Source organism: Toxorhynchites rutilus, chromosome 1, assembly GCF_029784135.1.
Source record: "Toxorhynchites rutilus septentrionalis strain SRP chromosome 1, ASM2978413v1, whole genome shotgun sequence".
NCBI classification, from domain to species: Eukaryota; Metazoa; Arthropoda; class Insecta; order Diptera; family Culicidae; genus Toxorhynchites; species Toxorhynchites rutilus.
In genome coordinates, this window is record NC_073744.1 from 120,739,844 (window position 1) to 120,811,932 (window position 72,089).

Here is a 72,089-nt window from a genome sequence, read left to right on the forward strand (position 1 = left end):
AATCGCACTGCTCGATGCGAAGGCCGCAATTCAAGTGTTACGCGGAATCAGAAATCAACGCCCGAGGTTGCTGGTGATGAAGTTTATTTTTAACCAGAAGCGCATTTGCATTTTTCGTAGTTTACCTATCACCATCGGCGGAGCGAATAATTTCCTATTGTATAACCACCGCCTAATATAAACACAGCATTTGACTTAGGGGTTTCCTCGTGCTGTGCCTTTGCTATTGGTACTGATCATTGGAATGCCCAATGGAAAAGGTACGAAACAATCAATCAGCCGCGATCAGAATGGATTATGCCGATTTGAAAGGTTGATTTCAATTGCAAACACGGTTGCAATCGCATGCGGCGATATCCAATGGTTTATATGCACTATTTAACCCAGATCCAGTAAACTAGGAGCACTCACATCAAAAGAGAATGACGTATAAGATACTTCCTGCTGATCAATTTTCTTTAAATTCACACAAAATTAAAATTAAATCTAGAATTAGGCGAATAAAAATATGCTCAGTCATTTGACTTATATGAAGATACAAGCATAGAGATTTCCGACCTGATTCTGCGTGGCGTAACACCAATTTCATATGAGGGCTATCCACAAAATAGCAGAAGTTTTTAGCTAACCTTGATTTTCTATTACATTTCAATTGGTTATAGTGTGAAAATTGAGAGACGAGATCACATTCTGATGCGTACTGAGTGTAGAATTTTTTTGACGCCAAGATAGCGGTTTCAGATGGTGCCACTGCCGCGCTAATCAAAAACGTCTACTACTTTCCGGATAAGTCTCGTATAACAGTTGTTACTATTGTAAGCTTACTTCATTTTTACACTCAGTTCGGTATTTTTAATTATGCACTGCATGGTCAAAATATCAACACGTTTCGTGTCAAGTCCGAATTTTTCTGACCATATATTGTAGTGTCATGAATACCGTTCTGAATCATATTTCGGACGCTTAAGGCATATGATGCAGAAAACAGGTCTAAACTTTATGCACAGGTATTATTTGGTTGATATTTTTAATAAATTAGTTCAATATGCTTTTAAGCTTTCTTCTTTGGTATCTATTTGATTGAAAACATAAAATAATAATCGAATAAAATGCTTTTCAAATGAAGCAAATAAAAATCAAATTTCGGACAGATTGAATTCAAATTTCGAACACTTTATTTTGTAATTTTTTGAACGAAAATTACATTACACTTGATTATATTTTATAGTCAACTGCGAAACACTTACCAAGCAATCACAGTGAACTGTTAAAGATGATGAGAACTGATGAAACACGGGAGAAATTTAAATATTGATGAACGGGTAAATTCTACGTGCTCACGCTAAGCAAACGTCAAACACAAACGATAATGAGTAGTGTTGATAGATTTTTGCCGATTATGTTATAATTCAAATGTAGTTCTCATATGAAATGATAGTGAAACCAAGGGATTACTCTAAAGAAACAATTGTGATATCAATTTTATAGTTATATCATCAGTGCATTAAGCATTTCAAGATATTAGAACAAAGTGTCCGAAATATGATGTTGTCCGAAATATGATTCAGAACGGTGATTATGTTCCTCACGTATATCACCATCAAAGTGATCAGGAAATCGAATGTGTTAAGGCAGTAGTAGCTGTCATATGACAGAGAGAAACTGTGAAACATCATTCCACAGCAAAAAATGAATGTTCATTACATTGTGTAGTCACAATTTATACACTAAAACTGTCGGAAAAGAAAATTGATTAACAGATTCCAAAAATCTAGAATTGATTAACTCTTCTCTCCTTAACTGTATTGAAACGTATAATTTTGTTTACACAAAACCGTTTCTCCTACATGAAAAAATCTCAATAATTGGCTCGAAATCTTGAGATTGTGGAGGAATTTCTCATACTTGGACATTTCCTAGACGCAATAAAGAAGACTTCCCATATTTTGTATCGTTTATTCTACTCATACAAAAGAATACCCTAAAAACTCGTCTCAGGAAGCGTACTTACACATACATACACACACAAACACTAGCAAACACATAACTCTTGCACCGTTCAAGTTGTAGCACACAATTTGGTCCTCGGCAGCTATGACAACTAAATTGACTTAGGGACACACACGCGGATAGACATGTTTCCTACCAAACTATCACCAAATTAACGGATTAACCGGTGTAGCTCAGCGAGTATGATCCGGTATTGATGTCAACCTTAGCGTTCGGGTGCCAGTACTCGGAACGCTGCTGAGGTGCTGGTGTAGGTGGCTGATAGTATTGCTGCTGTGGCTGTGGCTGGTAGTGTTGCTGTGGCTGAGGCTGATATCGGTGCTGTGGCTGCTGATACGCTGGGGCTGGAGTAGGGGCGGCATTGCTCTGGTAGTATTGCTGAGGAGCTGGGTTGTAATTCACTGGAGCTGGTCGTGGTCTATAGGCCGGAGCAGCTGGCTTCGAATTGTAGCGGGAATCCTTGTAATAGACACTAGGATCTTCACGGTACTGACCGTCATCTTCCTCGTTTGGACCAAGCGCTGGGTATTGGTTGTTGGTCAGGGTTGGTGGTGGGACATTGATGTCAGTACCTACAAAATAAAGGGAATTGAAATGTGTTGCAGCCTTGAACAAGTGTCTTTTCCAACGTACCGGCAGGTTCAAATCCTCGTTTGCTTGCTCCGTACTCGATTTCTCGCAGTTTTCCAGCGTCATCAACATATCCGTATTTGCCTTGAACTTCGCCGGTTGGATATTTGGTTTCAATTTTGAACGAACCGTCGGCTGCCTCATATCCGTAACTGTAGCTTCCGTCCTCGTTATGTCGGTTGATTTGCTTCAAAATGGGCACAGGCGTGGTGTAGTCCTTCTGAGCTGCGACTGCTGCCACGATGGCCGATAGTATGAGCTATTGAAAAGATATCAAAATATTGCTTGTCATACAAATCTTTAACGTTTTCAAAAACTATAATGGAATATCGAAAATAGCACACTCTTGGTGATATATAGTTATGTACGAAACCCAGCCTGGCAACGCGATAATCCACGCTTCACTTTCTAACACTCCAGGTTCAGACAATCATTGAACCGCGTGGTCACCATCCCACATCTCCCACGAGCCTTAGACAAAAATATATATATATATATATATATATATATATATATATATATATATATATATATATATATATATATATATATACATATATAGATTTTGAAAATAGATATAAATGGCGCCATCTTGTAGTAGTCATCTTGTGGAAATACCATAAATAATCGTATTACTAAAAAAACTTTTGAACCAAACCCGTTTCCAAAAACAACACGTGTCCGGATTAAACACGTGTCCGGATGAAAAAGCAAAAGTGTCCGGATTTCGAAGCATGATTGAAAAAGTGTCCGGATTTAAAATCACGACACGATGAAAGAAATTTCAAATTTTGAACAAATATAACATGATTTTTATTTTATTTTATTTTTTTCGGGGGTCTCCGTAGCCACTTGGTTACGCGTTCGCTTACTAAGCGATCGATCGTGAGTTCAAACTCAGGGCCCTCAATTGACCATCTTTGTGTTGTAATAGAATAACTACGTCCACGCAACCATCATCAGCGATGGAGATCGATCCACGGTGGAACAAAGATCGATTCATCCATGCAACAGCTCTGCTCTGCAAGAAACATCGGGGTGCTGTTCTATAAATAACCCAACAATGATCAATATCAACTGTCTCCGCTGTCCGGTCTGCTGAACAATGGAAGAACAGATAGAATACCCTTACGCCTAAATGGCTACTACAGTGTAATTTACCATAATGTAATGGAACAGGAAATCTAACGCCTAAATGGCTACTACTTCTACTGTGTAATTTACAATTTATAGAAACATAAACATATGTACATGTACACGATAAAAACCCGGCTCTGTTACAGATAAAATGCTAATGAGCCTGATAAATAAATAAATGGGATAAAAAAAACATGATTTTGTGGAGTTCTGTGATTCATAACATAGATGAAGGCCTTCTAATTCCATTGAAATGCTAATTTTTAGTGCTATGATATGTCAATATTTTTCAGTGGCTGAATATCGATGTGGTACCCAAGTCGACGAACTCGCCCAACGTCCCCCTGGGCTAACCTGAAGCGTTAGAACTACTCAAACAATTTTGTCGCAAAAACTGAGAAGGAATTAATAAATACAACGAAGAAAGAACTCAAAACATGCCTACACGCATGTTTTCGTCCGCCATGGCGAATGTTCCAGTCAACTTCTGGAATGCCGCTCGCAAGGGCGTAGATTATTTTTGCAAGTAAGCTAATATAATTACCTTCCATGGGAAATTTATCAAACTCAATTATCTGTCTTAGTTTTCTTTATCACCATTCGAAAAAAGGTCATCTTTTTTAATGCAAACGTTAGCTCCCCGCGATTCTGACTGAGGTACGAGTAATCATAGTGAAGATCGGGTAACCAACTCTGGTGGTATCTTGGTCATATGCTGACAAGGAAGGGGATCTATTCGAGCGTCAGTTCGCCATGGAGGTGCCCCTCAAAACAACATCTGTTCCCCATGTCAGGGGCGACTGATCAATGAATCTCGCCGAAAACTGTTTTATATGCCAAAGAAAGTTATTTTCGTTATGGACAGTAAATGTCGAAGTTCGTATGCTTTGGAGAATTTCGCAGGTACCTTAACCTGTGATAATCTTAAGGTGCAATATCCGGTTAGTTTCGTTGGTGGGATAGCACGTTCCAACCAGACTCCAACATAAATTGTCGTGTTGACAAAGACACATGAAGTTTGTTGTTTCTCTGATGGAACACGACGGCTATCGCATTGACCAATTTTGGAAGCTCCTCTAGTTTGTTGCGAGCAGTAGTTGTGGGAATTTATCGACTGTTTGATTAGTAGAAGCTCATAATGGAGCTTCGAGAATAATGAATAAGATCAGTTTCAAGATCAATTTCGTAAGATTATGCTAATGATGATGAGTTTTTGTGGAAATATCAGGAAATTTATTGACACAGTTGTAAAGTAAGAACTAGAACTACGTGTTTTAATTATTCAAAAGCAACAAGTAATTATTTTCATTCAAAATATAACAATTTGAAACTGCCTTTGGGCGCTCTAATCTGATAGAGTATTTTTCACGCCATCTTCATGCTTTCATAAATTTCGACATGGTATCTTCGATAAAGCGAAGCGCTTCGGAATATGTAGATAAAAAAAAAGAGATTAAGCATTATGCAAGCCCGGACTGGAAAGCTTTTTTTTATGTAGGCTATTATGACAATTCTCATTTCCAACAGAAAAACTTCGTATTCTTATTACGGATAATTTTCATTCTAATAAAGTAAAAAGTACAAAAGTAAATCAGGAAGGTTGGCATCACTGGTTGCAAGGCAAGACAGGACAATCAGACAAGACCCACGCAAAGAACACGAACTAGAGATTGAATACTCGGGACATGAAATTGCAAGTCTCTCAACTTTCTTGCGAGGACTCGAATTCGTTCAGAAATATTTGGAGCCCACAATTTCAACATCGTAACGCTGCAGGGGGTGTGCTGGGAAGGTTCGATGGTGCTGCGGCAACACGCATGAGCTGGGTTCAGCTTTCATCCTAATGGGAGAGATGCAGAAACGGGTGATTGACTGGTGGCCAATCAACGAAAGAACGTGCAGATTGAAGATGCGAGGCCACATCAGCATAGATGAGGATGGAGAAGGATAAGGACAAAGAAGACTTCTACGCGCAGCTAGAGCGTGAATACGATCACTGCCCAAAACACGACATCAAAATCGTTATCGGCGATTTGAATGCTCAAGTCGGCCAAGAGGAGGAGTTCAGACCGGTTATTGGTGGGTTCAGCGCCCATCCACGAACCAACGGAAACGTCCCAAGACTTATCGAATTGGCTGCCTTCAAGAACATAACCATACGTTGCATCTTCTTCCAGCATAGCTTCCAATACCGTTACACCTGGAGATCACCTCAGCAAATGGAAACACAAAGTGACCACGTTTTGACCGACGGTCGGAACTTCTGAGATCTCATTGACGTCAGAACATATTGTAGCGCTAACATCGATTCAGACCACTACCTGATAATGATCGAATTACGTTCTGGAAATTCCCGCAACATACTCGCAGCGTCTTGAAGCTGTATTACCGGGAATAGACGAACTGGATGCTGCTCTCCTCAATAAATGCTGGAACACTCTGAAAGCAGCTATTAGCAACACAGCAGAGACCGTCATCGGGAATGAACAACGTGGACAACGGAATGAATGGTTTGACAGCAAGTGCCGAGGGATCCCATTGGATCTCTTATAATGTGTATACATGTCAAGGAAAAAAATCCACCTCGATGGGTATGGTTGTCATAACCATGCTTTAAGGTGAAGGTGAAAGCTAGCCATTGTAGTAGTATAGGTAAATCCAAGTGTAAAAATGGGATAATAGTGTTTGTGAGAGAAGAGCAAAGCACACGTAAATAGATCAATTCACTTATCAGACTGTGTGGCGCTTCATTGACACGAGTCTTTGAATACATTTGAAAAAAAAAATAACAATTCAATACTAAAGTAAAATGTATGAATGATATGTTCCGATGAACAATTGCAAATATAAATATATATAGATGGTGTATGTGCATATGAAGTAAAATTCTGATTATACGCGAGCAAATTTATAATACATGCGAATTGGGGCTTCGTTGGCCGAGGCATTTTGATTGAATGTAATACTTCTCCGTTTACTGGTTCTGAAAGCATAGGCAGCCGTGGCATTGTTCCGAGCTCTGCAATACAATTTTCTTATCCAATGTTAAAGTTGCTAAAACTTACATTACAGACCAATTAAACGTAAAAATAATAATTGTATTGATATCAACACAACATTTTATTCTATTGATTTTCATGACATGAAACGCTATGACTCAGGAATAACATTTTATTGAGTAGTTTTTATAGCTGTTTCGATGTTGTTGTCTTGCATCAGTGTCGAAAAAATAACGATGCTTTCACCAATACAAACAAAACCTTTGCCGAAGATTGAAAAACGAAAATTTAACTTTCAGAGCAATTGCTCGAGTTTTCCGACGTTTTTCACTATACAGTGCGACAGCAGATGAAAATTTAACATCTTGTGAGTAATGGATTAGAATTTGGTTGATATTACTTGATGGGAAGTGTGCGAAAACGATCATTTTCTTCACATTGTTTCGCAAAATTATTGATTTTTGGGCGAGGGGTGAGGGAGATGAAAGATGGAGATGGAGATGGGAGATGAAAGAAATGAGCGCCATTGTGGCAGCCATTTGTGGCTAGCTTCCACCTGCACCTTAAACCGCTGTAAAAATTTCATTTGAAGTCAACGATTATATCGGTGAACAAATCTGGAATGTATAAATTGATTTAATATGAAAACGTCAACCTAACTTCGTTGGATAATTAGTGTGCGTGAATCGCTTCTAGAAACATTTCGAGAAACATTTTCTGATTAACAAGATAAATACATGAGCTAAGAAGCTGGATCAAATAATGAAAACCTAATCAGTCTTCGTAGTTCATTTAATATTAACATAGCATCTACCTTCCGGGAGTGACGTTATGTGAAGGGAGAAACGGCAGGCAGAGCCCTCAGCCAGAATGAACTTTTCCGTTTCCCGTGCAAGACGATCCATCATCAATCATAATTTATGGCAATTGTTTTTACACATCCCCGCAACCTAATCTCGTGATTATAACGACAGTATCCCGTCAGGCAGTATTTCCATCATTCGCCTTCCACGGAAATTGCCTGCGAAAAAGATAGGCATCGTTAAATATTTATCATCCATTCGCCTCTTCCGCCTCGTCATTGTGCACCACCATACGGACGTCATGATACGTCGTTCCTGGTCGGGATCGGGAAATTCCATTCCTTTTCACATTTTCTTCAGACTGACTCCGAGTTCCATCCCGCGCACAGTGCGTACGATAAATAATCGAGTCATCCAGAATCACTCCGAGCGTTCGAATTGGAAAAGACCCACACTGTAAGCCTAATGAATTACTTTCGCTCAATGTGTATTGTTTTAGATTAGTCATTCTTATAAAATATTGAGCTTTTGAAAAGAAACTTCGGCACGAACCCTGCTGACATCGAAGCCATCGAGACACCGAGTACAACTTTTATCAAATTATGTTCGCAGCTTTCGACAAATTTGACTAATTTTCATTCTGTTTCACTCGGGACAGCATCAATTAAATTTTCATTCCGTTTCCGGAACTGTTATGAAATTATCGTTGCATGCCAGATCCTTTCGGTTCCTCCTGTCCCCACATCGAGCTGGGGCACCATCGCAGCAGGGAAAATTAATTTCTCTTTGTTCGTGAATTCTCGTCATTTTGGCACAATTTTCTTTTGATTAGGCACAATTAACGACCAGACGAGGGAGGGTCAATGTTGTCGCACGCGTTTTATTTTCAATTAGTATGGTATCAGAACTTTCAAAGCACAAAAAATATAAATGTCGGGAAGCGATACCTGAATGGGAAAAAACGGTCTTCGTCTCCCGGCTTGGGTTTCCCCCAAACACAATTCTTGAAGCGTCGATTTGCAGGGAATGATAAACTTGACAAAAAACGGGAACGGTTCACTTTGTGAGTTTCGAGCGTTATATAAAATAATGAAGGTGGGCTCGAAGTTAATGAAAAGTATGCTTTTTAACATTGGCTTGGACAAAAAGTTTGCTGGAAGCATGGAATGGCACAAAGTAAGGTCCGGGATGAACCCAAATGATTGATGCTCACTTCGCTTGAGTGGTTTTCGTGACAGCATGATTGGATCTAACTTTTTTCGCTTGTTTCTTGGAGTTGGACGGAGACCTCAACTATTTGTCAGTGAAATTTTGCCAAGAGCAAGCAAAATTTTATTGCTATCAGTAAAGTTTTTGGGATACAAGGGAAAGTATGGGAAAGTCTGATGGATGGGTAGCTAGCAGTTTTTAAAGCATTCGAGGAATGATACCTTTCTCATGACAGAGCGAATATAATTTACCTTGCACTACGATGTTGTTAAAAACGTCGTATTTTACATTATCTTCTGGATTATTTTTGATTGAAAATGAGTATTGGATGACTGGAAACAATAATGTATCAGTAATATTTATCAAACAGAATTTACTGTTGTTTTAAACGACGGTTTTTGTGAAATATTCATCAGACCTAAATTTGAAATATTCGAAATAGCGTAAAAAATAGCGGTTCTGAAACAACCCGATGATCAAATAAGATCCTAACATCCTTTTTTCATGACAAATTAATCTCACGCTACGCACGCGTACATCATCTCCAGTGCTTGTTTCGCTTGTTTTTTATATAATTTTTGCGATTCGAGCATTGAAGATTCAAAGCAACAATTATTAGCACCACATTATTATTTTCCGCGGAAACGCACCCATTAAAAGAAAACTCAAGGGCAGAACAAAAGCCACGATAATAACCGTAATAATATTGTTCCCGAGTCTTGAATTTAGCTACTTTCTGTGTGAGTGAATAAGAGCGAGATAAACGAATGCAAATCTAGAACAACATTTCAAAAGGGCCTATCTTCTTTGATCGATTCTCCTCATCTACATTCTCTTTCATTAATACCTCATAATTGAAATATAAATTGGGATCAAGAGAAGATTATAAAAATCTATTGTTTATGTTTATGTTTATGTTTATATTTATTCGCCAACAGGTTCGGGGCCCCAATGGTAGTCTTAGTATCTAAATTTAGCTTAAAATATTCTAACATTAAAAATTGCATTGCCTAAATAAGTTGTCCAGAGTCAAGGTCTAAAAAAAACATTAAAAATTTACACTTAATACTGTCACGTGACAGGTTAAAATCAAACACGGTCGATAACTCGCAGAAGGCCTGTAACAGCACTATTGCTATGGTGTTTCGTTAATAACGACCAAGACCTCTATGATAGAGACGTTATGAAGCTACCTTTAGAATGGCCACAAATTTTCCAACAAAACGGTATATATTTGACCTAAATCGGACAATCCGAAGCATATTAAAAATAGTTTTGAATTTCACCCAAAAATAATGGATTACTTTTTCCCCAACCTAATAATATCTTTCATTCAAAACAATAACTAATAAAACCTGAATATTTCATGTAATATAATCGAAGTTCTTCTTCTTCATCTTTTTGGCTTTAAGAGGGTTTAAACTTTTCAGTTTGAGATTGCATGAGAATATATTGGAAACGGTGCACACACGAATCGGGCGTCGTATTTCGTGGTAAGTGTGCGTTCTTCGTTCTCCGGTTAGGTATCGGATTAGGTTAGTTTCTGGTAATTGTGTTGATCTGTAACAAGCAAAATAGATCAAACATTTTTGTCATTGGAAGAACAAGAAGCAATACGGTTCAATGAATCAACATAAAAGAACAATTATACGGTTTCTTAATGATCATGAAGACTGATGTTATTAGATAGTCTGATAATCCATCTAACGTTTGCCCTAAAGAAGAAAATGAGAGCAGCTCGAAGAAACTAGCACTGGAGGCCATTGATTGGGATGGGATTCTACTATCTGGATCTGTGGATGGAATAGTAGAAATATTCTATGACAAGCTTTACTCAGTGCTTAATGACTATGTACCACGGAAGAGACGAACATGCCACACTTCCAGTAAGCCATGGTGGAACTCAGAACTACGACATCTCCGTAATATCCTCAGGAAGTCCCGTCGTCGTTTCTTCATTTCCAAATCGGAGCGCGATCGCGAATATCTTCGTGAAATTGAAATGTCGTATAAAGCAGTGCAATCGTCCGCCTACGGTGATTACCTATCCAGGATCCAATCCAGTGTGAGCCAGAATCCATCGCGCTTTTGGAACTTTGTAAAGCAGCGGCAAACTTCTACTGGCATCCCACGTAACGTAACCTTCAAAGATGTCCAAGCTCATACGAATGCGGACGCTGCTAACCTGTTTGCTTTGTTTTTTTGAGGGAGTATTTAGCAACGCGTCACCTGTACCAAAAAAGGACTATTTTGATCACATTCCTCATCATAACATAAACCTGCCCGTTATACAGTTTTATGTGAATGAAGTAATGAAAGCCGCAGACGACCTTGACGTTAAAAAGGGATGTGGTATAGATGGTATACCACCGTTGCTGCTAAAAAAATGCTCGAAGGAACTTGCGAGCCCGCTTGCTCACCTATTCAATCGATCGCTTCATGAACGATCCTTCCCAGCGTCCTGGAAATCTTTCGTTATTATCCCATTCCATAAATCTGGAAATTGTAGTCAGGTGATACACTATCGTGGAGTATCTCTACTTTGTTGTCTCAGCAAGGTGTTTGAAAGACTGATGCATAATGTTCTATGCAAAGCTGCTTCATCTTTTATATTCGAAGGTCATCATGGATTTATGAAACATCGCTCAACCACATCGAATCTCATGTGCTACGTCCCGGCACTGTCCCGCGAAATTGAAGCGAGGCGGCAAGTTGACGCGGTGTATGTCGACTTCGCTAAAGCCTTCGATACTGTCCCGCACATTCTAGTTGTTGAAAAACTGAAGTGCATAGGCTTTCCAAATTCAATAACAGAGTGGGTTTTCTCGTACCTTCGCGATCGCAGTGCATATGTTGTGGTCAACTCAGCTAGATCCCGCAGTTTCGACATCACATCTGGTGTACCATAGGGTAGCGTTTTGGGACCACTGCTATTTATCATCTTCATCAACGACTTATGTTTACTGCTTTCATCGTCCAAACTTGACATCAGATAGAATGCTGGATGTGTGTGGCGACAACGGAATGAGGGTCAATGTCAAGAAATGTAAAGTCATTTCTTTTTGCCGCTCTAATAGCCCTGTACTTCATCAATATATGTTGGAATCGTCAGCATTGGAACGTACATCGATTATCAGCGATCTTGGAGTCACGATTCGAAGCTCCGATTCAACGCGCACGTGGGAATTATGACTGCCAGAGCTTTCTCCGTGCTGGGATTTATCCGCCGTCACGCATATGAATTCACAAACATCCCTGCACTGAAGTTGTTATACTGCTCATTGGTGCGAAGCATTTTGGAGTACGCTGTTCCTGTTTGGTCTCCCTTCTACGCAGTTCATACCTTGACGATCGAACGGGTGCAGAAAAAGTTTCTTCGTTTTGCCCTGAGACGACTCCCGTGGAACGACCCTCTTAACCTTCCTCCTTATCCGGTGCAAGCTCATTGAATTGGAGCCATTATCTACCAGGCGCGCTACATTGCAGCGGCTGTTCATCTTCGACATAATGCAATGATCCATTTACTGTCCAGAACTTCTCGCACAGGTTCCGCTATGCATCCCTTCTCGCCGTTTTCGAAATTCACCACTCTTAGCAGTTCCCTATCATAAAACCAACTACGGCTACAATAATCCGTTTGATTGATGTCTCGCCTTTTTAATTATGTTTGTGATGAATTTGATTTCAATGTGAGTAAAAATGTGTTTAGAAATAGGATAAATAATTATAGATAGATTGTAAGTAACATAGTTCAGTCTGTGTGAGTGATCGAAGACGGTGTTAATAATAAATAAAATAAATAAATAAATAAAATTCACATTTGTCGCTCCCAATAAGGGTCCGAAATCTCGCTTCGAATAGGACTAACGAGTGTTCAATAAAAAATTACAATTTCTTCAATGATATAGTAAAAAAATAATTCAAGAAATTCTGTATTTTTTTATAAAAAACAGAACGGTTGTTTTTGCATTCTCTCGCAAATCGCTCAGACGATGCGTGCGCCATCAAGCGAACCGCATCAAGATCGATGAAAGGATAACTTACGAGTACTGCAGGTGTGGTAAGACTTCCTATTGAGTTATTTTCAAGGTCTTTCGTTTCCGACATGTAGCCACGCGCTCTTATTTTGCAAATTCACTTCGTCATGCACAGCTGATTGCATAGCGAAAGTTCTCCCTTTCAAATACTCAAATTAAACGTATCATTGCATTGCTATATCGATCTCGCGTGATGGTACGGCTTGAATAGTTCATTAACACGGTGAGCTCCGAATTGTTCTTGCTACGCTTTTCATTTAGACCACATCAAGAGCATTTGCATAATATCAGTGTCGGTCCTCGCTCCCAAAGATTGTTTTGTTGTATAACAAGTATCGTTAGAAATTCGACTAGAAAGTAGTCACATATCGTAGAACATCCATACAAATGAAACACAAAATTCTGTATAATTCTATAATTCTGTCGAAAACTAATCAAGTAAATAAAGCCAAAGGGCCTGGCCGGGTAAGGGAGTAAAACGTGCCCCCAAACCAAATCACTAGTTGTATGGTAAATATTGTATAGGATATTAAAAAAGAAATTTTGATTGTTTATTTGAACCCCTATGTTGTTTAACATAGGACCTATAGTGAAAAACTTACTTTTTCGTTTATTTCACACCATTCGCAAAAGCTTCGAGATAAAAATTTGAAAAAAATACTGAATGTGCTTCTTACTACGGTGTACTAAGAAAAATTATCAAAAAAAATTCATCAACATTTAAGTACTAAATTATATTGAAATTTTGAAAAAAAAAGGGATTTAGAGATTCAGTACTACTCTAATTCATATTTAAATGTGTTTCTTAGGCTTTCCTAGATATGTATGATTTTTTTTTTAGTGTTGCGCGGTACAAAAAATTTTTTTTTTATATTTCCAAGAGTTTGGCTTGGTAAGGGGAGTAAAAAGTTTCCCAAACCAAATCACCAGCTGTATGGAAAATATTGTATAGGGTACTAAATAAAACATAGGGGTTCAAATAAACCGCCAAAATTTCTTATTTAATATCCTATACAATATTTGCCTTACAGCTGGTGATTTGGTTTGGGGGCACTTTTTACTCCCTTACCCGGCCAGGCCCTTTGGTATTTGAAGGTTTTAGGGGGTACGAAATCTTTCAATGATGAATAGATACTCCTCCCCTCTATCTAAGGGGGAGCTGCCATACAAATGAAGCATAAATTTCTGCAGAACTCTAGAATCAATCAAGCAAACGAAACCAAATTTGGAATGTGAAGGTTTTAGAGGGTACGAAACGTTTCTATGGTGGCTCGGCACTCCTGCCCCCTTTTTAAAGGAGGGATGGGGTGGGGGATTTCCATAACTCGAGAAATAATCAAGCAAATTGAACCAAATTTGGCATATGGAGGTTCAATAAATGTTTCTTTGATGGTTTAACACACCTACTCCCTCTCTAAGAGAAAACGGGTTTCCATACAAATGAAACGCAAACTTATGCAAAACCCGAGAAGGAGTCAAGCAATTGGAGCCAAATTTTGTGCGAAACGAAGTTTGCCGGGTCAGCTGGTATAATATATAACAACTTATTGGATGAGATTCGAACTCTTGTATAAAAAACTATGGGTGAGTTATACCTATGATATAACCGCAAAACTAACGTAGGACTATCATTGGCTTAGTAATAATGTGTGTGTATTGATTAAATTATTGATTGAATTAGTGATTGAATTAGTGATTGAATTAAACAATTTTCAAAATCAATTGAATTCAACAACTTTTCAAGTGCGGAGTTTGAACAAATCTCATATTAAGTCAATTCATGCATTGTGATACAAATAAAATTACCTGCGGGTTGCATAAAATTGCCGATTTCCCCAGGCTCCTTTTAAAATTCAGTGTTATGAAAACACATTCCGGGGATCATACATAATTCGCTACGTTACGTCATAAATGAGTGAATTTCCAAGCGGGCATCCGTTTGTATACAGATTTAAGTGATTTCAATAGCCTGTTTTGAAACTATTGAGAGCTATTGAAACAAGTTTCCCGGTCAATGATTATTAGGCATATAACGCCTAGATATTTTATCTCTGAAATGAAGTGGTTTTCTAAATGTATGTGTACATTTGTGATGCAGGATTGAATGATTATCGTGTTGAGCATATCTATTTTTTTTATATTCGGTTTTCACAAGATATCGATTTGAATATGATGTTTCGTTAATGATCCTAGAATTAATATGACCTTTGCTAAAAGTAGTGTCAATCAAACGTTTTTTCTTTCATTCTTTGATAATCGCCAGAAGCATTTTGCTTCATCTGGGCATCTCATTGATCAAAAATCTTTATTTTTAGGTTTATCGCTATAGACGTTTATCAGCAATAAGTGTTTATGTAAATCAGTCGATCTGCATATTTAATCAATTGATTGCGATTGTTCAATAGCATACGGCTGTGACAGGTAAAATAAGTAGAATTCTAAATGGATGTGTGTGGCGACAACGGAACTAGTTTTTTTTTCGCGGTAGCCCTAGCGCAACTTAGAAAAAAGCATTATATCGGTTATTTTGAGAAATAGAAAAATACTTACAATACAACATTGTAGAACTATGTTTACCTCTATTTATAAATATAAGAAAGCTAGATTTTTTATCTCATTGGTTACCCTATTTTTGACAACATAAAAATGAGCGCACTATCATATGTAACCACTTTGTCGAAGACAGTTTTTGTCTATAGAATAACTGTCGAGCTCGAGCTCTTAAATGAACTTTCTGGTGGTGGAGTGAACAAACAATACCCAACAAGCAAACAGTTTTGTTGCTCTTTTCAGGGCCACCAAATCATTATTAAAGAGTTTTACGATGGAATTTTTCAAACATACCTAAAATCAGGATGCAACAGATAGACTAACGGAATCCTACGTCAACTATGGAGACTTTTAAGGATCGAAATTTTCATAAAATTGAACTGATCAATCGTTTTGAGAGTTTGTGGAGCTGAAAATGCTACACTAAACTGGCATATTGCAGAAAGAGTTTCCGCTGACATCTCGCTATTCATTATATTTAGTACTTTTTCGAGGCTGCGTCCTGTTGCTTACTTTTATCTATCAGCTGCGATATATCTTCCTTGTAGTGTTTTGACGTAGAACTACGTCTAACAGGACTATATGGGGGTAAAATGAAAATCTAAACACTGAACATGTAGGAAGTTATGAAAGACTCCGAACGCTTAAATTCTAGCATTTCCTAATAGATCGCTAATATGTTTGAATCAATTTATTGGAAATATTTCTACGCGTCTATCATAATAACGAATATTATATTTGTTGAGATTAACCACTGAATAATTATAAAATTTCAAACATTATCCAAACGCGACGTTTTGATTGACTCAATTTGTGCTCCTCAAATGATTCCGACCAAAGGAGCAACAGTAACAGTGAAATGCACTTTGAATACAAGCGAAACATTGCATCGTAAGCCCCACCCATTTGTGATTATACAGCCAGTCAAATCGAATAAAGTTCTCAGCTGCTTTTCGCAAAGATAATTCATTTTCGTGAAGCAGAACTCATACGCTAGTTAACAAGTTAACGAACATGGAAGGACTAAGAGAGAAAACCGTGGGACGACCTAGAACGGGTCGAAATAAGGTCCTGCTAGCATTCGATGGATAATCGCATAATAAGAGCGTTTGAGCAATAGAGGAGGTTTCAGTACGGGATGTAACCAAAAAGGTTGGCAAATCGAAATCAAACGTTCATCGCGCAAAAGAGAATTTGAATCTACCAACCTATGAAATACAGAAGCAGTCGAAATGAACCCCAAAACATGAAGCATCGATCAGAACCAGAGTGCGGAAACTATAGGATACGATGGTTGCTAGCAATTCTTCCTGTATGAATGCCAATATACGAAAATGGGGCATTTTGAGATATATAATACTAAGTGAAAATGAATAAAAACTGAGATTTTTTTTTTACAATTGCAATAGAAATATGCTAGCTTGAAGATATATTAACTAATAAGCTAATTAGCGTCTTTGGAAAAATATCACACTTGCGAAAACATTTTGTTTTCGTAATTATTGATTGTATTTGTTATTTAAAGTTTAGATGGTTTTACAGTTATTCTAAAGTTATGATTTTTTGAAAAAATAAATTTAATGATCCATCGGTTAATTTAAAAAAAAATCATTACAGAAACGCCTTTCAGATTTTTGGATATGTAATGTAAAAAACCTCAGCTTTCGATAAAATTGTATAATAATATAGCGCCCTTTGTGACTAAATCTCGCAAACTATAAAAAAAACAAAACAATCAATAATTACAAAAATGAAATCCATTTTTTTTGCATGTGTTATTTTTATGTAAGACTAACTCATTCAACTTGATATGTCGATCTTCTGAATCGGTCCAGTAATTCAAAAGTTATGAGTTAAAAAAAAAATGTCATTTTCGGAAAAAACAGGAAACATTGTTTTTTCGGACCACCCTAAAGTGGAAATGGGCAACCTAATGAAAGCATGAAAAATACGAGTCTAATATTTAGCGATAAAGAACAAAACTACCAGTTTGAATAAAAATCTGAGAACCACTCTATCAGTTTGGCATGGAATGGCCGTATAGCTGTTCCGCTAGACAAACTCAACAAAAAAGAAACGAATTATCAAAGTCAGGAAGTATCCATATCTGCTGTAGAATATGGACACAGAACTCCAATTTAGTATAACCGTATCAGCTACATTTTCTGAACTAAAACAGAGACCGAAACACCCACGGCATAAAATGCTGATGTGAGCTGCGTATAGCAAAAGTACAGCTAACTTCTTTTCCTGGTTCAATCTAAGAATTGAACCAGTCCGAAAAAAGCAACGCAAATGTGAGATTGACACTGTAATGGATTAACCTGAATTAACTAGTTCGTCTCGCTTAGGTATATGTAGGTAAAATGTTCGTAAGAAGGGACACTCGCAAACGCGCCATTAAAATAATTCATCGTAATTGCCACTGTTTCGAGCCACTGCAACACTTGATCATTTGAATGGATCAATTGAATATAAGTTCTGTTCATGCCTTAACGTTTGTAATGATTTCGACATAGTGAAATTGTTTCGACATGCTTAATTTTTTTTATTATTTAATCAGGACTGAAAGCTACTTCATCTAGAATAAATATGAGTGAATTTTATAAGTTTTATCGACATTTCAATCTGTCCAAATTGTAGGTATTCAATATTCAATTATTTTTAATTGTTGCAGAAACTCAATCCCTTATCGAAATGGAACAGATGTCTAACTTTTCTCTTGTCCACAGCACACTGATTCATAATGTATCACTTGAATCTAGAAGCAGTTCTGATACTGGCCACTCCTCCAGCACTATCACATTCCGCACGTTCCTCACTACATTCTGTTCTCACTGTCCAACGGATTTTTTTTTTCTATAGTCCTGCCTCCATAATATTTCTATATTCTTCTTGTTTCAGCACGAAAACGAGCAATATGCTTCCGACAAAGAGTTTTATTAAACCACTATGTCTGCACGCCATTATTCTCAAGTATCCTACATAAACACCAAATCTCTTAAATGTTCATCACTCTGCCCTCAGAGAGCACAAACGCGTTCATTCACACAAAACACTACTTACCAAGGCGTTCATTTTTGGTCTGCTGGTTTAATTAAATCCAAGGGAAATTATCAACAGGCGATTACAGTCCGACTTTCAGACCGTTTGACTTGGCGGTTGGATGAGGTGTCCTGATTGTGGTGACAGTATTGACGCTTTTCAGGGTAACTTTTCGGCTTTCCACCGAACGATCTGGAAGGCGGCGGAAAATGTCTCGATTAGAATTTGAATGACCACGTTTTCATAAAAAAAAGCAGCAAGCAACAGCTGGCGCAGAACTTTTCCGTCGTACGAAGAAACGCGGAACCGACACTTCGAACGTTCTTTCGCAGCAACAAGTGGATTCTAACTCACCCCTGAGAGTATAGTGAGTTGGTCGGTAACGACAAAAGTTTGTTTACAAACAGCTCGCACGCAAGGAACGGACAGTGGCTTTTATACGGGGAAACAGTTTTATGTATCACTCTCGCGCGCGCTCTCAAATTTTTGTTTCCTTTCGAGCTGGTTCGATATGTGACTTAAGGCGTATGCTGCTCAACGCCTGGCGAGGTCCAATAAAAATACACTAAACAGTACCTAAGTGCTACAGGTGTTGGTAGCGTGTGCACTGGAATGATACCGCATTCGAACTGAAATTCACGCCAATGCTGCACACCTTATGGTAATTAAGCGCAGGCAATATAAATTCCTGTCTTTGAGACAGTTTCGACAAATGGTTTCAAAACAAAAAAGTGACATTATTATTTATATTGATACGCGCAACAAAATCAGGAAAAAAAAACAATATTAGTCTTATTTATCGTCAGGGACGATAAACTTCTTCAAATCCAAGAAGAAATGGCACAATCTCCATTCACTGTACTAACCAACGAATTACATGTAAGGTGCAACGATAGGAAAGGAATCTGGCTACTGATAAAATTTAGGTGGCTAGATGGTTTGCCGAAGATTACTGCTGAAAACTTACAAAGCAACGGGGAACGACGACGTTGTTTTCGAATTTTTGAAGCCCGGGAGCGACAGCTGTACTACATGAAAACTAATTAGAAGGACTTACATTCTAGAAATTATCAAACGGCTCTGCTAATTCCACTGTCGAGAAATAACTCACCTCAATAATATCTTCAAAAGTCGCATACTTTGCAACATACACGGCCCAAACCGAAAAGAATATAGGTTCTCGTTTATGCTCTCCTCTTTACACTTAGAAAACACTTTCCAACTTCATTTGATAATGTGGTGTAATATTATCACGCACTTATGGCTATGTGGACAGCCAATGGCAATGTGGACAGCCTAGTCGTATACAACAGTCTTTCATTCCATCCGGCCTTGGTTCGATCCCCGCTTAGAAGGGGACCCCGGTCTGGAAAGTCAAAATAATCGGATTTTGTTTTTGCATTTTTGGGAAGCTTATTCACTCAGAAATGTTGTCCTAAAACAATTTTTCGATTGGAAAAGTACAGCCAGAAACACTGTACGAATTTTTGAACGCGTTTTTCTCGAAACCACGTTTTAAAAACTTGTTATTATCGATATCTCAGGATCCACTCGACAGATTAGAAAATTTATCATTTTTTATCAACATGTAAAAGTGGATTATCTGAAGCGTTACATAGCCGTTTTTTGATGTCTCATTTTTTGGATTTTTTATGAGCTACTAAAAAGTGATTATTCGTGAAAAATTAAATCGAAAAGAGTTTGTAGAATATGAAAATTTTCGAAAGTTTACACACAAAATTATAACGAAATAAACATTAGTAGTATTTTTTAAACAAGAAAAGTTGTTGTTACAAAAATTCTTTTCCTGTAAAAGTTAAAAACAAATGTTTTTGAGAAAAATCTTTAAAAAAAAATGTTTGTCAGTGCAAATTGAGGATTTTTTTTTAATTTTTCAATAAAAACCTCAACAATTTTCTTCATTATATTACTTATTTATTTAGGTCTTATAGTTTTAAAATTAGAAATTTTCATAATTTGATTATTTTTTTCTTTTTTGGAATCTAGCTAAAAAGAATCTTTGGTAGGAGAATGAGATGAGAGAAAAAGGTTGAAGGTTTCATTGAAAAGTATCTAATAAATTTAAAAAAAAATTAAATGCAAAACCAATTTTTCGCAAACTGGACTTTTTCTGAAATTCTGGAAAGAAATATAAACTGCTCATACAATAACTAACAAGTCATCCATACATCGGAAAACGGGCACTTCTGCAGAAAAATAGTTTTTCTATCAACGGTTTTTTATGTATCATTTGGAAAATTCCCTAGTAACATTGTTTTGTATAAATTCTAATTTTGCGAACTATTTTTTTCTATTTAAAAACATATTCAGAACATGTCACACAAAACTGTTACGAGTAGAACATTAGTTTTTCCGGAGTCTGTATGCAAAAATCCCATATACAGGTCGGGCTCGATTATATATAGTCGACCATTTTTTTTCAACAATTATTTTCAAATCCTATACATAATCGAATCTCAAGAAAACAATTTTTTCATTATTGTATGAATGTCAAACATTATTAGAAAAATAGCTTTTTTGTGATTCGATTATGTATTGGATTCGAAAATTAACGTTGAAAGTGAAATTGCGATTATATATAATCGAGTCCGATTATACACTCTGAGAGATTTTATAACGTCTTTGAAGAAAGTCCATATTTCAACATTATCTAAAGATTTGCAGAATAAACTATGTTCCAATCTCTGACTTTAAGCAAAAATAAGGTTTGGTTGTAGTTTTTTTCAAATAAAACCATCACTAAGTTGTTGAAAGTTTTTTGAGAATGTTAATAAAGTACGTTTTTGAGAAAAAAAATATTTTAATATTTATAAAATCAGTATAAAATTTTTAAATTGATATTTTTAATGAAACAATTTCCTAAATTTCCTTCTTTGACCAAAATTTTGCAGGTTGATAAACGTGCGCAACTGATTGCATTCAATAAACGAATTCATTTTTTGGATATTTTGTTAGGATTTTTTCTTTATCCGTAATGAACAATCTGGCGATTTACCGATCATTCTGAAAGTACTGATCGTATCTAACACCTTGAAAATATCCGATTGGTTGATGAATGAGTAATTAGAAAAATCAGACATCACTAGGGACGAGAAGCAGTCCACGAATCTATTGATAGTCGTTCTGGGACCGTTAAAGCAAGTGATAGTATCTGTCTGTAAATCGACACCTTGCTGGTGGTATCGGTTCTGAAGCAACGGGATGTCGCAGAACGAATTCCAGTGAATATTTTAAAACCTTAGGACAATAACTAAAACGTTGCATAGAGGTTTCCAAAAATTCGAAAAAATGTCATTTTTGTTGAAAATGATTTATATTTCATGAAAAATCGAAAAAATTTGATATAAAAAAATCTATATAACGGTCGAGTAGATCCAGAGTAGATAATATCAGAAAATCCTTCTAGGACAACATTTCTGAGGGCATAAGCTTCCCAAAATTGCAAAAAACTAAAATTCGATTGTTTCGACCTTCCAGACTGGGGTCCCCCATGAAATTGGAGAAGCTGCGGTTTTAATGAGACACGATGAACCACGCGAGTCACAATTGATATATTGAATGAAAATTCGGCGAACGAATGATTCTGCGGATTCGAGAGTTTTTTACGTGGCCTCCAAGATTCTTAAGGGGCTATATGAAGGCTCTGATCTACAAGCCGCAGATGGTTGAAAGATAACTTAAATTACGTTATCACTTGTATATTGCACCAGTGAAGGCAACAGAAGAAAGCCTTATTGAAATAAATATAATTAAGGGCACCTTCAGTGCTCAAATTAATCAAGTCTGCAGTTGTCGACCGATAGTTTGGTCGGGCGACTAAATCAGTACGGAGATATGCGCATATGCGCACATTACACCGATTCAGTTGGGTCGGTTTTAGCACTAGCAGGCCAACTCAACCAAACTATCGACCGATAAAAAGTTTACGGACTTTACGGTAAGAAAGACCTTCTTTGTGAGTTTTGTTTCAATTTAAATCTGACATATTTACACAACGATTTGCACGGATATAATAATTAAATATTGTATAACAGTCAATAATTGTAGTCAAATCATTTATTTGAAAATTTTGTTCATCATCAGAAGCTTCGTCCATTATTTATTCACAGTTGATCCAATGTCCTTCGTTGAATATATTGATTATAACAACAAAAAGGTTAAGCAGACTGGTTAAAGTCGATGAATTCGTTAAATTTATTGAATCATGCTGCCATGAAGCTAATTGGGTCATGTAGGCCCTAGCACGCGAAACGACGTCGAGAAAACTTATTGAGCGAAAGAGGTAAAAACATAGCTCCACAAGAATCTATTTCATCCAACAGCACTTCAGCAATGAACATTATTTGGTATACCTTTCTTCTCTAATCGAGTATTTCAAGACCTGGTAACTGATAGGGGACCTCCTAGGGTGAATGATCACCTTGATAACCCATTCCATTATATTATTAACACTCTCGTTGAAAACCCCAGTGGTTAGGAGAATGATCGTTAAGACTCACAAATTTCCAAAATCGTCTGTGAATACCGTGCTCAAACGATGCCGGGAAACCTTTATGTTGGATCGCGAAAAGCAAACCAAACGTGGAAGTGGGACGTATAAACCGGAAACTACGAGCAATGATCATCAGGGCAGTCCGAAACGATCTTGGAATTTCCTGACGTGATTTGGCAAAAAGGTTGCACGGTGCACAGTACAGTTCGGCGAATCTGTGTGCAAGAATGATTTTGATCGTACCATGTCAGAAACCATCCTAACAGGACGCCGGAACAGAACCTGATTGCCAAAAACCGCGCAAGGAAACCGTGCCATCAAGTTCTGACCAAGTATAGCGGATGTATTTGGATGAATGAAGAAACATATGTAAAAATGCTCTTTTGTTAAATCCCGGGTCAAAAATGTTACCTTACTAAACGTGATAGAGATTCGGGTAAGTTCAAAATTGTCTTCGCAGATGAATTTGCTCGCATTATTTGATAATTTAGCAAGGTATATGTAGGGAAAGTGGGGGTAAAACGGACATGTTTAGAAGAACTTCAATTATATCTTTGGAAATTCATGTTTTCCAAAACTGTGATGCAGTTTCTTGCTATTCAATATGCTGTCCCTCTACCTAATTGGTCAAATATTTTGCAAAAAAGTGTTTTTCAATGTTTTTTACTGAAATTAAAACAGACCGAAAAATGCAACATTTTTTCAGTAAATGAACATATAGTGGGGGTAATATGGAAAGGTTTGTAATATATGAAGCGTAGAGGTTTATCGATCGCGAGAGGAATAATTTTATTCAACCAAGGTTTGAACTCATCACGACTATCCGTTGAATGATGAAAAAATCGAACTGTCCGTTTTACCTCACCGATACAGTATATTTCAATAATTTAAATTTTCCACTCATAAATGACTTCACTTTTCCGTACATACCTAATATCGCTTCTCTGTTTACTCACAAACCGAAATGTAATTATCAGCGAATTGAATTTTGATATTAAACCACTCAAAATGCTTAATATCGAAGCAGCTGAAATAACATCCACACGCGGAATCATTCATGATTTTCGTGCTTATATTGCCATGACATATAATTTATAAACAAACTCGCTTCTCGCTTGAGTGAATGATATACCAGTATGGGTGGCTACACATTTACGGAAACTTTCAAACGGCTCATTTAATATAATATATGAGTATGTCAAAAAGTGTGCTAAATATTTATTTTGGGCAATAATAAGCAATAATAAGAGAGTAAAATAAAAGACACTTTGCAAATAAGCTCGCATCAAAGGTAAACAAAGTTGTTTACGCTCTCTGTTTTATTCTCAGCATAAAAGCCCTCTTACGTGTAAACTTATAAGATCCGATTTCATGTTATAACCAGCTGACTCGGCGAACTTCTTCCCGCCCAAAGTTATTGTTTTGATATAAATTCTTTAGAACACATTTCTAAACTTTTTCTCATCATAACATTGTTCTATGGGCAGAATACAACAAATATAACAAAATGAAGACGGCTCAAAAGGGCCCTATCCTTCTTCGGATTTTGCGATTAGCAACACATTTGGCCTTCCTTTTTTTTATATACAGAGTGCCGCAAGAATCACGCAACGCTCTCTGAAGCGGTTCAGTTGTACGACTGGTGCTTTTGACGCTTCAACACAAGAAAACACATTTTTTCTGCCAAAGATATCTTTTCTGCCAACGCTAGCTTGAAAATAGTTGTGAAAAGAAGCATCACTGGAGCAACTATGAATGGACAACTTTAGAAGGAGAATTATCTTTAGAAGATGGTTTTGTCTTTCATTCGATCACACTAAGGTTCCGCGAAGTTCTGGCCTGATTAAGCCAAATGCCATTACTGCCGTGATGTCTTTGAATGTAATATAAAATATATTACATTCAACATTCAATGTAATATCAGATATATAAGCAATTATCCACCAAATTATCCATGTTTTCGTCCATCGAAAAATATTGAGCAATTGTCAAGCGTATATTGGAGAAGTGTTGCAAAACAATCGAAACACCATCCGATTCGGAATAGCGGTATAAAAAGATGGCAGATAAGGTTGACAACCGGGGGTCTCCGTAGCCACATTGGTTGCGCGTTCGCTTAGTAAGCGATCGATCGTGAGTTCAAAACTCAGTGCCCTCATTGACCATTTTTGTGTTGTTACAGAATAACTACGTCCACGCAACAATCATCAGCGATGGAGATCGATCCACGGTCGAAATAAGATCGATTCATCCATACAACTGCTCTGCTCTGCAAGAAACATCGGGCTACTGTTCTATAAATAACTCAACAATGATCAATCAACTGTCTCCGCTGTCCGGTCTAACTTGGATAATGGAAGAACAGATAGAAAACTCTTATGCCTAAATGGCTACTGTGTAAATGTACCATATGTAATGGTATAGAAGGAATACTGGCGAATGACAACTGTGTAATGTACTAATTATAGATATGATAACCATGTGACATGTACACGATTAAAATTTGGCTCTGTTACAGCTAAAATGCTAATGAGCCTAAAATAAATAAATGGGATAAAAAAAAGGTTGACAACTGTGCAGAGAATGATGACGGGTATTTAGGAAAAAATCGAAAGTTCTCCAGAAAAAACGGTACATTTTTTTTGTATTTTTTCCTTGAAGTGTAATAAAAAAAACTCATACAAAAACATATTTTTATCGATACGGAACTTTATTTCTCATTTTATTATTATTTTCTACTGGAAATTTTGTGCGATCATGTGTGAGTGATTCGGCCTAATCGTCAAGACAGACTCATAATAGAAAGATTTGGGAGTATTGGAAGGATCAATCCAATCTCGTTGATGATCCAATTCGTACACTACGAAGGAGTTAGATTCGTTAAAACTGTTCCCTTTGAATAGAAACCGTGTTGATGAGTGGAAATATATGATGTAAAGCATGAACACCGGTGCTAGAAAGGACAGTGCAACTCTTCAGCACACCAGGAGTTCCGCTAGGCTTAGCGTTGGAGAATGTTAGTGTCATAAAAATAGATTCAACACAGTCTGATCAAACAACCCATACCAAACTTGGGTCGACGAGGCGGAGTTATCGTTGAAACCTCTATTGTCGTACTCAGCCAGAAGATGTATTTTTCAATTAGGTAATATTAGCTGCTATCCAAGTGAAATTTTAACTGGTAGGCATTTCTCTCACCTTTTTTTGTTTACACAAACGACCTTAACTACTTTTTATGATGTTGTAAATAGTCCCGTATACACATTGTGGAGAAAACGGTTGTACGTTCGATATTCCTTGCTGACTGCTATGAGTTTGATGATTGAACTACAAGTGCGACCGTACTTGCGAAGCGCTATTATACCATACTTGATCTCAGTTGTTTCTTGTGTCGTAGTAGAGCATTGAATCAAGCATACTTCAGAACCGTTCTGCTCAGTTATTGCTTAACGCACTAACTTCGTAAAGAAGCTAGCCACAGAAGTCCAAGAACTTTCAATCTGCCTGAACAAGTTATTGAATGAAACTTATTCAGTTCTTTGAAATCCGGTATTGTAAGGACATTGTTAAATTAATAGGGGGTGCCCATATAGGATCAAGCTCCAATGACAGATCATTTCATGTTTGCAGGTTTATTTACAAGTACAAACTCAAGGATGCAAGAGTTAATATTCATAATTTCGATAATTTGCGTTAGACCATGCAGGCTGGAACCATCGAGAAGTGTGCAGCAGGAATCCAGAGTGCACTAATGAAGAATATCAATAGTACAGGGTATCGACTACCTTGAAAATACTTGAAAATCAGGGAATATCAGGCAATTCAAACAATGTCAGGGAAAGTCAGGGAAATTCCGTCAATTAAAATAGTGATTATTGCAGTAATTAGAACGTTAATGATACCAAAGAAGTTGTATTTGACTAGTTTGACTCTCTGTAGGGTTTTCGGTTTGCTTTTGCCTGTAGGTGAACTTAGTCCTTCCGAAAGGTAAACAACGCAAAAGTAGACGGCTTTTACATGAGCGATGTTTTTCTGGCATTTTCGGCATCAGTATCTGCCGTTCAGATTCAATCAATTTCCTTCCTTTTCTTCTATTCTATCCTATTCGAAAACTATCGATAAATTAATGCTTGAAAATCATACTATGAAAGCTGAGCTCCTGTGGTGCCCGGAAACAGTTATGTAGCACAAATCACCCCACACTGTTGAAAAATACATGGTTGTATTGAGAAGAATGTTTATTTATGATGATTTTTGGTTCAATGAAACTTTGAACAAGAGTCTTTGAACTACAAAGACTTTGAAGACTACAAAGAGGCTACAGATGGATCTGAATGTCAGATTTTGGGATGAAGAAAAGGTTGGGTTTGGTGAATCGTTACATGACGCCAATGTTCTTGGGGCATTCTCAAGCATCAGGAATGAACTTGCAGCTTTTGAAGAAGGCATGGGAATTATATATTTAAACAAATTTCTTTTTGTGTCGATGGACGGTATAAATGTGAATTGGTCATATTACGCGAGCTGCAACTGGTTTTTCAAAATGAAGAGAAAAAAAAGCTCTTGAATTTGGGTAGCTTCGGATTGCATATTTCACACGGTTCATTAAAGGACTAAAAAAACTCGCCAAAATTTTACGACTGACAAATCTTGATATTTCGTCTTAGATGCGAAGCACTGCGTTGATGTATCCTTGATCTTTCCATCATTGATTCCGATTGAAAATGGAGGGAAAACGATTCGAGAAGCTTTTGACCATAAGCTTTCTGGTATTTGACGGATTTTGATCGTATCAGTGGAGCTCCATCAGATTGAAAGAATATTGCTAGCAACATAAACAAGTTTGCTCACTATGATCCGAAAAATGAACGACTGGACCATTTTTGAAAAGGACAAGTCTACGGAATTTTTTACCCAAAATGGTCTTCTGTCTCTCGTTAGAAACCTCAACGTTGAGAGGACTTTTTCATTAGCGAATGTTTTTATGAAAATATGTGGGAAGAAACGGTCTTGCTGTGCGACAATTTTATGATGCTATGCTTCACGTTGGAAGGATAGCATCAATATAAACGTACAGAAGGGGACCGAAAGATTGCGAGATAAAGCATTTCGTTAAAATCGTAACAGTTTCATGAAATTGATCCGAATCAAAATGGAAATGTCTCATTCTGTACTAGTATTTGAGACTCCTTCAAAATAACTTTGAACTGTATTAGTATTCCCATTTTTTTTAATCTTTTACGACACTTATCAGTCGTCGTTAAACTCAATCAAAAATCACAAACAATTCCTTTATTGGAAAATATCGACAGACGTTCTTAAATTTCATTGTTTAAGCTAACTAAATGTTTTAGGGGCTACAGCTGAAATACTTCAAGAGAATTTAATTACTAGTCTACACCTGGAATTTACTGGAAAATCAGGGAATTTATTTTCGGATTTTGAGTCGACACCCTGTAGTAGGATGATTGTTAGGAGGTACGTCAGCTCAGACTGATTATGATTTAGTACCAGAACAAAGACACTCTGGTTTACTCGTGAGAGTCCATAAACAGTCCAACCAATGTGATTTTTTATATCAGTACCATTAGACCACATGAAATTTAGAAGAGTCTTAATTCAAACTGCTCTGACTTCAAAGGAGTGAAATCAGAATAAACCAAATAAACGATCCAAACATTATCGAAGAAATTAATTGCGCCTGTTCAAAGAGATATTCCTTTTACATGTTGTCTTCACTTTTAACACTTCATTTCATTTAACAACAAAAACTTTCCACAATAACTATAGCATTCTTTTCCGGGTCTCACCAACATTGATTCCGACGAATAAACGTACTTTTTCATAAAAATATTTGTTCAACCAAATACAGTTGGCAAAACCTTCACACAAATCGCTTCAATTGTGGAAGAATTTCATCAGAAATGCTGTTCCAGCGCCGCCAGGCGATAGATTTTCCAATGTATTGATCGGCTGCAACTTCCTTCCCACTCACTGGTGGAACACTGTCCGAGGTCGGCCATACACTCGAATGCCGCCAACTCCCACTTGAACTGACACGAAAGAACGTTCGAAATTATTGAGCGCCCCAAACGATCGCACTGCAAACTGCACCACAAATCGGTAACAATAAAATCAACATATTGCATGGTGGCAATTTCCTCCAATGTCACACTGTACGTGATTGCAGTTGTTCAATCGACACAATCACAATGCACTAAGAATCGGTTCACCAATAGAGAGAAATAAATGTCCACCAAAAGCCCATTGCGACAATCGAAATTCCCGTAACATTCGGTTTCGAAACAGACATTTCATGCCGGACTAACCTTAATTTGCTACTTGTTAAGCATGAGCTCACTGATTTTTATAATCCACCTGAATCGACAGGCGATGCACAACGACGCGGGAACACTCAAAGCACAGCTCTCACGGTTCGGCGAAAACGATAGGTGGCAGGTAATGCACCATTGGCTATTTGGTTTCGCTTCACTTTTTCCCGCTGCAACTGCTCTTGCCGCTATTCCTACGCGTGTGGTGCACTTTTTCACTTTGGGGTGGTCAAGTAAAATGAGCTACGGTTTTCGAGCCACCGCTGGCTTATATAGCTACTTACACAATTCTGCTTCAAATGTGAAATCCACAAGAAAAGAGGGAAAAATCGGTGACGGTAGGAATGATTGGCGCCACGCCCCACCCTGCCAGAAAAAGAATACCGTTTTCCGGTATTTATTGGGGGGATCGATTCGATCCACGAATTCTGGAAAATTTTCGGAGCAAAAATTAAAAACAGAAAAGAGGCATCAGCACGTGTGTGATAAATTGCCAGGGAAAACGGAACACAAAAGACTTGCTGAACGGGAAACGGATTCAGGAACCACTTAAAGCAATGATGTTTTGTTAACAGCTTTTCACAGTTTAAAGAAGAAAAAAGCGGCGCTAGTCGATATAATTCTACTAGCATTGTTTCCATTAATTGCTCAATTATTTTCATTCTCCTTATGGTTTCATACGCTCTTTTGCCGTAATTCAACCGGTTCGTATTTTTTCTGGTTTGTTTGTTGTCAAGTTATAATTGTATCAAGCTTCTAAGGAATGATGCAGAAGCTCAAATTGCTAACGATTTGTGAGGCGTAGTTTATGTATCAATGTGTTGTTCCAATTAAGTTTGAAATTGACTCCAGAAACAAAAATAACTTTAGATGTATTCTTCTTCATATCATTCATTAAAAAAATCATGCCAAGTTATATATTCTCAGTGAATATTTAACTTTCTTTGTGATGCATGCAACATTTTATCAGTCTTAAAAAATGAAAATTGTTTATCTGTTTGGTATTGAATGGAATGTTGTTTATGTCATCTTCTTGAGAATCCGAGGAAGTTTATAATGTTTACAAACAATTATTTTCTGCTATCATAGCTCAAGCTTCATTCAAAATATAACTTTGTAAAAATGTGTAATAATAAGATTTTCATTCTGTTGACATTGCATCATGAAATGTTTCTCAATATTCAATACAGTTGTAAATAAGTAGTATTGTCATGCAAATGAATACAACTGTGCAAACCAGAATTGTTTAACAACATCTCAACCAATATTTTAAAATGTCATAGAATTTGATTCCCCATGGGTCATTCTATCAATACAGCAATTCCATGACAAACCGATATAGTGGTTCTCAGATTATGGTGAAAGTTGATAGTTTTGTTGCTTATCGCAAAATAATTAATCCGTTTTTTTAATAATAAAATTAGGGTACCCATTTCAATTTTAGAGTGGTTCGAAAAATCTTTTTTTTTTCTCTATTTCTCAAAAATGTTTTTTTAAATCATTACTTTTGAACCACTGGACCAGACTCAGATGATCGATATATCAAAGTGAAGTCGATGAGCTAGTCTTTTTTGGAAATATGTTATGAAAATATGAAAAATTGAATTTTGCCTTCGTAAAAATCTGAGTGGCGTTTTTTCGATATTGGGTTATTATTTTTCAAAGTTAACCAAAAGTCCGAAAGATCATTTTTCTCCTTTTTTCCAAAACGACTTTTCATAACATTACAACTATTCGACCGATTCAGACATATCCATATCCATATCGACATATCCAATTGAAGCCAACAAGCTAATCTACGCACCTGCGAAAAAAAAAATTCTAATCGCATAGATCTAGTCTAGTCGCATAGGAATATTGAACGAAGACTGAAAACATGTTAAATTTGAAAAATCATAACTCAAAAACGAGAAAATAACTCTCTGATTCTCGTTTATGTTATGTAAGAAACATCCGATTAAAAAAAAATAAAAAAAAATCGTCCTTGGTCGCTTGTAAACTATAAAAAACACATAAATCAATAATTGAAAAACTAAATACATTTTTTTTGCAAGTGTAATTTTTTTTATATAAGAGTAGCTCATTGGCTTTAATTTTATGTATTAAAAATCATCAAATCAATTTTTACACCTCAAAAACTCAAGCTTTTGAAAAAAAAAAATTTCAAAATTTTACCATTATTTCAAAAGTTTGAGTTTGTGTATTGTAGAAAATAGATTTTTCGGACCATCGCACAGTGGGGCGACTCCATACAAAGGCTGGTCAAGCAAAAAAAGAGTCGTTAAGTACATAGAAAAACATGGTTTTTACTTAATTACGAACACGAATCTGACATCCATTTTTTATTTGGAGCCGTTCATAAAGCACGTGATCCACTTTTTTTGGAATTTTATGGCACCCTCCTCCCGTTGTATTTTTACAAACTTGTTTTATATAATTTTATAATCTTTGATCACAATCAACCCCACTAGGCGTCCTCTCTATTGAAGGAAGATCACGTAGTTTATGGGCGACCTCTTAAATCAAACCAATTCTGCTATAAATATGAAGGATTTTCTTTGAGCTTGAGCTTGGGTAGACTTAACAATTCGTAGTTGCTCTCCGTGATTGACCTGAACCAACCAAATTGCACAAAGAACACACAGAATGACGCTTGGGACTAGCAAATCATTCTCGTTGTGCAATTTTCGGTGATTCGAGCTTTAAATGGTCAATAACGACGCCGGCCACGTCCTTACAGTCACCAGAGGAAGGAAAGGAATGTTAGTATGATATTCGCCGCCCAAAAGCCAGAAGGGTCGCCTCTCTAGCGTGGTTCCCTAGCGTTTATCATGGGAGGGATAGTTGTTAGTAGGGAGAGGTAAAAATCAGGATTCACTGAGGTAAGTGATGTGATTATGTAAACGCTAACTATCGACCACTCGGAAAAACGCAATTCCGAAAATCGAATGCTTCATAACATTCATCTATTATTCATCGCGCACATTTTCATCGAACTCTAAACACAACGACGGAGAGTTATCCTTAGGCTACTTAACTAAGAAAACTCCTTCAAATCCAATCGAGTAGTAGTTATAAGATGTGGAGTAATGGTGCAACAAGTATATAATCGACTGTAGCCGAGTCTAGGTCAATTGCAAAAAAGACCACCGGAATAGCGTTCGAGAGAAATTTTCAATGGATTGACATGAAACAAATTGCTACATACGATAGGGCTAGTGTATTGTTCTGCGAGGGCGAGAATGAATCATCAATCAATTATCGACAATTGATTCTACAATAAAAAAAACATTTCAGGGCGATGAAACCATTCTACTTAAACAGTTATTTCTAAAATTTCACAGCATTATAAAATAATATCCGAAGTTATAAACAAGCGACATATATAAAACAACAGCGTAGTTCTACGTCAACAATGCGGTCGTGTCTTGGACACAACCTCGTATAATTTTTTATGAGGTTCTAAACAGCGATTTTTCATAAAAAATAACTCATTTTACACAAAAATGGTTGCCATTTTGGCAATTTCTCGAATTTACAAAAACCCCTATGTAACGCTTTAGGTGTTGTCCTAAAGTTTCAAAATATATATTGGAATTCGTTCTGCGGCACTCCCTTGTTTCAAAACCGATACCACCAGCAAGGTACCGATTTTCAGACAGTATCTACGCATTCAGCTGTCAACAGCGTAATAATCACTATTCGTGTACTCATTTAATGTAAAATACATTTTCAAATATACCTTAAACAATAACCGAAATATACCGAGATTTGAGCATACGCCAGTAATATCGTATTTGCAGGTCAGAAGAAATTCCACAACTACACCGTATGAAGACCTAAACAGCAATAGAAGAAAAATTATTCGTCTATGCACGAGTTACTCATAGTTAATTTAATATGTTGATAAAATTCCACACGTCTAAATTTCTTTGAAAAGAAATACAAACAATATTTGCGCAAGCCATACCTTGTTTTGGTTAATTCACAATAATATTATATAATTCGTGAATGATACAAATTGAATAATAAAGCGGCGTTCGCTAAAACTTATGTGTTGAGAACGACTCCCCACTAATAAATTCGTAACACACAGCTGCAAATCCCGCATTATAGGTAACTCGAAATCGAACACTCGTAGCGCAAGCAAACAAAAGGGGGGAAAGTATGAAACATGAAATTATAGCTATTCCGAATCGGTGTCCCAGCGTTCAGCGCGACGCATGTTCCGAATAATTAATAATTGTCTGAACGTGCGTGATAATTGAGAACGCTTTTCATCATACCAATTACTGGTCATGTCACTTCAGCGGAAATTGAAATTTTATTTTTTTAACAATTATGTTTTCCTCGGTATTCCTTGGTTACGACGCGTTGATGGCCTTGTTTGTTGGGTCCGATCCAAATTGTTGTCTGGTTTTGCTTTATTGATTTTTCTCTGATAGCGCTGGACCAATTTCATATTTCCTCGTGTAAGACTTCACATCATGCACTAATTACAAAACAGCCTATATATTTGCTTTAGTGTATCACACCATTCAGAGCTGTTCAATGTTCATATTTTTTTTTAATTGGGTTGCCAACTATAATTTTGAAAAAACCGGGCGAATGAAAACAAAAATCAGGAAGGAAATCAGGAATATACGAGAACACTTGTAATACTAAAATCGAGCCGACCGCGAGTAATCGGTTAAATATTACTAACATTGATAATAAGAAAAATTGTCAAAATATTGAACTCCGGCCCCGTCAGGCTAACGCCATATGAGCCTTGATCCAAATATATATTTTGGAAAAAAAAAATCAGGAAGAAATCAGGACAGCTCATATTGGGTGGTACGAAAAGTTATTACGGATTTTTTTAGATAACAAAAGCATTATTTTTATAGGCAGACTTAGATACATTCAATTTTATTCTACACTAGCTGACCCGGCAAACTTCGTCCCGCCCATAATTTATTTTTCCTTATCACATCCACGTTTTCTTATTAAGCTCACGTTCATGGGTCCAATCGTAGAACTGTTCATTGATTGATCTTCTAATCTACCCTTTAAAATTATTTTTTACTATAAAATTTCAATACTTATACCAAAACTCGACATTATAATATCAGATTATTTTCAGACACAATTCTCGTGCAAGATTTTCAACCACTTGAAAATAACATGTTTTTCCGTTACATGGAATAAATTTTTAATACAGAAAATACGATAGAATAAAGACAGCTCTAAATCGGACAATTCTTTTCTCGAATTTTGCTCTCATCAACACATTCGGCAATCCATTTTTATTTATATAGATGGAATACGATATAGGAGTGCGTTTTATCACAATAAAATCTATTTCCACTTTCGAACGAAGAAACATTTCGTTACCGCAAACATCAAATGGACTAACAGCACTTGTCACTGTGTAATTGTAGAACATATGCGAATTAATTTTTTTCGAGTGGAGGCGATCTGGCGTAGCGGTAACATCCATACCTCTCACGCTAAAGGTCACGAGTTCAATTCTCACTCCCGACATTCTTCCGAAATGGAAGGTAAAAGTGACGAACCAGCCAAATGTGTTGAAAGTCACTATAATACAGAAATAAAAAAAAAAAATTTTTTTTCGAATTTTCCCATTTTTCTTCAGAGTTTTCCGAAAATTTTCAATTATTATGTTTGGTTGAAATATGTGCAATATTTTTATGGGACCCTCTCTCTGTTCCAGAGGAGGAAGGAGTGTCGAACCACCATAGAAACGTTTCGTGCCCCCTAAAACTACGCCACATGCCAAATATGGCTCAATTTGCTTCATTAGTTCTCGATTTATGCAGAAATTTGTGCTTAATTTGTATAAGAGCCCACCCCCCTCATCCTACCCCCTCCCCCCTCCTCCCCTCTTTAGAGAAAGGAAAGGAGTGTCAAACCACCATAAAAACATTTATTGCTCCCTAAAACCTCCATATGCCAAATTGTGTTCAATTTGCTTGATTAGTTCTCGAGTTATGCAGAAATTTGTGTTTTACCTTAGAAATGTTCCTTGCCCCCTAAAACCTCCCCATGCCAGATTTGGTTCCGTTTGCTTGATTAGTTCTTGAATTATGCAGAAATTTTTTTTTTTCACTTCGTCTTAGATTTAAAAAAAACATCTCACAGACTGACAAATCTTAAATACTACCTTATATTCCTAATTCTACGTTTAAAAACATATTTAGATACATTAAAATCGAAGTGACGTTGAACTTCATTAAACGCACGGAAGCAGCTGGACAAAGGACAGTTTTGTCCGTACGACGTTGTATGCGGCCGTATCGCCAATAGCTGTCTTTCGCGGAGCTGTCTGGTGGGAGCGTAAAACCGTATCTCGCTGATTAACTCCGCACAGTCGATGTTTCCGGACAGTAAATCGAAGACAAACAGACGTTGAATTTTCTTCCGCCTCGTCGAAAGCGTTTCTATGTCAATAAGCATGCAGCGACTTTCGTAATCAGGAAGATGAGCGGGATCATTCCATGGCAGTTGTCTTAAGGCGTAGCGAATAAAACAGCGTTGCACTTTTTCGATCCTGATGATGTGCGTTGTATGGTAAGGAGCCCACACGCATGCTGCATATTCAAGGACACTTCGAACCATTGAGCTGTACAGAGCCTTCAGCGTGTACGGGTCACGGAAGGACTGCGTGTTCCGCCGGATAAACCCTAGAACAGCGTATCCTTTTGCGATGACGTTGTTGATGTGTTCGGTAAACTTTAGTTTGATGTCGAGAATTACCCCGAGATCTCGAATGGAGGTAACGCGATCGATAACAGCAGAACCGATTATGTAGTCATGGGACAGAAACGATTGGCGCCTTGTAAATGTGATTGTCTTGCACTTGCTGATGTTCAACTCCATGCCATTATCAGCACACCATGCAACCAATTCATTCACGTCAGCTTGTAGAGCATAGCAGTCCAATATGGAAGAGATTTTCCTAAATATTTTTAGGTCATCAGCGTAGAAAAGCTTACCAGACCTCAGCCGGCTGGCGAGATCATTGACGAAGAGAATGAAAATCAAGGGCCCAAGAACGCTCCCTTGAGGGACGCCGGATGAAATAAGATATGTACGGGAACGAGCACTTCCAACTCTCACGAAAGCTTTTCTATCGGTTAGATACGATCTGAGCCACTCAGTTATCCATTCAGGGAGTCCAATATGTTTGAGTTTCGCGATAGCCAGTTCGTGGGGGACTTTATCAAAAGCTTTCGAGAAATCAAAATAGATAGCATCTACCTGACTGCGACTTTCTACAGTTTCCGACAGAACGCTCATGTAACTCATCAGATTTGAAACGGTTGAACATTTCTTCACAAAACCATGTTGAGCATCAGTTATGAACGAACGAACCGCATTAAAGAGACTCCGGTGGACGAGTTCTTCAAAAACTTTAGCAATGCAGCATAGTATCGAGATTCCTCGGTAGTTACCAATGGCATGAACACTACCAGACTTGTGAATTGGAGTGATCGATGCCATCTTCCACACCTCTGGAAACCTACGCTCGCTCAGGGAACGATTGAAGATTGTGCTGATAGGAGTTTTCAATGCATCTGCACATTCCTTTAGAAATGCTGGAGGTAGACAGTCTGTACCGGCACCCTTGGAAGCGTCAAGGTTTTTCAAAACTGCAGCTACGTCATTTGGAGCGAGAGTTAATAGCGGAAGGTTTATGTCAAACGATGGAATGTTTCGACCAGCCGCTGATAAACTGGGAGTGTCACGATTGTGCACGCTACTAAAAAAGTCCGCGAAAAAGTCAGCGATATTCTCGGGCGAGTCCGCAGTAGCTCCATCATGCGTCATTCCTGAGGGAATTCGAGTAGTATTTTTCAGGTTCCTAATGTAGGACCAGAAAGATGCTGGATCACGTTTCAAGTTTGATTCGGTGCGGTTGTTGTAACTTCGAAACGCGTTTTCTTGACATTCATTGTAGAGCGTTTCAAGGTGTTTTAATCTATCCCTGTTGCACGAAGATCTTTCGCAGAAAAAACGTTTACGTGATTTCCGAACGATATTACGAAGGTGTCGTAGTTCTGGTGTCCACCAAGGGAGTTTTGAGTGAATTGCGGAACTCCTGTGTTTTCGTGGAACTTGATTGTCGAGTATGCTAAAAACCTTTTCATAGAACAGTGCAGCTGTCTGGTCTGTGGATGCGTCGCCGAGTATAACAAATCGTCTGTTGGCCAATTCTGACCATTTCTGGTCAATTGCTAGCTCCAAACGGTCCAGTTGTTGACAGTAGAGATCTGAATTTAATGTCTTTACATTCGTATCCGTTACAAAAAAAAACCCTGACCGAAAATACAACTCGAGTTCTCTCTATGTCAGATGGTGTTCTATTTTTAATGATCTAAATCTGGTCAAACATATGCAGAATATGTTGCTCAAACTTATTGATAACAAAAAATGTTCCACGCATTATTAACTCGCTATAATTTATGTGAAATTGATGTGAATATATAAAGGAGTAATCAAGGCTCTGCATAGTCAAAGTCAACTGAGGATAGTCAGCTGACTATCAGACTGACTATATCCGTATTCATTTAGTAATGACTTTTGGCTTCTTTACGCAGTTTCTCCGCCAAAACGACTAAACAGTCAGTCGGGCGTTTAAAGGGTGTGTCACATCAAATTGCATCACGGAAAAAACGCTGTAGAAATTTAATTCTTAGGAATTATATCTTCAGCTTTCGCTTATAATCAGATAAGAGTGTATAGATCACGTTGGCCATGCTTCACTGTCAATTTTTCGTAAATTTGGAAAAATGTCGTCGAACGAAAAAGAGCGTCGTGAATTAATCCTGTGCACTCATTTCGAGAATCCGGAGTTGTCACATCGGGACATCGGTAAGATGCTGGGAATCGTCCAATCCACGGTCAGCAGAGTACTAAAACGATACTTCGAGAACCTAACCATCGACCGGAAGGTAGAACGGCAAAAATGGATGCTCCGTCAGTGAAAAAGATCACAAGCGCGTAGTTAAGCAGTTTAGACGTGATCCGCGAAGTTCGGTCCGGGATGTCGCCAATAAGCTAAATTTGTCAAGTTCATTCGTCCAGCGGACCAAGCAGCGGGAGGGCCTGCGTACATACAAGGTTCAGAAGGCTCCTAACCGCGACGAAAGGCAAAACATGGTGGGGAAGACGCGAGCCCGGAAGCTGTACACCTTAATGCTGACGAAGCCGCATTGCCTGGTAATGGACGACGAAACCTACGTCAAAGCGGACTTTCGTCAGCTGCCGGGCCTGTTGTTCTTCTCAGCAGAGGACAAATTCAGCGTTCCGGAGGAGATTCGCAAGCAGAAACTATCCAAGTTTGCCAAAAAGTATATGATGTGTCAAGCGATCTGCTCTTGCGGAAAGCGGAGCGCCCCCTTCGTGATGACCGGCACGGTAAACGGGCAGGTTTACCTTAAGGAGTGCCTACAGAAGCGCTTACTACCACTATTGAAGCAGCACGAGGGCCCGACCATCTTCTGGCCGGATCTCGCTTCGTGCCACTATTCAAAGGACGTGTTGGAGTGGTACGAAGCCAACGGGGTCACCTTCGTGCCAAAGGAAATGAACCCTCCCAACGCGCCGGAGCTTCGCCCAATAGAGAAATATTGGGCGATTATGAAGCAGACCCTCCGGAAGAACCCAAAAGTTGTCAAATCGGAGGCGGACTTCAAGAGAAAATGGATTTCTGTTCAAAAAAAACTACAACCTGACGTTGTACAGAACCTTATGGACGGGGTAAAGAGGAAGGTGCGAGCATACGGGCTTGGGCTCGAAGTATGAATAAAAAGAAAATGCCAAAAGTTGTTTAATAGTTTTTATTTTACTGTCTAAAATTTTCAAAAGGATCGGTCTACTGGGCGAATTTCTACAGCGTTTTTTTCCCGTGATGCAATTTGATGTGACACACCCTTTAGTCGCTATCTCCCTCTACCGTCTCGACAATATCATTTCATTCTTCCCAGTCAAATTGTCCTCATTGCATTTTGAAGTGACTTCCCCCAAAACGAATTCGTTGAATCACGTTCAACGTGGTTTGCCATACGCTACAGGTGAGCTAGATTCTTTTGTATCGTACACGAAAATTACTCACACGTATAAAATAGCGTGCAGTGTGTGTGTGTTGTGCTCCCTTGGCCGAGTGGTTAGCGTCATAACTAACATGCCGGGTGTTCGGGTTCGATTCCCGTTCTGGTCGGGGGAATTTTTCGTCAAAGAAATTTCCTCCGACTTGCACTGTGATCACGCGTATTCTAGAACTTGCCACTCAGAATGCATTCAAGACGTGTTATTTGGCATAGAAATCTCAACTAAGTACTAATAAAAAATGACGCAAGTAATACTACGTTGAGACGGCGAAGTTCCTCTAGGAACGTTAGTGCCATTGAAGAAGAAGAAGAAGAAGAAGAAGAAGAAGTGTGTGCGCTATTTTGCACTATATTTACTAATACTAACGCGAGGACCTAGTCAATTCATTTTCTAGTCAAGTCATGTGTTGTGGGCGACTGCCAAAGCAGTTCTAGTCGAAGCAAAGCTACTGAGAGTAGAGTCGGTCTTCATTTTTCATCTTCGAAGATTTCGGGCCCTGGGAGTAATGAAGATGAAATGAAATTACATCTGGTTATGTCGTTATTTATATACTGTTCTTTCGAATGTTTCGCACATGATTATTTCGCATTATTTATTTATTTATTTATATATTTATTTACTTATTTATTATTTATTTATTTATTTATTTGTTCTGACATCAACATATGTCCTTGATAGGATGGATAACCGATTAGTCGACGTCTCGTGAACAATAAAGGTTATAAAACTATTCTTACCAACGAAGAACGGAAACTCAAAAAGGAAATGAGTGGTTTTATAGTTATGAGACTTTGAGTATATATTTATTAGGTGCGAAACAACGTTTCCGTTGATAATATTCCTTAATTCTGAACTGCGAAATTACATTTTCTGAAAAGCTAATTGCCCAACGCTTTGTATGACCATTAATTATAATCTTCGCTCATAATCTTATAATCGCTTATAATCTTCGCCATGTGAAACTTATAGAGATAAGTTTCACATGGTTAACAATGTGTGAAATGGATCCGAAAAGGCAAGCAAAATCGCACCTCACGATAGGGATAAAAGTGGGATAACATTTACCAGTAGTCTTCCAAATGTAACGAAAGATAAAATGCATGTTCCAGCACATATCCCGGTTAACCCTGTTAGCCAAAGATTAGCATCTCTCGAGTTCTGGTATGAGCAAAAACATGCAATTTCAGCAGAGCAGTTCTCTTTTCCGCATTTGCGCCGAATTTCAAATTTCTTAGTTTCTATTTCGAATGTGTTCTGAATTTTTAATTAGGTTTAAAGTGTTGCTACGGCGATGTACACTGTCTGCAGTGCTTCCGCCGTAATTGTTTCTTCACATTTCAGTGGGTTTGGTGCACATCCTCATCCCCAGTGTTTTGAATACAGTGGCCAACTTCGAAAATAGGACTCGCAGCAAAACCACAGTTGGAAAAACAGACATTGTAATATCACTTTGAAGCCTACAACGCATCACCACCCCTAAACGCTAGTGCTCTATGCAAACGAACAAACCGACTGGAAATCCAGATATGGAATGAATTTTAAGACCTTTGAATTATTCACAAATAAATTTACACCAAGCCATGCTGGTCCGTTCTGCGCCACCAACAGTTTTTATCACTTCGGAACTGTTTCGAGCTGGAATGAGATAAACATTTTACGACCAAAACACAGCAACAAATAGCAAACATCATTCGTGACTCTTCCAGTGGATTCATCTCTCCGGATCGGTCCATGTTGCAGCACTGGTGAATATGGTATAATGGATAACATGATCTTTGAAAGTACGATGTTCCCAACAATGCTGTGGAAATGCACATTGCAAGCGTTAATTAAAGCCATAATATGTTGCTTGCAAATGTAATAATTATCTACTTTAAAGGTACGATGCGAAATGCCTGCCAACATTGCCTGTAATTACGAGCGTATCGTTTTGCTTGATTGACTAAATATGATTTTGTGTGGCACGCATGTTAACCTAATGGTTCGCGCTATACATACGAAACCGACTTGAATCAAACCAATCAGCGAAATTACGCACGGATTGTTGCGCTCACATTTGAGAGGGCTAATAAAATGCGCGATTGATCAGTCAATATCGATGCTAAATGAGTAGTTTTGTTTTAATGGGTATACGTTTATTTTCGTTAGTGAACCAAAAAAAAACTTGTGAGGATGGGTGCTGTAAAGCACACATGTTTACTAATACAGACGACAGAGGTTCGAATAGCTTTCGCAAAAATATGGTATTCACATTAACAGTTATTTATGGAAGAATGCTGCAATGTCAATTAAAACATTTACGTTGAACAAATTGTTCACCTGTTGTGGGACCATACCAAAAATAGTGATAAAAGTCTTGTCTAATTGAACAATAAATCATGAAAATCAGTGGCTCCCTACCACTGAGCGGTGGTACTGTTCCATATCAATACACAGGGGGGTGCTGTGTTTTAGATTGAATGCCACACCCGGAAAAACAAGTGGCTTTGCAAGAAGCCCCAAAACGACCGCAACTGAAATCATGTAGCTATCACCACTAGGAGTGTGAGGGAGGTTTTGAAAGCATAATTAGATACACTGACTGCATGTGGAGTTTTTGCCAAGGGTGATATAAAACATACTGCCTGATATAATTCGACAATTATGGGATCTAGTTTCACGTGTTTGAATTTTACCTGATTAACCACAGCAAATGGCTGAATAATTGGGTAGTGGGTCATAGAGAAGGGGGAAAACTCACCGACAATTCATTGCTATTCTCTTTATTAACTGCAAAATAATCACCTTTTATTCTGCATAGCGAGTGATGTGAAATAACAACGTAACTAGTTTTATTTTAAAGCTCATCTGACTTTTCAACTTCTGTTTAATACCCGAGTCAATAACCAAAGAAGACACGAATTCGAATCTCATCTATTGATAAACTATACAGTGATAGACATTCGTTTAGCCGCACTTGAAAAAAAACTTGAAACACTTACAAAACAACTAGGAATGTGCTTTTTATCGGGATAGTGGGATTTGCTGTAGTGGTAGTATATTTAAGTCAATTTTATTGAAAGGACGCGCGTCACAATCACACACACACAAGGCGGCATCGGTGGATATAAACATTCTAACGTCGTTTTTTCCCGAGACATACGTTTAGCCGCAGGGCATAAAAATCGAGTTTTCGCATAATCACCAAGCCTTTATCTGTGTTTTTTGAAAAATTACTTCGGAGTGTTCAATTTACAAAGTAAATATTAGATTTGCAACGTAAGAAGTTGGTCAGATTAGTGATTTACGTGGAATTTAAAGGAATGGCGAAAAGTGTTCTGTTGACGGAAGAGGGACGGAAAATAATAAAGATATTCAGTGAACAAAAGTTTTCTAATCGCTCGATCGTAACAAAAATTGGTCGATCTGAGAAAAAGGTACGGAATTTCTTTAAATAGTGCCAGAAATATGGGATATAACGACCAACAAATGGGAACACCAAAGTTACTTTGCGTCTTAAAGGTCGAATAAGACACGAAGCAACCAAGATGTCGATGTCCTGCTCATACATCAAGGCAGAATCGGTTGTTCCAGTAACAAAGAGGCATATTGCGCGCATCTTGAATGAGTCACCAAACATCATGCGGAAGAAACTTCAAGGGAAGCCGAAACTGACTGGCACCCATAAGCAGAAACATCTCATTTTCGCCCAGCAATTTACAGCTGTTTTACTGTTGATATTGGTACAATTTAAGTCAACGGCATGTCGTGAGGTCGAAGCGAAACTTTGGGGGCGGAAGTTTGACAGTGTAGGGAGCCATTTCCTATCACAGCAAGCTTCCCATTTGTTTCATATTCACCCGAATGAATTCCGAAAAGTATCTTCAATTACTGGAGGACGTTTTGATTGGCCATATTGAGAAAAACGCTACCGAGGATGACGTTTTTTTAGCAGGATTATGCATAGATCCACGTTTTCAAGCAATCGACGGCATGGTTTGCCGAGAAGGACATTCCGCTTCTTGAATGATCTGATGGCAGTCGATTGCAATCCCATAGAGAACCTATGGAGAATCTTGGCCGAGATGGTCTATGCAAACGGATGATAATTTGACAACATTTCCAGTCTCATGGTAGTAATTCAGGAATGTTGGGCTATAATCAATATGGCAACACTTTAAAAGCTGTCTGACTCGATGCCAAATCGAGTTTTCAAAGTGATCCGAAATGGAGGTGGACATACTAAATATTAGCTACCGATTGGACTCGAAATTTGCCGCACAAATTTTCTTTTATTGAAATTTTAGGATGCGGCTAAACGAATGTCCACCCTGATTCCACATATTTGAATTACTTAGAGTTTGAGCTTGAGCTTGGGTAGACTGTACAATTCGTAGTTGCTCTCCGTGATTGACCTGAACCAACCAAATTGCACAAAGAACACACAGAATGACGCTTGGGATTAGCAAATCATTCTCGTTGTGCTATTTTCGGTGATTCAAGCTTTAAATGGTCAATAACGACGCCGGCCACGTCCTTACAGTCACCAGGGGAAGGGATGGAATGTTAGTATGATATTCGCCGCCCGAAGGCCAGAAGGGTCGCCTCTATAACGTGGTTCCCTAGCGTTTATCAAGGAAGGGGTAGTTGTTAGTAGGTGGGGGTTATGAAAATCAGGATTCACTGTGGTAAGTGATGTGATTATGTAAACGCGAACCATCGAGCATTCGTAGAAACGAAGTTTCTAAAATCTTATCTAAACTTGCAAAACGAGTTAGACTGGCTATATATTCGATTATTTGTCGCCCGTACTTTTTCCAATCGCCAGTCGGCAGGAAACCTGAGATGCTAACCAAGATAACTCTTAAAACCAATCGATTCTCCAATATATCTAATTCTTCGTCATGGGTGAGCGTCCTCAATTCCTATCGCAACGGCTGAAACTTATATTTGGAAACCTAAGAAGGTAACCGAATTCTTTTCAAAACAACCGACCCGGTGATATATTCAATTATTCATCACGGGTAAGCTTCTTAGAACTTCATAGAACTTTGGGAAACCTGAAAAGGTAACCGAAAGGATTCCGCTAAAATCAATCGGACCGAAGATAAATTCCGTTAATCATCGTTATCGAACTCCAATCCCGAAGGTGGGAAGGAATTGAAGATATAAAAATAATGAGTTAAACAGTAAAAGAATCAATGTTTTAACAAATTGAGAAATTGATATATTAAAAAAAATAAACAAACGGGTAATAAAGTAAAAAATCTTATCTGCACTTTATAATATTAGTTATCACAGTACATTAACTATTACATTAAAACTACTAAATTCATACTAGTTCCATACATTTTAACAGGAAAATGTATGAAACCAATATGGACCCGAAAGATTCTTCTATCAATATAATAAATTGTATCTGGCTCGGCATAATAATGAGGAGCTCTAAATCGGCAGTTAGATTGGATGCAGCTCCACACGAGATGGGGCCAGTCGAATAGCATGCAATCGCGAAAAGTAAAAAACTACACCGAACTACACCAATGTGGTCACATCAGCCAACCCCCCGCTCCCTCGGCCTGCACAAAAGAGTCTAACACGCTCAAGTCGGGTTCATATGCTGTCCGTCACTCGGCCGCCAACAAACGCCAAGCGATCCGAAGAGTTACGAACGCACCCACACCACAAAACTCTACTCGCTACTTCAAAATTATTGATATTCATCGGGTAAGCAGCCCCACACATACAAATCAAACGCCAAACCTCATGGCATGGGTGCGCTCGGAACTCCTCGAACCATCCGACGCTCACCCGCAATCGAGCAACCGACAACGTACAAACCCGGCTTCACTCGTAACGTTACGATCACAGTGGCCTCCACGAAAACTTGACTGTACGACACAGACGAAAAGAAACAAACCACCAGAATCTGACGAGTCCGAACGAAGCTAGGGGAAGAAATGCAACCACACCAATATTATCCTATGCATCCCTCCACTCTCCACGACCGCACACGACCATGCGGTCACACTCTCACTCACAACAACGAAAGACTCTCTGCAAGTGAAGTGCATTTCGGTCAGCTTTCGGATCGGCTATCGAAATTGCGATTCATAAATATCAATTTATTGTGTAAGGAAGCAAACGATATTCAAAAATAAAAAAACGTAGCTGGAATGTTGATTCTCTCGACATTGTTGATCCATCGTCCTGCTGGCAGAATAAGCTTGATTCCTTCCTCGATGCAACACCGCCACTAACACAACTAAAGCACATGCGCTAAAATGCTCACTACTATACACGAACATAACCACAATGTAAAAGAAAGTGAAAGAATGACGCCAGAAACGAGTAAAATTTTCATGAACTTTCGCGAACAAATTTGCATATGACTGCAAAATCTTGAAGTTTGTGCATAAAACCAAAATAATTCATTGAATTTGAAAACATCTTTCCACTATCACACCGAAACCAATATTAATTTTTTACCGAAACCGCCTAGTTTTTCTCGGAACTGAAACGTATTAAACCACTAAACGATGGGAAAAAACCAAACGCGGAGCAATGAAAAACACATCCGCACCTGACGACTGTTCAATCGAGACTCCACCACATATTTGAATTACTTAGAAAACAAAAAGTGAATTTATACTTTTTTTTAGAATGAATTCGATGAAAATAAACAATAATCGTCTTTTATGAGCAAAACTGTACAAAGAATTGATTTATTTTTAAAAATATTGAGGAAAAATAGGGTGCGGCTAAACGAATATCCACTGTAGTAACGCCATTCGCCTTCGGGAAGGATGTGAGTCGAGCACTATCCAAACGCGCTATTGAGCTCACATTAATACCAATGCGAAAATGGTGGGGTTTTTGTATTTTTGCATCACACACACTTTCATGTTGTTTCCATGTGTTGTCAAAGGTGTTTATGAAATGTGGAATAATTGAGCTTGCGGAACTAAATATAATCGCCTTAAACAGGTAGTGAGGGCAAAGTGGTCAATGGGGGTAAAGTGGTCACTTGCTTGTTTGGTAGTATAACTATTCACTTTAACATATTCGATGAGGTGAATAGATGTAATTTTTTAGTTTTAGTTTAGTTTAGATTTAGTTTTATTTTTTTATGTTTTCAATCAAATATGTACCAAAGTAGAAAGCTTAAAAGTATATTGAACTAATTTATCAAAAATGTCAACCAAATAATACCTATGCATAAAGTTTAGATCTGTTTTCTGCATCATATGCCTTAGGCGTCCGAAATATGATTCAGAACGGTATATTGATCAAAACGTTCTCAGAATGCAGCGCAGCGTGGTGCAGAAACCTGAATTCCACACTTCCAATGAACACGAAGGCAGAAAGAATTGACGTAGTTGTAGTAACGGAAACAATCGATTTCAGACTTGAGAAAAAAAACTAGGAAGCAACCATTTGATTAATGCTTTTGATAGTGGACAAATATTGTGACGAACTAGATATCACGAAATGATAGGACTTTGTTCGATCCTTCGATTCGGATAACGAGTGAATTCCACGAAACAAGATTTTTGTGTGATGACTTCCTGATGACAAACAACCCATTAATAATAGATTGAGAACTGGTCAATCAACTACAACAACAGCTGGAAAAGATTGACTGAGTCAATTCTGTCATTGCAATGCTTGAAAAACTTGATTCGACACGTTATTCGTAATAGCGCAAAAGGAAATATTTCACAACCAATTTCGATTGTCTGATACCGTTACACTTGTGTTTCCTTTAACACAAAATTAATTAGCATGCCATATGCATTGGAAATTCAATAATATACTCCCTAGAGTATACAAATAGAAACCGAACCCAAGAGAAAAGCAATGATCGAAATCGGAACTATAATATCCTCTCTCGTCGATAGGATTTATAGAATGCAAACAATAACACTTACAACAGCCTACCAGATGGTTGCAGTCATCAAACTTGTCATTCCTCGCGCAAAATTTATGTTGGAATAACTGCTCTCCGTGCTAAGTAGGTGCACTGTTACGTTGCTTCTAGAGTAAATCTTGAATCTGAAGTGTAACTATATGTCGAGCAATAAGCTCGTTACATTCCAACAACTTTTCCTGTTGCATACTCTATTTCCACTCAAGTGGAATGAAGCAACCAGAGATCTTGTTTACCTTCGAATCGATTCTACCGGTCCGACGTTTGGGGCTGGTACAACCCTTTATGTATGTACAGAAGTGCACAGTTTTCGTACCTATTCCGGCAGCACCTCCGCAGCAGCGTATTTGTTATGAGTGGCTGTGCGGATGGCGGCAGGAGATCAGGTCATGGGTAGAATTCGAATACACCAGACTGGTCCGCTCGGTTCAGGTTCACAAGTTCATGAAAGAGACAGAGGAAGTAATAGACAGAGAAAAAAGCAGAATAAAGTCACCAGAGGGCTGAGAAATTTATGAATTTCTATTTTCCTCTTCTGTATCTGTAGTTATGGCTCATGACATTGAATGCGGCATGCTTAAAATATCCAGGATGCAGGCTTGGAACTCGAAGAAAAGAGAAATATGTCCGCTCGATATATCCGAATGGAATGCGAACGCACAGCCGCACAAAACATTTGCAAGCACCCAGGTCAGCACCTCAACCCAGCTTCGTTACACCACACCTTCGACACCTTGACGGCCTTCAGGCAGTTTTTTTCCTTCCTCTCGTTGTCGGCAGGTATTTCGTACTTCGGCTTTGGTGATTCGTTTTTTGCGCAGTCTAGCTCCTACCCGGCGGATTGAAATGGATGCTGGCTGGCTCGAGCAAAATATTGCTGGTCCTAATTAAAGTTCATTCAATTTTATGCAACGTCATTGAACAATTTCTCGATTATTTCTTATTATAATTACGTCGACAACATGTTGAGGTGAAACGAAAACAATTGGGTTTCCTTCAGAAAAAATGCTGGAAGGTATCAAATGCATGGATAGCAACAAATTCATTGTTTTACATAAGAAGAAAAAAATCATTCGCTGTACCGCATTCATGTAGGCTAAACATTGACATTTATCGTTATCATCTGTCGGCACCACTCTAATCAAACTTCCTTAAATTGAAAGGGTTTTCTAATATTTTTTTTAAAGTATCGGACATGTTCTGGGTTATAAATGAGGGCCTTAGAATGCAAGGGGCGTAAGTGACTTGATCGATTTCTCTTCATCAACTTTTTCTTTAGTTAATAACTCAACTGCAAAAAAGTTCCAATTTAAGTTCGCTATAGAATCCTATAGATGAGGTTCTGACCTATCCACATTGTCAAATACAACTGGGAATGTATTTGCATCTAAGTAATGATCAGAAGAGAGAATCGATGTAGAGAAATCGATCAAATCACTTACACCCCTTTCATTCTAAACCCCTCAAATATGTTTTATAATAAATTCAATTTTCAAGTAAGACTTTTCAACGGTGTTTTTGTATTGTTATTTTTCCTAAATAGCTCACAGACTTTGAGTTCATCATATTATGGTCAGACATCTAGATTTCGAAAAAAGATTTTTCGCAAAAAGGTCGATGATTTTGGATACGCCCTAATAAAAAACAATCGTGACAAAATCCGGGACAGCTAATTTAACGTGGAATTGCTATCATCCCAACGAAGCGGTATTAACAGCCGTTGAAGCGTATTTCGTCAGTGTTCTGGAAAAGTATATTGAAGTACAGGGAGATTATATTAAATTATAGAATGTATTTCAAACCATGACATTGCGTTTTTCTTATCGAACGACAACACTTATTACACAACCTAACATATCTTTGATTTTCAACTTGATGCTGTATACCCTGGAATATTATTTTACGAATCATATATTGCAAAAGACGTAAATGAATTAGATGCTTTTATATGATGAGTAATTACAAATAAAATCGTCCTAAAAGTGCAGATTTTAAAAACATGTATTTTTGATTGGAATGAAAGCTTATATTCCGTTAGGGTTGGAGGAAATATGAGTTTTCCACAGCAATTGGGGATTATTTTAATCAAACGTAACTTCTGAAAAGGGCGTAGCAATTTTGGTAAGAGAAATCTCTAATAATTTATATCTCAAAAACTATGAGTCGTACCGAATAGTGTCTCAGAAAAAGTTATAGAGTATAGCAGCCAATCCATGCCAAACCGATATAGTGGTTCTCAGATTTTCGTCGAAAGTGATAATTATGTTCTTTATCGCATAACATTAGACCGGCATTTTTTATTTTTTCATTAGAGTGCCCATTTCCATTTTAGGGTGATCCGAATAATCATTTTTTTCACTTTTTCCCAAAAATGACTTAATTCATAACTTTTTAACCACTAAACCGATTTAAATAATCGACATATCAAATTGAAGCCAATGAGCTAGTCTTTTTTACTTATTTTGGTTTTTATTCTATTTATTATTGATTGCAGTCGTTTTTTACTATTTTCATGGCTTTGGACTAGAGGGCGCTAAAAATGTTTATATTTTTTCCTGAAAGCTGCGGATTTTTAACATGATATCAAGGTATAGGGTTGGGGAAAAGGAAATGTCGTATTTCTGATCGAAATATGACGCTTTATTTAACATACCTCAAATTATCCAATTTAAGTCAAATATGCACCGTTTTGTTCGCAAATTTGTTGCCATTTAGAGGGCAACTTCATTATCCTTTATAAAACCCCCCCTCCTTATTTGCAAAAAAAACTCAGACAGCCAGTTTTCGCAAGCCTCTTTTGAGGCCAACTTAGTATCATCAAGAGCGTTTTGCATGGACCGGAAGAGATGATAATCACTTGGAGCCAGGTCCGGACTATGCGGTGGGTGCAATAGGACATCCCATCCGAGCATCAAAGATGTGTGAGGCCGAGCGTTGTTCTGGTGGAAAACAACACCATTTCTATTGATCATTTCTGGTCGCTTCTGGTCAATCATCTGCTTCAAACGGTCAAGCTGCTCACAGTACAGAACCGAGTTGAGGGTCTGGCCGTAGTTGAGCAGCTCATAGTGGATGATTCTCTTCCGATCCCACCAAACACACAGCAAAACCTTCCTGGCCGTCAATCCGGTCTTGGCGATGGTTTGGGCCGGCTCACCGCGCTTCGACCACGACTTTTTTCGCTTTAGGTTGTCGTACGTGATCCAATTTTCATCACCAGTCACCATCTTCTTCAAAAATGGGTCGAGTTCGTTCCGTTTCAGCAGTGCATCGTAGGCGTTGATTTGATCTAAAAATTTTTTTTGCGTCAACTCGTGTGGCACCCATACATCCAGCTTTTTTTGGAATCCAATCTTCTGCAAATGGTTCCAAACGGTTTTATGGTCTATATCCAGTTCCTGGCCAATCGAGCGAGTGCTCACATACCGGTCTACTTGGATGATTTCAACGATTTTATCGGTTTCCACGACGATTGGCCTACCAGTACGAGGTGTATCTTCGACAGCCACTACACCAGAACGAAATCGATCAAACCAACGCTGTGCTGTGCGAATCGTTACAGTATCGGGTCCATAAACTACATGAATTTTTTCGGCCGCCTTCGTTGCAATTTTACCTCGCAGGTAGTAAAAACGTAAAATATGGCGAATTTCTTGCTTGGTGGACTCAACCTTTGACGCGCTATAACTTGAGACTTAAAAGGACAATCACACCACTGTCAAAACGACACTTGTAGCACAGATTGTCGTCTTTAAATAGTCGATGCGATAAGTAGAACACAAGATATGTTTAAGTGTTGCCATATGTTGACAATATACGACATTTCTTTTTCCCCAGATCATATTTTTTTTTATATAAATCGTTTATTTTTACAGGCTCAGTTACATTAGTTTAAAGGAGCCAAATTCTTAAATATATGTTTTAAAACTATACATATATAATTTTCCTAACACTATGGTTAGTAAGGTGGAAAACCGATTACTCGCGGTTTACTCGAGTTTAGAGGGTGACATATTCTTTCAGGAAAGGGATGGGATATAAGGGAATTGTTACAATTTTGATGATCACACTCGATCCTTAAATCTATTCGTATATCTATTGTATATTTACATTTCAACTTATTTTACTGTTTATACCAAGGGGGCCAATCGCTCGCAATGGATGAAAAGGAGGGTATAAGGACATAGGTACAATCACACACGAAGATCGATAGCTTTAAGGAAAACATATATTTGGGTCATGTAATCAAGGTCTAACCGAGCCAACACATCTCTCACCGGCACATTGGGCTGTCTTCCTCGGGCCCGAAGGGAGTTTTCTAAATTCGATCTGGCGACAAGATACACCTCGCACAACCAAACAACATGCTCGATGTTGTGATAACCTTGACCACAGACGCAGAGATTGTTGCTGGCAAGATTGAAACGAAAGAGTAGCGCATCTAACGAACAGTGATTGGACATGAGTCGGGAGAAGGTGCGAATAAAGTCCCGACTCAAGTCCAGACTTTTGAAACACGGTTTGAGGCTAACCTTAGGGATAATCGAGTGAAACCACCAGCCCAATTCATCTTCGTTCCATTTGCGTTGCCAGTTAGCGATGGTATTTTTACGGACTAAAGAAAAAAATTCATTGAAGGCGATTTGACGCTGGTAAATGTCGCCTTCAATCGCACCTACCTTTGCTAATGAGTCAGCCCTCTCATTACCCGGAATTGAGCAATGTGAAGGGACCCAGACAAAGGTAATGACATAACAGCGTCTGGATAAAGCACTCAAAATTTCTCGTCTTCTCTCAAGGAAGTACGGCGAGTGCTTTTCCGGCCTCACTGAACGGATAGCTTCGACAGAGCTAAGACTATCCGTTACAATGTAATAGTGTTCAACAGGTCGTGAGGCGACGCTGTCCAGCGCCCAGTATATCGCTGCCAATTCAGCAATATACACTGAGCAAGGATTCTGAAAACTGTGTGAGGTGCTAAAAAATTCGTTGAACACTCCAAATCCTGTGGACTGGTTTATAGTGGACCCATCAGTAAAGTACATATTATCACAATTGATACCCCCATACTTTTCATCGAAGATCGTTGGAGCGATCCTCGATCGTTGGTAATCTGAATATCCATGGATAACTTGCTTCATGGACAGATCAAAATACACAGAGGAATTGATGTAGTCAGGAAAACAAACACGGTTGGGAATATACGAAGAAGGATCAACCTGCATGGAGATGAATTCATGATATGAACTCATGAATCCGGAGTGAAAATTTAGCTCGATCAGCTGCTCAAAATTTCCGATCACCAATGGGTTCATAACCTTACAACGGATGAAGAACCGAAGAGATAATAAATTGAAGCGATCTTTTAGTGGGAGTAGGCCTGCCAAAACCTCGAGACTCATGGTATGCGTTGAGGGCATACATCCCAACGCCATACGGAGACAAAGATACTGAATCCCCAGATCATAGATGCTGTTTTTTTTTGATCATAGATGCTGTCAATAAAAAAATGGCCACAATCAATAATTACCAAAATAAAATCCAAATTTTGACGTAGGACTACGTCTAACCGGAAGATATAGGGGGTGAAATGGAAATCTAGGCACTGAACAAGTAGGAAAAAATGCAAGATTTGGAACGCTTATAACTCGAGCATTTCTCAATAGATCGCAAAGGTTTTTGCATCAATTGATAGGAAATATATCTACGCATCTATCATAACGAATAACATTTCATTTTTCTTGAGATAAATAATTGAATAATTGTGAAATATCAAGCATTGTCAAAATGCACTATGTGCCCATTTTTGATTGGTCCATTTTGTGCTCCTCAAATCGTACCGACCAAAACGGGCAACCAGAGCAGCAGCGAAATAGAATGAAGCGTGCTTCATTCGGAAGGAAAAAGAAAAAAATGAACGAAACATTGGTCGCAGTCTCACACATGCGTAATTCTCGAGCCAGCCAGTCAGCTTAAAAATCCCCGCTCCGCTGCCGTAACGATCATTCTTTGTGTGGACACCGACTGGACAACATAGTTGCTGGACGAGCTGGACGGCGAGGGATCGAGTGCCTTTCTCAAGGCAAGAGGGCGGAGTTGGTAGCGCTGAAGTAGAGTAGAGTAGAGTTTTCAAAGGGCCTTTCTCAAGGCTAGAGACGAATGAACTGCAAAAGTTTAAAGTCTCTATAATACAATACCTTCCTTCCTTCCGTAACGATCATTCTCATTCAAACCGTACACCACATCGGTTCGCCTAGCAGGCGACATATAGTTTCGGCCGCCGATGTTATCGAGTTAGCTGGCAAAGCTGCTCGCGACGATAATAAAACCCACATTCGGAACAGAACACATTCGGTTCGGTGGACATCAAGACAACAGGCAGTTGCAGCGAGTGGCGAGTGGCAAACGCAATCGCAAAACGGCAGCAGGTAGCAGAAGAAAAAAGTTTGTTCTTTACACAATCTGCGTTGATGGCAAATCCAGAACAAGGCGGCATCGAGGGCGTTCGAAATGGTTTTTTTCAAAACCACGAGTACTAAGTTTTCTAAATTGGAACCATTCCATTCCGCTTTTCAGGGCCATTAAACCTTCCAAAAAAGAGTTTAGAAAATACAGTTAAATGCTTTCTAAAACATTATCCAAAATAATAATAAAACACAAATTGATTTTTTCATAATTTGTTTGCCAGGATCTGATGAGTATGTGAATTTGGCAGTTGTTCTGAGCTTATTGGTAGTTGGGGACTTTCCTGATTATTCAATTTTCACCAATTCTTAAATTGTTTCCAGATTGAAAGTACAGTAATTTACAATTAGATCGACATTTAGCTAATTGGACGGACATGTAATGCGACTTATTTAGTTGGACATTTTTCCAACTGTGAAAGCTGTGGCGAGTGGCAACAAATCGCTAAACAGGAAGGTTTAGCCGAACAAGATGGGAATATCGAGTGATAACAAAACAATAAACTCTTTAGATTGAATAATTTTGTGATCCTGAAAAGGACCCTTTTTAGCCTTCATGTAAATCCAACGAGCGAACAAATCGTAATGAATGTATTTTTTTGCCATCGCTCCCTTTTAACGCTCATTCGTTCGTCTCGTTGGACTCGCCCCTCTGGCTGAGTCTGCCGATTTGTCTCTATCCTGTGAGTGTGTACCGCTAGAGTATAAAACACGCGGACCCCAAAAAAATATCTTATTTTCTTTCAAACCGTGTGGTTGTACGGCATCGGCATCGTGGACGTAACAAAGGAGGACAAGTTAAGGGAAAGGCAAAGTCTCACTCGAACCGTGCAGGTCTCCAGTTCCCTGTTGGTCGCATTCACTGATTGCTCCGCAAGGGTAACTAGGCCGAACGGATTGGTGCCGGAGCACCAGTATACCTAACAGCGATTATAGAGTTTCGGCCGTCGGAGTGCTCGAGTTGGCTTGCAAAGCTGCTCACGACAATCAGAAAACCCGCATCAAGAACAGAGCAGCTTCGGTTCGGCGCTCATCAAGGTAACAATTAGTTTCAGTGAGTGGCAAAGTGTTTCTCCGGCACGTCGCATTAAATGTAATTTACTGAACAACATGTCACAAGCTGGATGGGAAGAAATTTTCCAACTGTGAAAGCTGTGGCGAGTGGCAAACGCAATAGCTAAACAGGAAGGTTTAACCGAACAAGATGGGAATATCGAGTGATAACAAAAACACAACACCAAAGGTTCTTTTCAGAACCATCAACATATTCATAAAGAGTAAACAGTAAACTAATCCATTTTTCAGGTAGATAGGTAGGTATTCACGTAGAAGAAGAAAATAAAACAATATATTTAAAATATATATTTAACAAAAGCTGTACCGTTTGTATAGTCCTACGTCACTCCGATTATGTCCCCGACATTACCCACCCGTCTTTTTTTTTTTTGCAGGTTCAATATTTTTAAATAAAAGGATAGCATCAATTTGATATTTCGATCATCTAAATCGGTTCAGTAGTTCTAAAGTTATGAATTTTCGGACCACCCTAAAATGGGCACCCTAATGAAAAAATATCAAAATACGGGTCTAATGTTATGCGGTAAAGAACAAAATTACAACTTTTGACGAAAAAGTGAGAACCACTATATCGGTTTGGCATGGAATGGCTGATAGAGCATAAAAAATATACACTGAGAAAAAAACAGTACTCTTTTTTTATTTACAAAAAAAAATTTTAAATTGTAATATCTAAAATATGTATTTTTTATTTCTGTTTTAATTTTTTTCATATACTGTTTCACATTTTATGGTTAGAAATGTTCATCAGAAAAACGTTTCTCAACCGTATCAGTGATTGAGAAACTTGAGTTAATGAGATATCTTTTTAGATACATCTTTAAAAATTTGCGGATCATGCCCTTTATCTCTATATTATCACGAGAAAATTTTGTTTCAGTCCATTTACGGTATACTGTTATTCGCATTACGAGGGCAGTCCGATAAGTACTTAGCCTACAAAAAAAACAAAAATTTTGGAAAAGCTGCGATTTATTTTTCAACATAGTCTCCTTTTAGCTCGATACACTTAACCCAGCGATGCTCTAACTTCTTTAATCCATCTGAAAGATACGTTTTCTCGAGGTCTGCAAAGTAGGCCTCCGTGGCGGCGATGACCTCCTCATTTGACTCAAATTTGTACCCGGTGAGTGACTTTTTCAAGTTTGGAAACAAAAAAAAAGTCACACGGGGTCAGATCTGCAGAATACGGTGGATGGGGCAGCAGTTCGTAGTGCAATTCGACCAATTTAGCCGTGTCAACGGCGAAATTTCATTTTTTTTCCATTTTCCCAAAATTCGCAAACACGCCCGCTTCCACACACGGTCAAAACAAAACTACGATTCCGATTCTGCTGAAATTATGACAGTAGCCGTTTACGAGAATGTACTACACAATAAGTAAAATCTCTCGCGATACTGACACCATCGGGCGATGAGGCTAAGTACTTATCGAACTGTCCTCGTATAAGGAAGACTGTTAGACTGATGAACGATGTTTGAATCTGAATAATTTTATACACAAATACAGATGTATCTTAAAGATACAAAGTAAGCATAACGTAAACAAGTTAATTATGTTTGTATCCATGAGGTCCGGTTGAACCAACGAAGTGTGTTTGCCTTGTTGAGATTTCAATTCTACTTTAGAAACTGTTTGTGTTTTGATTGTGCAACACGAATAATATGTCAAAAATTTGTATTGAGATGAAAAAAAAATTATATCGCTACGTTTTGTATTAAGGGGGTATTCTAGTCTAGAAATCTGAAAAAATCGAAATTTACGTTTTAAACGTTTTAAACAGCATTTTTGTTTTCAAACGGCCGCCATTTTGTTAAAACCCATGTTTTTTACTTGTCCGAGGTTCATGCCATAGCGACATCTTTACTGATTCAGAATCTGTTCGATTTTTTTGTTTCAGATAACCAGAAGGACTGGAATCGTGTACGCCATGGCACAACTTTTTTTTGAACACCCTCACTTCACCAGCATGTAACTATTCTAATTATGAATATATTTTTTCCGTCCTATTTTTGTTTTATTGTTGAAAGATAGATAAACGAATAATGATATAATGGATAGTAAAAATATTCTTTGTTTTATTTTTACGGAGTTCGAAAAAACGTCCGAAAATCGTGTCTCTACACTAGAATACCCCCTTAAACCACATGTCTTCAAATGTTTTCAACGTAACTCCTAAACATATATTTTTACCATAATGATGTATTTGGAAAAGTTGATGGAAATTATAAGCAAATTCAGAAAATTGCATGAACATGATGGTATAACACGACAAACATACTAAAAGGGTCTATTTACTATAAAAAAGACAAATTATTAGAAATAATTAATATCTCGAGAACGGCTGCATTTATAAGGAGGGTGATAATGAGCTTTTTTGTTTTACATTGCATCAGAATTCATAATTTGTGGCTTAAAATGATTGATAACATGCATAAATTCGAAGTTTGGAAAATTCGATGTTCCACAAAGTACGTCAAAAATAGTTTTACCATCTTGGACTGATTTTTTTGAATTTTCTACATTACTTCTATTTTATATGAACAAAATGCAAAAAAAAATTAAATCTGTATTTTTGAATTTATTGCAAAATAAAATATATTTTGTAAATAAAAAAAAAGTTCAATTTTTTTTTAAATCAATACTCTATAACTCTTTCTAAGACACTATTTTGGTACGACTCATAGTTTTTGAGATATAAATTATCAAAGATTTCTCTTACTAACATCGATGCGCCCTTTTCAAAAATTACGCTTGAGTCAAAAAATTCCCAAATGATGTGGAAAACTCTTATTTCCCCCAACCCAAACGGAATACAAGCTTTCGTTTGAATCAAAAAGATTGGTGTAAAGATTTTTCAAAAAATGCGATTGATATGCGTAGCTTTGCCAAGCACAGCTGATGGGGAAAAGGTTTGCAATGGTTGACTATTTAGTATGGTGATGGTATTTAATTTTTTTGTTGATTCCATAATACAAATTGAGTTTTTGAAGACCTAAAATTCTTATAGCTTATTGACTAATGTTAGCATTGAAAAAAATGAACAAAAATTGCCGATTTTTCATGGGTTTATCTTCACACACACTGACGAAACTACCCATGCAGAATCAACCATAGTAACCCATGAGCCAACAGAAAAAAATGGACAGCTGTATCAGTCGAACTCTAACCGTGATGGCGGAAACAGTGAAGCTACTCCGTTCAGAAGTGTGCGCGTTCAAAGAATGGTACCCCGCCGCGTCGAAAACGGACATCGTGCGGCATTTTGTGGACGCCGGATATGCCCTTTCCGGCATCTTCAACATCTTGGCACTATTGGACAAGAATCAGAGCACGACCGACGACCCTGAGTGACAAGTAGCTCCAAAGGATTCTGAAGAGCAAGATCGAGGGAAAAGTGGCTACATCGCTGCGTGTGCTTGGCCGGGAGGTCGATGCTACCGGCCAAACAGTGAAAAAGTACCTGGCGAACATGGACATACATGTCAGGAAGCGGAAGTTCCGTCCACTGGTCTCGAAGCTGCAGGTAATGACGCAGCGGCAGCGGCTGAATAAGATGGTCGAGTCGATTTTCCCGGCGAATCGCGACTTGACGGTGGTGATGGATGACGAGACTTATCTCACCCTGGATGGCAACGACTGGCAGGGCACTTCGTATCTTACTTCTTCTACGAAGGAAGAGAGCTCCGAAGTGAGGTTTATTTCACACACCAAGTTCCCCAAGAAGGTGCTGCTGTGGATGACAATCAGCGAGAAGGGGTTATCAAAGCCGCTCTTCTTTAGCTCCGGACTGGCTGTGAACGAGGAAATTTATAGTACGAAGTGCCTGCCGGAAGTTGCGTCGTTCATCAAGAAATACTATAAGTGCGAAGACGCGGTGTTCTGGCATGATCTGGCGTCGGCCCACTACCAGAGGCGATCGTTAGAGGAGATGGAGCGGCTGAATATCGCTGTGATACCCAAGTCGACGACCCGCCCAACGTTCCCCATCTGCGTCCCACTCAGAACCTGAAGCGTAAAATCTACTCCAACAATTTTGTCGCGAAAACTGAGAAGGAATTGAAAATAAAACGAAGAAAGAACTCAAAAACATGCCTACACACATGTTTTCGTCCGCCATGGCAAATGTTCCGATTACTGCCGCTCGCAAGGACGTAGATTTTTTCTGCAAGTAAACTAATATACAGTAGAACCTCGATTATTCGTGAGCGGTTGATCCGCGGTGCGAATTATCCGCGAAAGTGAGTTCCCTAGTAATTCTATAAACCTTCCCGAAATTTGTAAGCGAGTGGTAGAGTCTTGCTTTTTTTAGTTTTGGTCATGGTTTTCACATTATCTGGTCACTGATGTACACGACGTTACAGATTTATAGTTCAATAATTTCCGTATTTATGAAACATAGTTTTCATGCTAAAATATTTTTTTTCCGTGTTTGTCCTCATTTTTAGTCCTATATTGTGTTATCCGCGATGTTCGTTATACGCGATGACCTAGCCCGACTATTTCGCGGATAATCGGGGTTCTACTGTAATTACCTTCCATGGAAAATTTATAAAACTCAATTATCTGTCTTAGTTTGTTTATCACCAGTCAAAAAAAGGCAATTTTTTCAAATACAAACGATAGAATAGTCACATTACAAAAGTATTGGACTTGCAACAAGCGAATTCAGCTATTTAAAAAATATTCTCTAACCGATGATTCTTGCAGGAAAATTTCTCAATTTTTGAAAATCATATGATTTATACATGAAAACGAGAAAAACCCTGTTTTTAGTGAGTCATCATAACGTTGTCACGACACGCTGGAATGGGTTAATAGTGACAAATCTGGTTTATTTTGCCAAATGACTCATTCGGGAAAAAGGGAAACAGGAACCAAAACTGACCCAAACTGGATAATTTCAACCGGATGTCAACGATTCTGAGATGCTAATGAGATGCATAATTTGCTAAATGTGGGTTGACATGACATGCAGTAAACTTTGTATCTGCTACATATTTTGTATGTAGTCCGAAAAATTATAGTATTATTTAAAATACCATTCATATTAGAGAAAATATTGAGTAGAAAAAATATGGATTTCAAATATATCGCGCGATATTTTGAGTCATTGCGCCAGATCATGAACATCACTGTCACAAACGCTTTCACGTCACTTACACTTCACTTAATCTTTTTGTGGGCCTGATCACGAACGTCATTTCACGGTGAAAACGATGTGAATTGTATACAACCTTATTAAGGCTGTCACCGTGTGCGTAGAATCCAAAAGAGTTCATCCGTCGTGAAGAACTTTGATGAACGCGTTGTTATTATGAGCACCACGATACTGTCATGTCACGGAGAAAAACAGGTAAAGGGTGTGTCACATCAAATTGCATCACGGAAAAAACGCTGTAGAAATTCGCCCAGTAGACCGATCCTTTTGAAAATTTTAGACAGTAAAATAAAAACTATTAAACAACTTTTGGCATTTCCTTTTTATTCATACTTCGAGCCCAAGCCCGTATGCTCGCACCTTCCTCTTTACCCCGTCCATAAGGTTCTGTACAACGTCAGGTTGTAGTTTTTTTTGAACAGAAATCCATTTTCTCTTGAAGTCCGCCTCCGATTTGACAACTTTTGGGTTCTTCCGGAGGGCCTGCTTCATAATCGCCCAATATTTCTCTATTGGGCGAAGCTCCGGCGCGTTGGGCGGGTTCATTTCCTTTGGCACGAAGGTGACCCCGTTGGCTTCGTACCACTCCAACTCGTCCTTTGAATAGTGGCACGAAGCGAGATCCGGCCAAAAGATGGTTGGGCCCTCGTGCTGCTTCAATAGTGGTAGTAAGCGCTTCTGTAGGCTCTCCTTAAGGTAAACCTGCCCGTTTACCGTGCCGGTCATCACGAAGGGGGGCTCCGCTTTCCGCAAGAGCAGATCGCTTGCCACACCATGTACTTTTTGGCAAACTTGGATAGTTTCTGCTTGCGAATCTCCTCCTCCACCCTTTAAACAAATTTACGTCCTCTGGATACGTCAGAATTTCGTTCTAAAAATACCACCAGGCAGGTAAATTGCTGTTTCTTTATCTTTTGTTTCTTTAACAAGACAAGACAAGATTTTAAATGCTAAATAAATACGAAATTAAAATTACTCCATTCCGCGTGACTAGCTTTCACCATCTAAAACACAAGTGACAAATATAAAGGGTGTGTCACATCAAATTGCATCACGGAAAAAACGCTGTAAAAATTTAATTTTTAGGAATTATATCTTCAGCTTTCGCTTATAATCAGATAAGAGTGTATAGATCACGTTGGCCATGCTTCACTGTCAATTTTTCGTAAATTTGGAAAAATGTCGTCGAACGAAAAATAGCGTCGTGAATTAATCCTGTGCACTCATTTCGAGAATCCGGAGTTGTCACATCGGGACATCGGTAAGATGATGGGAATCGTCCAATCCACGGTCAGCAGAGTACTAAAACGATAGTTCGAGAACCTAACCATCGACCGGAAGGTGAAGAACGGCAAAAATGGATGCTCCGTCAGTGAAAAAGATCACAAGCGCGTAGTTAAGCAGTTTAGACGTGATCCGAGAAGTTCGGTCCGGGATGTCGCCAATAAGCTGAATTTGTCAAGTTCATTCGTCCAGCGGACCAAGCAGCGGAAGGGCCTGCGTACATACAAGGTTCAGAAGGCTCCTAACCGCGACGAAAGGCAAAACATGGTGGGGAAGACGCGAGCCCGGAAGCTGTATACCGAAATGCTGACGAAGCTGCATTGCCTGGTAATGGACGACGAAACCTACGTCAAAGCGGACTTTCGTCAGCTGCCGGGCCTGTTGTTCTTCTCCGCAGAGGACAAATTCAGCGTTCCGGAGGAGATTCGCAAGCAGAAACTATCCAAGTTTGCCAAAAAGTACATGGTGTGGCAAGCGATCTGCTCTTGCGGAAAGCGGAGCCCCCCTTCGTGATGACCGGCACGGTAAACGGGCAGGTTTACCGTAAGGAGAGCCTACAGAAGCGCTTACTACCACTATTGAAGCAGCACGAGGGCCCAACCATCTTTTGGCCGGATCTCGCTTCGTGCCACTATTCAAAGGACGAGTTGGAGTGGTACGAAACCAACGGGGTCACCTTCGTGCCAAAGGAAATGAACCCGCCCAACGCGCCGGAGCTTCGCCCAATAGAGAAATATTGGGCGATTATGAAGCAGGCCCTCCGGAAGAACCCAAAAGTTGTCAAATCGGAGGCGGACTTCAAGAGAAAATGGATTTCTGTTCAAAAAAAACTACAACCTGACGTTGTACAGAACCTTATGGACGGGGTAAAGAGGAAGGTGCGAGCATACGGGCTTGGGCTCGAAGTATGAATAAAAAGGAAATGCCAAAAGTTGTTTAATAGTTTTTATTTTACTGTCTAAAATTTTCAAAAGGATCGGTCTACTGGGCGAATTTCTACAGCGTTTTTTCCGTGATGCAATTTGATGTGACACACCCTTTATTTGGATTCGGTAAATGCGCTATGGGATGTAATTAAGGATTAATAATGTAGTTCCCGTAGGCCCATTGAAACATGGCGGAGGACTACTTTCGATTGTCCTGAATGAACTGAAATTTTTTGTTTCTATTTTTAGGATTAGACTAAGAGAGAGTTGCAGTACCATAAAATAGCAATGGAGGCCACTGGCCCAAATACGATCATGATTGATTATGTATAATATTGAATTGTTGATATTTTGAATATGAAATAATAATTGAAAAGTTTTTCCAACATTGCAGAGCTAGTTTTTTGTAATTCATACATTCACAATTGGCGGATCAGACCAGAATCAGGACGATAGTTATAACTTTTTACGTTATAGATATTTTCAACGGTATTGTTTTGAAGACATACTTTGAATGAAAGAATATTTAAAAAGTGATAATAAGTTTCAAACAAGGACAAAATAAGTCTATAATTGCAAAGCATTCACAAGATACTGTTTTTAAATTCTCCTCTAGTTCTTTTTTCATTATTTTGATATCCGTCTAAAGAAAATCTGAATCACTTTCCGCTTTTGTCAAATTCATTGAAACCCATCAGATGTTTTTTATGAGGAAAACTGCTTCTGAGGTGGATAAATTCGAGTTTGTTCTGAGATATAGAAGATATTATTCATCAAAATTGTAGAAACGGTTCATAAAAAATGATTCTAAATATTTCTCACTATTCAAATGAGTAAGACAGAGCTAAGTACAAGAGTATGCGAGATTTCGGTTATTAAACATAATAGTCATGTTTTATCTCTAGCGTAAAATTACATTCCCATATGTTCAACAACTACATTAATCCCGAGCAACCAACTATTCCTCCTCATCTTTGAGCCAGCATTTGATTCAGCAAACTAATCATCGAGGAATAATCGCAAACTTGTCGATCTAAAATATACGATTAATTAAATGGAATATTATCTCGAACGCTGTATTAATTTTACCTACATAACGTTCAAACGTCCGAAATTATGCATCGCGGCAAATTATGCATCGACACAATGTTCAAACACCCGACATTATGCAACCAACATGTCTCTTATAAACGAGAATGAACACTTTCACTTCACGGAGTTCATTTTTAAACGCAACTGTCCGTGACAATGATGGTAGACACAAAAAGATTAAGTGAAATATTAGGCTGTCAAAAAAGTCCTGCGGTATTTTCATTTGTTCATAAAATTAGTTACAATCATCTGTTTTAAGTCAAATATGCGCCGTTTTGTTCGATGACTTGTTCCCAACGAGATGCCAAGTTCATAATACCCCTGTTATAGAAGCTCGCTTCCTTATTGGCAAAAAAATCGGATAGCCAATTTTCACAGGCCTCTTTTGTGGCTAACTTCTGACTACCCAGCTCGTTCGTCATGGACAAAAACAGGTGGTAGTCACATGGTGCAAGGTCCGGACTATACGGCGGATGCAAAAGAACCTCCCATCCGAGCTCCCGGAGCTTCTGGCGCGTCACCAAAGAAGTGTGTGGCCTGGCGTTGTCCTGATGGAAGACAATGCGGCCTCTTTTTATCAAAGATGGCCTCTTCTTCATGAGTACTACCTTCAAGCGGTCCAGTTGTTGGCAGTACAGGTCCGAATTGAGCGTTTGGCCGTAGGGAAGCAGCTCATAATAGATTATTCCTTGACAATCCCACCAAACACACAGCAGAACCTTCCTGGCCGTTAATGAGGGCTTGGCCACCGTCTGAGCCGCTTCAGTGGGCTTCGACCACGACCGTTTGCGCTTCACGTTGTCGTAAGTGACCCACTTTTCATCGCCAGTCACCATCCGCTTCAGAAACGGGTCGATTTTGTTGCGATTCAGCAGCGATTCACATGCGTCGATACGGTCAAAGATGTTTTGTTGCGTCAACGTATGTGGCACCCGTACATCGAGCTTCTTTGTGAATCCAAGCTTCTTCAAATGGTTAATAACGGTTTGATGACTTATCCCCAGCTCTTGGCCGATGCTACGGCTGCTACTATGCCGGTTTTTCTCGGCTAATTCAGCGATTTTGTCACAATTTTCGACGACAGGCCTTCCGGAGCGTGGCGCATCTTCGACGACCATCGTTGTGCGGTGGAAATGGAAACTGTATCGGGTCCATAAACTGTACAAATTTTATTGGCAGCTTGAGATGCATTTTTGCCTTTGTCATAGTAGTACTGTAAAATATGTCGGATTTTCTCTTTATTTTGCTCCATATTTGCGACACTATAACTCACGAACGACTTAACCAAACAAAACACTGTCAAGGACTATATTATAGCACGCAAAAATACCTTTCCAACAAGCTATAGTATGACTCGATACAATGAATACAACGAGAACTACGCGCTTACAACGACACCTCGCGGAAATACCGCAGGACTTTTTTGACAACCTAATATAAGTGACGTGAAAGCGGCAGTGGCAGTGATGTTTGTGATCAGGCCCTGTGTCTATCACCATTGTCACGGACAGTTGCGTGTAAAAATAAACTCCATGAAGTGAAAGAATTCATTCCCGTTTATAAGAGATATGTCAGTTGCATAATTTCGGGCGAATTGAACGTATGTTTTAGAATGACAAGTTGGCGATTATACCTAGATGATTCGGTATTTCAATCTAACTATTCGGAGTCATTCCAAGAATCATTTGCTTGGTGCGTTAGTTTACTGAATCAAACGCTGTTTCAAAGATGAGGAGGAATAGTTGGTATAATGTAGTTGTTGAACATATAGATGTAGTTGTAGTTATAGATATGTAGTTGTTGAACATATGGGATTGTGTTTCTACAATTTTGATGAATAATAATATCTTCTATATCTCAGAATAAACCCGAATTTATCTCATGATCAGTATAATCTGAGTTGCTCCCATATGGGATTCTGAAGTTTAATCGTTTTATCCTTCCCATTCTCGTGTAATTTGATATACGGGACATGAGTTTTGGTATAATTATTTAAACAGAAACTGGTCAGTAGCGTCGGTCAGAAGCATAATTTTCATATGAAACATCTGATGAGTTTCAAGGAATTTGCCAAAAGCATAAAATGATTCAGATTTTCTTTAGACGGACATCAAAATTATGGAAAAAGAACTATAGAATAATTTAAAAATTATTAATTGAAATGCTTTGCAATGATAGATTCATTTTTTCCTTATTTAAAACTTAAATATTCTTTCAAGGTACACTAAAGTCGCTTTTTACGCGGTTTTTTTTTGCGCGGTTTTTTTTTACGCGGCTTTTTTTACGCGGTTTTAGGGATTTACGCGGTTTTTTTTTACGCGGATTTTGGAATTTACGCGGTTTTTTTTTACGCGGATTTCGGAATTTACGCGGTTTTTTTTTACGCGGATTTCGGAATTTACGCGGTTTTTTTTTACGCGGATTTCGGAATTTACGCGGTTTTTTTTTACGCGGATTTCGGAATTTACGCGGTTTTTCCAAAAGAATCGATTTATACGCGGTATGTTGTATTTTCTTCTCAATTTGTTCATTTGTAAGACTTAAGTACGTTTGCTTCAATATTTGGAGCCAAATTCATTTTTTCTATGTTTGTCTCCTGGGAATTGAGTTAAATAACTGTGGTTTGCTCGAGGTTAACACGGTATATCTGAGGGATAAGATTTAGTATTCTCGTGATAACGTTGTCGCAATCTTGGCGAAATTGGTACCTGATTCTGGGTTCGATTTCAGCTAGCGTTGAAACGATTTTGGTAACCGAATGGAAAAAGAATAAACAACAATAGTGTAAGTAATGTGAGCTTGATCCCCTTTTTTTGTTTCGGATGTATTTCAGCGAAATTTTATATGTTTCAACACAAATTTAATATGAAATATCTTTTGTAAATTTTACTCAAAAGACTCCAAGCGATATGAATTCAAAAAAAATTTCAAGAGATGTCAAACACCAATCTAAAAAATGTGAAAGATATGTCCCCGTTTTTTATTTTTATTTATGACACTCAGCCTTTGGCTAGTTCGTCATTTGGACCAACGTCCTTACTGTTTTTTTAATTAAATCGTTTATTTTTACAGGCTCAGTTGCATAAGTTTAAAGGAGCCAAATTCATCACTATATTTTAACTAGAATATATTAACATGTTTCCTTAATTCTATGGTTAATAAAATAGGAAACCGATTACTCGCGGTCGACTCGAGTTTAGAAGGGTGACACATTTTCATTAGGAAAAGGATGGGATGTAAGGACATTTTAACAATGTTCACATTCATACATTCATACATTCTCATTCACACTCACACTTCACACTCAATTCTTGAAAACTATCCTTACATCTAAAATGTATTGCGTCCTTACTTGATTTCCGTAGAAAGCAATGATCGAAAATTCTCCTCTGGTGACATATTTGTTGGAGGGGAAAATGTTATGATTGTTAAATAGGAATTTATTTGTTCATTTAGGAAAAACCAGTTCTACATTTTCTTTTTTTGCGCTATTTGCTTTCCCAGATTAAACGTGGGCGTTAAGTGTTAAATTTACTCACAGTACCGGACAGAAGTATGTAACATCGTATATTTTTTGACTGTCACTTTACAATATGTCAAAAGATTTGTCGGATATTTTGATCAATGGTTGAATAAGTATTCGAAATTCATTTGTGTAATTTTGAAAATAATCTATTGAACGAATGAGAGATACCACTTTTAAGCAATGTAATTCCTTTTGAAAAGCCTAATTTGAAAATTGAGTTACTTGAAGCACCCTTAACCATATGTGGTGAAGTTTTTTGCCGTAGTAATCGAGATGGTTTGTTTCAAATGTTTGTATAGAAATAAATACAGTTTCGAGGGTTCAAGTTTTTTTTTACTATTCTGGAGAAAAGGATGCTATCTATTTGCGTCCGATCTTAGCGATTGTTCTTCATCTACCAGTAAAAATATGTATATTCGTGATTCACAAAGGCTATTTACTTTTTCCAAAGAAAGACTGCCCCAATCGGACATAAGACAACCTAATATTTCTCCACGGTGAAAAAGTTCAAACGCTTTTTGCTTTTTTCTGAACTGAATTTGTTCATGCATATTATAGCATTTCATAGAAGCAGATATCATTTACTACGACTCAAAAGATAGACACATTTGGTTGATGGAGCTCAAAGTACTGTTTTGTCTCAAATTCCGAACACTTAATTTTCAAATGTAAATTTACTAAACTTTAATGTTATAAATAATAGAATAATGAAAGCCTTGACATTGTTTGAGGTATTGGCTACATTCAAATAACATTTACAGGTATCGATACAGCTTATAATTCATAAGACTAAGCATTTGCAAAAAATGTGTCGAAACCAATAACACATTGTTTGCGTTAGCAAATTCCGCAGTTTTTCAGTTTTTGTAGTTGTATAACTATTTTGTATGCTGTTTTCATGTTAAGTGCTATAAAAGGTATGGATCTACTAGAAATCTTTTATGCAGACATCTTCTTTAAAATTAGTATTAAAGTAGTGATCGGAATTTGAATCAAGTTTCGACGCATGATTCATATTCCGAACTGTAGTTTGGATACTCTATTTTCAGGCAAATACAGCAATAGTCCACAAATTAGGATGCAAGTACAGTCCAATTGTGGAGCAACTGATGTAAAGATGTTTGTAAGCTCCGTTCTTGTAGCACATAGTTCACAGGCGCAATCCAACGAAAGCAAAATGAATTTTCTTGGTCAGGTTTTCAACTAAAACCACAATAATGAAACCGGATTTCTGAAGTAATATATTCACTCTATTATATACAGAGTCGATTATATACTGACACGATTATCTATGGTTCGATTATATACAATTTTGGACTATAATACACTCAGTTTGAAAAAAAAGTCTTATATCTCAAATAGCCTTTTTTCAAGAAAGAAAAAAAGTAATATTTCAAAGTTAAGGTGAAAGTTTATTGGATATTATAAGTACAATGGAGTAAAAACCGTGGTAATTAGGAAATTCTAATTGAAGACTCACCAGGAATTGTTTAAAATGATATTGCTGCGGAATAAGAAAATATAGGAGCTAGATGTCGAAGAACAAATTATAGAGCGTTCAGAAAGCTTCAATTAAATTTCAAGAAACAATCAAGTTTATTATGCATTTTTTTTTTGATAAAATTAATAACAAATTAAAAACTTTAGAGTTTTTGTCGCTCTAATTGTTGATAAAATTTACCAATTTAGATGTTTCATATAAAATACAAAATATAGAAACATAGAGTAACATTTTTTCTCATTTTTCGAACAGTACAACCAATTTTGCCAAGTTTTCGTAACTATTGATTGTACTTGTTTTTTATAGTTTATATGGTTGCGTGACCAAGGGCACTATATTTTAAATATTTTTTTCTTGAAAGCTTCTTCTTTCTAGAAAAAAGTTATTTATAGAAAAAGAGAAAAATCTGATTTTTCGGACCATCGGCAAACTCATAACTCGAAAACGATAAAAATCACATTTCTGATTTTCGATTATCTTGTGTGGAAAAACCAGAACTTTCAAGAAACATAAAAAAATATAGCGTCCTTGGATCATGTAAACTATAAGCAAACAAATACAATCAATAATTACGAAAACAAAATCCAACTGTTTTGCTAGTATAACATTTTTTCAAGAAAGACTAGCTAATTGGCTTTAATTTGATATATCGATCATGTGAAGCGGTCCAGTAGTTCGAAAGTAATTTTTTCAAATTGCATTTTTGCAATTTGAAAAAATTACAATACAAACAAATGTTTTCGGAATTTAGACAAATTTAATTAAACATATTTTTAGTTTTTTACCATGATATTTTTACCAATGTATTCATAAATCAATTTTATTGTAGTCAAGTGGAAAAAAGAATTTCTTTTATTGATCTAATCACTATCATTAGCAACACGTGGATGTTTGCGGTTAGATGATGTGGCGATATCTTCCTCATCCGAAGAAATCGGACGAGATCGTCTGCGTTCCAATGGTAAGCTGAAATCCTCGTCATCTGTAAAGATATTATTAAAATACTTTTCACTTTAAACATCAATGTCACTACCTTCATCGATAACTGTTGGCTGTGTTTTTTCGTTCAATCTATTGTAGCGAAGCATACACAGTTTCAAATCATTCCGAAATGAAACGGCTCTCTCAACACAAGGATCCTTTTCCATAAAATGTTTTACGAGGGTATCCGCTAATTTATTCCCGTCTTCGATATCACATGGCTTGATATCCCGGTCTTCATCGTCCTCTAAAGGCTCCGATGTGACTAAACTCTGCATCAGTTCATCATCTTCAATTTCGGTGTCTTCAAGAAGCTCTTCAACGTCTCTACTATCCATATCTTTGAATCCTTTCCCTCCAATTGCATGTGCCAGAATGAGAATTTCTGATTCTTCCACATTTGAAGGGTCTGTTGAACCAGCTTTCACGCATTCTGGCCATAGTGGCTTCCAGCACGAATTCAATGTTTTAGATTTCATAGAAGACAGAGCCTTTCCTATGAACGTCAGAGCGTCTCTTATCTTAAATTCTTTCCACGCTTGAATTACCGTCATCGTTTCATCGCTTTCAAGCTTTTCGAGGATGTACCGAAGACATTGTTTAATGTACAACTTCTTGAAAGCACCAATTATTCCTTGATCTTGAGGCTGTAACAAAGAAGTTGTATTCGGTGGAAGAAACACAACTTGAACGTTTGGGTGCTTGATAACTAGGTGTCCTGGAGCGTTATCCAAAATCAAAAGCACGTGGAACTCCAAACCTTTTCCTTCCAAGTATGTTTTCACTTCCGGAATAAACATATCGTAAAACCATTCCTCAAAAACGGCTTTTGTGACCCACGCTTTAGTGTTAGCTTTCCAGTGCACTGGCAGTTTGTTGAAATCAGCCCCCTTCAACGAGCGGGGCGTCATAGCACGATTGATCAATAGCGGTTTCAACATAAGGTCGCCTGAAGCATTACTGCAAAATAACAGGGTAACCCTGTCTTTGGCCGCTTTGAAACCACTGGCATATTGCTCCTGCTGCGTAATGTAGGTACGAGACGGCATTCTTTTCCAAAAAAGACCCGTTTCATCTCCATTGAACACTTGGTCACCATGATACGCACCTTCTTTTATGATCTTAGCGAGCTTTGGAGGAAAACTATTTGCAGCCGAAACATCGGCCGATGCGGATTCACCCTTGATTTTAACGTTGCGAATGGAATTACTACGTATAAAGTTATAAAACCATCCCTTACTCGCGGTAAAGTCTTTCTTTTTACTTGAAGACGGCTCATTCTTCTCTAACCAAAGGTAAAGGCTCAAAGCTTTCTCCCTTATTAATTCCTGATCCAAGGGTATTTTCTTCTGCGCGTGATCTTCGATCCACATATGAAGTGCCTTTTCCATCTTGACCATCAATGGATCTCGTGTATATGATGAGGATTTTGTTGCATAGATAGTGCCCTGAGCTGCTGTCTGTCTGATGCTATCTTGATTCTTTTTAATTGTACGCACAGTCGATTCGTTGATTTTTAAATTCCTGCCGACGTTTGCAACAGATTTCCCATCTTGAAGGGCATCCAAAATATTGAGCTTCATTTCCAAAGAAAGAGACACTCTTGATCTGTTTTTTTTGAAGGCGGTTTTTTGCGAAGCCATTTTAGAGTATGCCTTTAATCAAAAATTTTGAATACTGCTGACGTCTTCAGCTAACTGTCGAAAAGCGGAACTGCACACGATTACCCCCAAGGTTGGGTAACTCGCTGGGAACTGGCCGAACTCGACCGAACACAAACTGGCTAGACTCTACAACCACCACGGTTCAGGAACTGCACTTTCACTTTAACTTTCACTGCAAGGTTAAATCACGAATAACTTCTTAATGCGATTTCGTCCTTTTATATGTGTTCAGTTCCACACCGAACGAACTGAAGCGACAGCATCTAGCAGCACACATAATTTGCACACGACCCCACAAACCACGAGTACCCCTCCCACAGCGCAACTATGAGCTAGCCATCACCAACACACGCTGTGCCCGACTGCATAAAAATAAAATTGGTTCACTCCGACTGAACGGATCAGTGAAAAATGCAGTGTGAATGATCGCAAAATATACTATTTCAGAGTGCGATTTAGGCTGTAACGATGACAATGAGTTCAAATTTGACGATATATTGACGAATACTGTTCGGAATTGTTCAGTCATAGTGAACCAACTCTCAAAAAATACATCATTTAGTTCAGTCAGAGCGGACTTTGTACGTATAGGCAGCCAAATAACAGCCTTTTTTGGCATGATACTTGATGTTTTTTTACAACTATCATACATCACAGTATTGGCAGAGAGTAGCTCAAACTTCTGAGAACAATATTGAACGAAAAAATTAAATGCTTTGTAAATTGCAGAGCATTAAACTTTATGTTCGTTTTCTCGAAATCATAAAAATGTCACATGGCCCGGTCTGACTTAACACCGACCATATAACAGATAGGTATGCTTTTAGAACAATTCAATGTAGCCAATACATATATAAGATACTGTAGAAACAGTTTGTATACTCTTACATTTGAAATTTGTTGTTAAAATAGTAATTTGAGGCAGGGTTAAAATATGCTTCTACGTATTTTGGTCATGCCACCTAACCAAACAGCTCTTTACTTACCACTCGGTTGTTGCACGTTGGACGGAACAACAACTTGTAGCGATTTACAGATAATTCAAAGATAAAACAGGCATAAAATGCGTAAAAACCTACTTGTAACTACTTTCTAGTTGAATCTCTGACTGTTTTTTATTTA

At 38.1% G+C, this 72,089-nt stretch overlaps 2 protein-coding genes across 3 annotated transcripts in view; both read right to left on the reverse strand.

The window, feature by feature from the left end:
• Positions 1-1,942: 1,942 nt before the first annotated feature.
• On the reverse strand, positions 1,943-29,493 carry LOC129762328 (activating signal cointegrator 1 complex subunit 2 homolog). Of its 2 annotated transcripts, none has more exons than XM_055760509.1 (4): positions 29,263-29,493; positions 18,442-18,612; positions 2,644-2,899; positions 1,943-2,582 (listed from the first exon to the last, which is right to left on the reverse strand). In XM_055760509.1, exons 2-4 carry the CDS (start codon positions 18,451-18,453, stop codon positions 2,170-2,172), a joined length of 681 nt encoding a protein of 226 aa, XP_055616484.1. In that variant the 5' UTR covers positions 18,454-18,612; positions 29,263-29,493; the 3' UTR covers positions 1,943-2,169. The 2 variants fall into 2 exon arrangements, with proteins under 2 accessions (XP_055616484.1, XP_055616483.1); XM_055760508.1 differs by lacking the exon at positions 29,263-29,493 and adding an exon at positions 18,775-18,928.
• A 38,572-nt stretch (positions 29,494-68,065) lies between these two features.
• The window catches only part of LOC129762738 (tigger transposable element-derived protein 1-like), a 4,632-nt gene continuing 608 nt past the window's right edge, over positions 68,066-72,089 (reverse strand). The window contains exons 1-2 of the mRNA XM_055761256.1: positions 69,356-72,089; positions 68,066-69,304 (exon numbers count right to left, since the gene is read on the reverse strand). The exon at positions 69,356-72,089 is cut by the window's right edge and continues 608 nt beyond it. Of these exons, the coding sequence (XP_055617231.1) occupies positions 69,183-69,304; positions 69,356-70,946 (1,713 nt within the window). The 5' untranslated portion in view covers positions 70,947-72,089 and the 3' untranslated portion in view covers positions 68,066-69,182. The remainder of the gene's footprint in view (positions 69,305-69,355) is intronic.

Coding starts and splice junctions, on each gene's coding strand:
- LOC129762328 (XM_055760509.1), bottom strand. Junction 2,583..2,643: donor ACGAGGATTTGAACCTGCCG/GTACGTTGGAAA, acceptor TTTATTTTGTAG/GTACTGACATCAATGTCCCA.